Source organism: Lepisosteus platostomus, chromosome 10, assembly GCF_059453375.1.
Source record: "Lepisosteus platostomus isolate fLepPlt1 chromosome 10, fLepPlt1.hap1, whole genome shotgun sequence".
Classification (NCBI taxonomy): Eukaryota; Metazoa; Chordata; class Actinopteri; order Semionotiformes; family Lepisosteidae; genus Lepisosteus; species Lepisosteus platostomus.
Genome location: NC_142620.1, coordinates 56,772,434 through 56,844,522, shown reverse-complemented (window position 1 = coordinate 56,844,522; position 72,089 = coordinate 56,772,434). Strand labels below are relative to the sequence as shown.

Genomic DNA, 72,089 nt, shown 5'->3' with positions numbered 1-72,089 from the left:
AGTATTGTCCAGTTTCCTCTGAATAGAAAGATTTTCAGTTTATGGTCAGGTTATGGAAATCAGTATCATGCCTTATGTCTGCCTTTATTCAACCCATTACATAGAATTCAGTCTTAACAGGTACATTTGTCACCATTGTTTGATGGAATCATTAAGGAAAATATTGCTTCTTAAAACAATCACAGATGCTTTAACAGAACATACAGTAGTTTTAATAAAGATGATAAGTTCATAAAGCAAAGGTTAAAGATCATAAGATAATAATATAATAATAATAATAAACTTTATTTTATATAGCACCTTTAAAGGTGGCTTCTCAAAGCACTTTACAGGATGACAACAACAATAAATAAGAAGAATACACAAGATAAAACACAATTACAAGAGGAGACCATGGATGGTGGTACTAAGAAAAGCAGAGGGGTGAAGAATGAAACCAGTTAAGTAAAGGCTTTTCTGAAGAAGAGGGTTTTGAGTCTGGATTTGAAGGAGTTTAGAGAAGGTGACTCTGATATCCTAAGGGAGAGAGTTCCAGAGCTTGGAGGCATAACAGGAGAAGGGCCTGTCATCCATACAATGTAGACGGTGTAACGAACAGTTCTTTCCGGACCCTATGCGGACGACACAGTCCGACGGAGTGGGGAAACACAGGGGAAACGTCATGCAGGAAAACGGGGCTGAAGACAGGGGGGCGTGTCCAAGGTGCGCTGGTGCACGGGGGAGGCGTGGCCGAGGCGAACAATCCCAGAGAGTAATCCTAAGAGTATCCAAAAACACATGAGTAAGTCCAAAACCAGGAGATCCATCGAAAGAAGGGAATTAAAACCATGAAGGCCGGGTCGGAACCGGCGGACAGGGAACAGGAACGGGAACCGAGATTAAAACCTTAACGGGACCAGGCGCTTCCAGGTCCCGGACTCGCACGATACGGAAATCAGATACAGAGCCCGGATGAGCGTCAGCGCCTGGCTTTTAAGGTGGGCTGGGAATGGGAAACAGGTGCACAGAATAAAGTCTTTAGTGAAAGGGCTGGAGCACCCTTAAGGAGGGGGGACTATAATCGTGACAGACGGGCTTGGGGGACAGTTAGGAGACCAGAATTAGAAGAGCGAAGGTTGTGAGGTGGGCAATAATAGTTCAGACAAGTACTGAGGTGCCAAGCCATGCAGAGCCTTATAGGTGAGCATGAGGATTTTAAAGTCTACACAGAATGTGACCGGAAGCCAGTGCAAGGACTCCAGGATAGGAGTAATCTGAACACTTGGACTAGACCTGGTCAGGATTCTGGCTCCTGAAGTTTGGACATACTGCAGTTTGTTCAGAGTAGATTTAGATACCCCAGCGAGTTGAGCATTACAGTAGTCAATTTGAAAGAACACGAATGTGTTGATCAGCTTTTCAGCCACAGTTAGTGATAGCATAGGGCGTAGTCTAGGATTATTTCTGAGGTGAAAAAAAGATGTTTTGACAGTATGTGGGTCGAATGTTAAGCCAGAATCAAATATAACCCCAAGGTTTTTCAATTTTGATTGAAGCTCAAGTACAGAACCATCTACAGATAGGGTTACAGGACTGGCTTTACGAAGTTGATGGGGGGTACCAATAAGCATGACTTCAGTCTTGTCGCAGTTAAGATGAAGGAAGTTTTGAGTCATCCAAATTTTTATGTCAGAGATAAGATGCTTCAGCTTATCATCTTCTTATACCTTCAGAAAGTCAACAGCACACTAAAAAGAAAATAATTCCACATCTTTAAATGAAAATGTTTGTTGAGATGTGTTCTAGTATTTTTGCCAATGTTATACCTGTGTCTGCATTATGCAAAATTACACATGATGGTGATTTGGGATGCTAACACAAATTAAAATCCATTTGTGTTAGCTACAATACATTAGAGAAAAGCTTAGATGATTTTTCAGTAATTAAATGATTGTCAATCAGGTGAACTCAAAAAGACGTGATTTTTTCAAGAATGCTTTGATATTTCTAATCCATGCTTATCAAACTCTAGGAATAGGATTTCTAGATTCAGATTTGAAAATATGTAGAATGTTGTATACTGAAGTGTAAAAATTGATTGTTCCCATTATCATTTGCAATCAGGTGTCTGATGTCCTTAATTTGTTTCATTTCTTAGTAATTTTATGTTTTTTTACTTTTCATATAATTAAGAAAAGACATTTTGTCGGTCTTGTTTTAGCATGAAACAGCATTGGTGCTTATCCTACCTGGCCTTAGTGTATATGAATATGTTCTGTTCACAGATTGTCTTAGTAGATTGCACAAGTTCATATTTCATCATAATATAATTGTGAGTATGCTGTCAGAAAGAAAAATAATTCAGAAATTTATATTTCATTATGTTGACCAAGAATTCCATGCACTAGTTTAAATAATATATGGCACATGTTATATTAGCTGAGATTAACATGCAGTTTCTATAATTTCTTCACTTAAAATGAGACACAAAGGTGAAAATGGTATCAGCTACAGTACAGTACATGCATCACCAACTCTGAATATTTGGTTTAAATAAACATTCCTAAGTATAATCACCTATGCACTTTCATCATACTACCATACTTTATTGGTTTTAAAAATTGCAATAAAATCCTCTTCCTACAGTCAACAATGGAGTGCTTCAAATAGTGCTCCTTTATTTGCCTTATTGACTGATGACTCATATGTGAACAATATTGCCCCATCATTTTTGAAGGGCAGACAAACATTTTAAATCAAATTCAGATAGCACAATTAAAATTTAATGAAGAAAGGATTTTGTTCAATAATTTAGACTGCATGTGTCATTGTGTTATATTGAATTGACAAAGGCAATTATGCTAACTAAAACTTTATATGCAGAAAGCAAAGAAGACACTGTACAGTGGCATTACAATATGTTTATTACCCTTGACCTAGTGGTCTTTTCTGAATATATACCGTTAGTTTGCTTACACAGTATTATAAGAAGACTAAATGTTAATAAAGAATCTTTCAGCTATCATACTGAAAGTCAAAACTACCAGTTAATTAGCCAAAAGCTTAAGTTTTAAAATAGTAGAGCAAAACATATACAGTATGCAACCATCAAGACAGTGCTGTCAAGCAAATCCTAAAGTCATTGGCCTCCCAATCTGCTGAGGGGCTGGAGGAGTTAGTGAGCCTATAACCATACTGAGTGTTGAGCCTGATCTTCTCGGATCTGAGTCTCTACACAGAAAACGTGATGCTGACCTATTAGTGAATAGTGGGTCTTCTGTCGGATGACAAGCATAACTCTTCCCCATGCGTCATCCTTGTGGGTTTTAGATTCTTTTCAGTTGAAACAGAAAAGTGTATTTGCCACTGTAAACATTTTTTTACAGTTTTGCCCTTTTTCTATTTAGGATTTTCATGGTTTATTATAGTATTTACCTCTATTCGGTTTACCACGATTTACCTCTGTTCTCTGAGTTACTTTCGTCTGGTTTTGTGAGTGAAAAAAACTTTTAATGGGAGTACATTGGCCACAAAGAACTATTGTATCTCATTCCAGCTTCTCTTTTCCTTACTGTAATCTGACATGTTAATGTTTGTTTAAAATCTATCCCATTCCCAAATCATTTGGATCTGTGGAAGCTTCTCCTGCAGCCAGTCTTTGAGTGTGTCTGTTTGCACCATTATCTGATGAAACACTGGACTCACTGACTACAAAAAGAGATAGTTTAAACTTTCCAAGAAAGTTACAAAATTGGAGATTCCCAAACTCAAAATGTTGTCTAAGTGTTGAAGCTAATAGAGCTATAGTGTACTGCCATTGTGTTGCTAATTATTTTTTTATCTAATCTAAAGGTCTCAAGCTGGGTATATGACAGTAACCACACAAAATAATCATAAACTTCTCAAAAATGACCCAGCAATAAATCAACTCTGCTGTCAGATTTTAATAAAAATTAAAATATTCATGTACAGTAGAAATGCCTAAAGAAAAACAAACTAAGAAAAGGTCCACTCTTGGCTTTTCTTTCCCTGATCCTTCAGGTTTACTGGAGCCCTCACTGACAAGAAGTCATAATGAATGTCTATCTTATAAGAATTTATACTCAGGGTAATTAATTAATTGCTAAACAGCTTGAAGCTGTCAGCAAGTATGTTTGGTGTCATCAGGTTTCCATAAACCCAGTTATCACGTTTCCTCCAAGGATTAGAGTGGGGACAAGAGCTATAAATATTTAAAACTGATTCTAATTAAACCTGGGTGCATGAAGCTCTGAGAGGACAATGGGATGAAATACAACCCTGTGCTGATAGATACAAAGCCCCTGTGAGCCCTTCTGGGTCACACTTGAGTTGATACAGTATATCCATCGCACGAGCACACTTGGTTTTCACAACATGTCAAAGTAAAACAAAACAACAGGAACTACATCACTCTGGGTAACCCTCCAATAAGACATACTGTACACACGTGTGATGAATTGGAAATCTTCAAGACTACATTTTACGGTCCTCAGAGTTTAAGAGAAGCCATGTAAACAAGAACATTTTTTTACATATTCTGAATCTTCTGTGAAAACAGATATTTAAGTGTCTTCAAAAGTTCAAATTTTTCAATGTCAAAAAACTTAATCTATAATACTGTATTTGTTTTATTTGGCTCAGTAAAACAGAAGTGCAATTTATTTAAAAAGTCTAAAACTTCAATTATTCTTTGAAATTTATTGGTTTCTTAAAAGAGAATTGACAAAACATGTGGTCAACGGATAACAAATTTGCAGAGGCAGTTTTTTGTGCTTTGGGAATTGTACAAAATGAGCTTTTTGTTTCAATGAAATATGTATGTACAAAGCCCAGGAGTAACAGACCATTGATAGAAGAAAATTATATTTTTATTTAATTTGTAAATCATCAAAGGGCTTTTCAATAAAAAGCTGAAAATGATATTCACCAGTATGGTCCATATTCTGCTATCAAGATAAAGGAATTAACAAATACCATATAACCAGATTTCTAGGAAGAGAACTCAAGAATGACAGAATCGTAGGTATATCACAGCCTTTATGCTTTTCAGTGTGGAAATGACACCTACTTGTTCCTTTGCAGCTTGCACAGATAGTGCTCCACAGTAAACCTTATCATACATTTTCAATATTATTACAACTGTAATTAACTTGTTCAGCTGATGCCTTTATCTAAGGTGACTTACCATATGCAGATATAACATAGAGAAGTAGAATAGGATAGGATAGATATGGAATCAATGGAGAATGGATGGCAACACTTTAAAGAGATTCTGCTTGAAGCACAGAAAAGATTTATACCAAATGTAACTAAATCAAAGACTAGAAAGCAGCAGTCCAAATGGTGTAATAAATAAAATATGAGGAGAAAGAAATTATTTTATGAAATGATTAAAAAAACTAAAAGCAGTTAAGAAAAGGAATGCAATGATTTGAAAGCACAAGTTAAAAAGCATATTATAAAGGCCAAGAGAGATAGAAAGGAAAATTGCAATGGAGGCTAAATTTAAGAATAATAGGTTCTTTCATTATTACAACAGCAGCCGAACAGTAAAGAATAAAATAAGATGTATCCAGCATAATAATGGAAGAAAATCTACATGATGAAAGGGGAATGGCTGATGTATTAAAATAATATTTCTAGTGATTTACCAAGTAAAAATCAAATACATTCTTCAGTCTGCAGAAGGACAAAACTCCATTCACTATCTAAATAGTGATGACTTGGCTGGTTTCTGATGCAACGGCATCAGCTGGGACTCCTGAATTACAATATCTGTAAGATTTAAATTGACTTTAAAGCAGATATTTGGGAGGAAGGTTGGATACTAATTTCACACACTTCCTCTCACCTGTGTATATAAGTCTCGCACCCAGGACTTCCCTTCTAGTATTTCTTTTGCACCCTTTTTTGTCTCCCTTTTATACAGTACCTCTGCAGACCAAATTACTTAAATAGTGCTTATTTAAATATTTAAGTAAGCTGCTTGCAAAAAAATTCAAAAGTTATAAATTAACAAAGCACGGGCAACCATCAATGTTCATTCAATTCTCATAAATTTTTACTATTGGCGAGCACTGCTTAAAAGATTCATTTTTGTGCCAAAACATCACTGTCCTTGGAAACTGTGGCAAGTATCAACGGAAACCATCTGCCAGTTCTGTGCTGTTGTTTTAATTGTGTATCTAGTAAAGGGACATTTTGGAAAAGAGAAATGTCATTTCACCCAGACTAATGAACTATAAGCATCACAGATAAAGTGGAAGGCATCACTCTTCTGTGTACATCTGTGCTTTATGAAAGTGTCAAATATGACAGCCCTGCATTTAAAACAAGAACAGGAATCTTCTTCTGCACAGAAATAGTACATGATAAGATATCCTTAAAATCCACAATCTCTAATTGCTGACAGACACTCACAAATCTCTATACACAAATATTTAGATATTCTATATGTGTTGTTGCTTTGATTTTGTAGATAGCAATGAAGAATCACTGAATATACTGTAAATTAACTGGTACCTGCTGGGGATATGAGTTCACACCATGCAGTTTAGACCTCCTGCCTCACCGTTTTCATACCACATTGATCACTTAATCCTGTGGTTCTCTCAATATAGTAGACACACCACAGATCACAGTACAGTGTTTTAAAGCATCTTTAGGCATATTATGATACACCTTACAAAAACACTCACTATCTAAGAAGAAACAAAATAAAAATACTGAAACAATATAAATTTATGCCATTAGCTCTCAAGCAAAGAATCACTCTGAGATTCTTGAACATAAGAACAGTTACAAATGAGAGGAGGCAATCTGGGCCCGGCAGCCCCTTTGGTACCTTGTAGCTACAGTAATTGATCCAAGAATCTCATTCAGCCTTTCTTGAAAGAAGCCAGGGTATCATGTTAAAATTGCACATAAAATGGAATTCTAATAAAGTTATAAGTCTTGCACCCGGGACTGCACACATCTCTTGTTCCCCACCTGCCACCTCATCTATAGCCATGCAGGAGCTCCCTGAAATTGCCTGCTTAATGCAACTGAAAGGAGACAGGAGAAGGATGCTGATGAGCTCAGTGGAGGTGGTGTGAGACAGCAGGGTTGCAGGCGCAGGCAGATGAAACAGAGGAAGTGGGTGAAACTAGCTGGAACGATTTGGGGAGATGGGTCTGCGCAGCCAGAGGTTGCCACGCAGAGGTTACGGAGCTGCGGGCACGTGGCTGTGGTGGAAAACAGGCAGAAGCCCTGAGGGAGAATGCAGCAGGGGTGGTTGAGCAGGCGTGAGGTCGAAGCACTGGAGAAACACAATCAGGCGGTCTGGGTCGAATACAGAGATGAGTTAACAAGGCTAGTGGGTGATCCAGGAATCTGGGCAGGGGAACGAAGCCGAAAGTCAAGTCAGGAAAGGATTACTATATACCGGAGGATCACCCAATTCAACACAAACTCATTCAAATGTACCGTTGAGCGTGAAGCCTTCCTTAAGTGGTGTTTGTGACGTGGACCAGATGTCATGTCATATCAAACAAGGAAGGTGCTTCTTACAGTTCATTTTAGATTGAAGATTAGTCTGATGAAAGTATTTTACCTGATATAAGCTAAAGTATTAAAACAACCTAGAACAACAGTGTGTAGCAGACCAATAATTACTGTATATAGCATGTGTTTTTAAATTAATATCATATGTCTTGCAATCACATATTTTTTTATAAAAATGTTTGCTTGTCTTTATTTTTTGGAGCTCCTACCTACCAAGTTATCATTTCTGTAAGCCTGTTAATCTGGAAAAGTGTTATTGTCTATCAAACAACATAATCGCCATGTTCTTATTCATTTATCAGTGGAAGAAATTTATCAAAGAAAACATCTTTCAGTATTAAAACACTATATTATTGGTTATCACCTCAAATCTGAGGTTGTATCATTTGTATTTTTACATTTTCTTCTGAATTTGTTTGTGTATAGATGCGGCCTGACACACAAGAAACAAACAACATGATTCCTATTATTTTAAGACATAGGTTTTATGGAAGCAGAAAGATTTCATTCAGCCTGTGTGAAGAATGTGTACAACAGCACTTGTTAGCCTTCATCTGACTGCTCCAATCCCTCAATGGAAGGAATGCTATGCTAGCATTTACTTCGTTCTCCTAGACATCAGTCATCCTGTTGTCATTTGGTAGAATGACCAGTCTGTTGTATCTGCAAGCAATTTGCTTTCTATGTCGCCTTTTTGTCTTCAGTTAAATCTAATATTGTGCTGAAGGGTAATGGCTGTAATAAACTTAATAAAACAAAAGACTTTGTGGACAAAACTATATGATACTATAGATAAACAGGGATACATCATCTCTGAAATATACTATGTAGGACATTAAGCATATACTATATATGTTAACTGTTATTATACTGGTGGCAGCAATAGTAACAGTTATAACAATAATTAATTAAATATATATATCACACAATCTTTCTGCACTTTATAATAAAACAAGGTTTAGGTGTAAGAACACAGGAACAGATACAGTAAGTGAATCTAGTGAAATTAACAGAATTAAAAGACAGATTACATTAGTGGGTTTTAAAATGGGATTTAAAATTGCTAGGTGACTTGCAAGTTTTAACAGAGCAATCTCTCAGTGTTGAGAGCCTTTGTTTATTGAAAGAAGACCAGAGCACAAACAATGTGTAGCAGTATTCTGAATACATTATTCCATTGCCCAGGTTGTATTTAAGACTGAAAGCAAGAGGCACTTTTTTGCACATTTTTTTTCCAGAAACAAACTAGCCACCCAGCATGTTGTAACTAATTTCTTTGTGGGCATTGAGCCTCATACTAGACCTGCTGTTAGTAACCCTCTTCCGGTCACCCATTTGTTTTTGTTATTGCCTAAATCTAGAGCTATGAATTTTCTTGGTATACAGTACAACACACATAATAAATGCTAAAACCCTTTAAAATGCAACAAATATATGAATTCAAAGTGTGCTTTAAGCCAAGGTTAAGAGGTTCAAACTATTATTTTTTTCTGTTTGTGGCACTCTTCCACTTTTTCTTGTTAAAATGAGCTCCTCCAAATTAATGAAGGGCATCAACCTCTTTAATTGGCCATTTCTGCTGTGTTATTTTGGACAAAATAGTGTGGAAAAATGCATCACTTTTAGAACTACAGTGGTTAAGATGGGCTTTGCCATGGCTTCAGGCTTATTGATCCTCAGGGTACATAAATGTGGTGAAAGTATCTTTACATATCTAGGATTCTATTTGTGGATTTAATTAGATCTTAATGACACCAACCTCTAAGGCTTCATTTGCTTTAATTACTGTAGCCCTTGTAGTATACTCAGTCAGGTCTCACAGAAAGACAGTCTTAATCAATGCCATCATAAAATCAAAATAATCAGTCTGATCTTTAACACATATTTTCTTTCCTTTATTTCCTTTATTTAAACTGAACATTAAATATTAATCCTTTGTTGCTTGAGAAAGCACTGTCAATTATTTCGCAGAGTAAAGGTGTAAGTGTTATTTCATGACAGAGGTGCTAAACATTGACAAAAAACATACATAATCTAAGGTGTTGCTGTGGTGTCTGTTATTTACAGTCCAGTGCCTCCTTAAAAGTCCTTAAAAGCCCATAAAGAGGCTTCAGTCATTTAACTGAACTATTCCAGGCACTGGTGATGTATTTTCCAACGTTCTTCATTGAAATACTCTTCCAGAGATTCTACCATATGCAGAGTCATTTTAGCTAAATGATGTTTCACAGTTGCTTAGATGTCTTATTTATTGCAACTCATTATACCATGCAAAGTATTTTCTAAAGTCATACCATGTGTGGGTGGCTTTGCATCCAATTTGTTGTCCTTTTAATGCAAATTTTCCATTCATGTATTTATGAAAATGGGAGTTCTGTAAAAAATTAAGTATTTTTGTCCACTGTATATCATGATCTTTACTGTAATTGTTTTATTTGGCTTTTTCCTCCACTATAATAAAGCATATTTAGTTCCTGGATTTAATAACACACTGGTTTTACCAATATTGTATTTACTGTAAATGTTAAAACTATTTTACTGTAAATGTTAAAACTATTCTAATTAATGTCCACATACTGTAGTACATTCAAACAATAAGAAAAGTGTAGTAACACAATAAATTGCAATTTGATTCCTATACTCTTCTGTTTAACATCAGTAAAAAACAAAACACTAAAATGAAATTTGTGCAGTAGTTATCGCTTTGATACTACTGTGAATTTTGCCATTGACCTAGGAGATCAATAATATTGTGTATCTAGTACATGGGATTCTCACGCTGATATACAATAGGCCACTCATTTTGAAGGAGCTCTAGCACTACACATATGCTTTCATATGCGGTCTTCTGGGTTTCTGACAGCCAGAAAAAAAGCAGATTTCTAGGGTTTACTTCAGTCACTAACAATCTAAGTCCTAGGGGATGATTTTTAATGGTTTTCAACTCATGAGTGTTTTCCACCAGGAGAGACTCATGCCAGTGCTTTGTCAGAGTCACACTGCTGTGCTTGGTGTGCTTGTGTGTAAGAGCTGAAGACCTGGTGTATGAGCTGCACAAGGGATCACTCATACTCTCATTGATGAGGGGACACCACACCTATGTGCTCTCAAATTTCCCACTGTTTTCTGTTAAATTCCTTCTCATCTTCCCTGTAACAGAGCAACCATTGTTTTAAGGGGTTTTATTGGTTTTAGTATCTTTACCTTGGCTTTAGTGTTTTAAAGACATCGGTGCAAGACTGTACTGTACATGCATTTGCACACTGGAGCAACAGAGCATTTTTCTGCAGCTGTTGCCAATTAGCAGTCTCTTTAAATAGGCTGAAGCAAGCTCACAGAGAGTCGGAATTATGGTTTACGGTTAATGGATTGGTTATGCTTAGAGCACAAATTCTCCTAAAACCCGGAGAAGCTCAGGGTGTTACTATAGGCTGGGATTCTGGTCCTGGGATTAGTGTGGCTGCAGGTTTTGGTTAGGAGATTTTTCACCAGGACTATGAAAAAACAGATGCAGGTTAGCTAATGCAACACCATTCACATTGGAGTACCTGGGAAACCTGGAGCTGTGGGTTCTGAGCGGGAAGGTTACTATGGCACTTGCGTGAGTTATTAACTGGGACTCTGCTACACTCATGTTACATGTCCATTGAGACATTATCCTGATGGCTGACATCTATTTTCAGTTTCTCAGTGTTTTCTATTCATTATGGAGAAGCCTCCTCTATCTATTCCACTTACTGAGCTGAAACAATTTCTCTTTGACTGGGCACATGCAGTTTTGGTTATTCAATTCAATTTATTTCTATATAGCACCTTTCACAACAAGGTTTCTCCAAGGCGCTTAACAAAGCAAGTTACCACATGGTTTGTCATGTAAAATTTTGTTAGGAAAATTAAATAATAATTGACATATTGGATATGTAATCTGATATAATTTAAAAACATTTGTTTGTACAGCATAATAAACAAGGATAAAAAGCTAGTTTATTATTCATATTATAAGTGCGACAAACAACCTTGAAAAGTTTCCAAATATGAGTCCATGTAGTTGATACCTGTACATAGATCCAATGAGAGCTGAGTAGTGGTGTACTATATGCGAACATACAGTTAAAGGTGTAGCTTGCATTCCTGAAAAATCGAACAACACTTTAACGATGGTACTTAAAGCAAGGCCAAAGGATTGCTCTGTGCTGTCTTGTTATAAATTTGTTTTAATGTCTACTTTGCATAATCCGTGAATAATTATCCTGATTTGAATAAACAATAAAACTTTAAGACTTTATTTAGCTGGTAAACAAAGACTTTTGATGTGATTTTTCCATAAAAGCAACCTTATACTGTACCAAGAGATACTAACTGCAGTGCCTATTTACTTGCCATATGTATTAACTAAAAATGCCTGTTTTCACAGATTCCAATGACAGCAAAAAGCGTCTTTTTGTTGACAGTCATTTCTCTTGCTGACACATGCCAAGCCTTATTTTCTTTGCACTGCATGGTCTGAACCCAGTGTGATCTTTGTGACTCTTTCCTCCTATTGTGTGTATCTCCAGACTGCTGGCTAAGCCCTCACTCCCTCACCTCTGCATTACCTCAGCAGTGACAGTAGCTGTGGCAGCTTTTTTGTGTTCTGACTTCTGCTAGTGACGTTCTTCTGACATAAAATGGATATTAGGAGGTTTATCCTATACTTCTTCTAGATATTGAATACTTAGTACCAATAACATGATTGTGGTGGTAAATTCTTCCATTCAGCACTTTAAGCATGAAGGATCCCAAAGTGCCTTGTATGGTACTGTATATACTGTAGGAAGAACCCTTCCTCATCTATCTCTGAAGGCTCTAGAGTTTTTAGAGAGGCCAGATTGGACAAACCCAGGATAGAATGGGATATTCCACACTGGGGCACTGGTTTGGAGAAATAGTATCACCCACTGGTCCACCAACATCAATTCTCATAATTCTCCCTGGAGGTCTTCCCTTCCTGTATTGACCAGGCCCAGCCTTCAGCAGCTTCTAAGATCAAGCAGGAAGGTAGAAGTGTTGCTGTCACTAGTCAAATGGATAAATAAAAGGCTAATAAACATTCCTTACAGAAGTATGGGAGTCAAAGATTTCCAATAACTTTTAACCAAAACAGAAAATACAGTATGTTATTATAGAAAATAATATTTCTTGTTTTACTGCATTTTTATAATGGAATTTTCTAAACACGGACATGATCTCCATGTTTATTCTATATTTTAAAAATGAAATCCCTTCCATCTTCACTTTGAGATGTGTGTTGGTATTACAAGTTTGTCAGCAGAGATGCAGGAAAGTAATTTTGTTGTCTAAGGCTTGTATATTCCCCTGTGGTAACTCAGATAAACAAAGTTTAAGCTGATGTCTGGAGAATGTACACAAGACAGTCAATGGAAAACATTCCCTTACCCCTTTGTTAAATACTTTATACTGTATATACAATCAGATTCTGAAAAAATATATAAAACCCTCCAAAAGTAAGTATTTTGGAGGGTGAGTGGGGTGGGGGCTGGTTTCTATATTATACTACAATAAGGACAGACAGCAGAACAGTGGTGAGGTTAGCAACCTGGTTTCCAACTTGCAGGATGCCAGCCTGGTCTCACTGTGAAGATTATCACATCAATGTCTTTCCATGGGGCCTACAATACTGTTCAAAAATGGGTTTTATATTTATACCATAAAGCTGCATGCTGTGTCTCTCACCCTGCAGTCACATACTGGAAAATAAATAATAACATTACTGCAGGTAGCTTTATGATTGTAAGGATCTGCTACAAAACAGAATTGGAAGAATGGTTTTGCCAAAAAGTTTAGTTTTTTTAATCACAATCCTGGAATTGTAGAATAAACTAATATAAATAAAAAATAAAATAAAAAATGTGGAAAAGAATTAAACATACTGTATTGTATTGGTCTGCTCAGAACAAGCCATTAATGATTGAAAGAATTTCAGAGTTATGTCTTTGCATTTATTCATCAGTTACAAATAATTACACAGGGTTATTCTAAAATGTAAGTTTGCATGCCAATTAAACTTCTCATAATGGTGAATGTTTAATGAAGTACAACATCATATTTCTTGGTTTACTCTTCTAATTTCTGGAATACAGAGTTTTCCAATTATAGAGAAGGTTTCTGCATTACTGTGCAGATATTATCACTCGAGTCTCAGCTGTGATGGGGAGTCCCCAAGTGATTTGAACACTGCTGGGGTTGAGTGCACCTGATCTAGCCAGGGTATCCTCAGTCTGCTGCTGAATGGTGGCCCTCTGTGGTTTCTCAGATGCCTGAGAGCTTGCAGGCAGTAAAAGCCACATCACTCCTCCAGTTTGAAGTTTTTCTTTCCCAGCACCATGGGACTTGCACCATAAAAAATAACATCACAGAGAAAAGTTTGCATGCTTATCATCTCCCTTGTGTTTAAATGAGTGTTTTAGCTGAAAGCTTACTGATTAACTATTGATAGTTTCAAATTGGAGGGGGAACACATGCATTTACTGTATCTACAAGGATTAGCTTGGCTTGGAATTAGATTTTAATGTACTACTTTAAAAACCTACAAATACAAACCGCTGAAATGCCGACAACTTATCATCACCATAAAAGCCTGTATTCTTTGACATCTTGAATGCATTTGTGATTAGTAGACGCCACTCTGAATGGCCATTTCAAATCTGTGCTTTAAAAGTGACCATTAGAAAACACCTGACTGCTATACAAACCTTTAAAAGGAACAAGTAATAGGTTTATTCCATGCAGAAAAAAAGAAGAGAGAAAACACAACGTTTCGGCCGTGTAGCCTTCTTCAGGTGTGTGACCTTTAAAATACCCACGAGTGCTGGAGTATCAGTGCAGTGTTCTTTTTTTGGCACACAGTCAAAGGCTCAGAAGGGGAAACTGAGATTGTCCACGAAACGGTGTCTCGTGCTCTGAAACTATACTTTTTAGAGCGGTTGTGTGGTAGGACTGCATGGCTCTTCATGTGACAGAAACATCCCTCACTGCAACAAAAATACCTAAGAAGTTGGAATCCAAAGAGTTACATGATCTTTTCAAAAATCAGTGATTACACAGTATCACGAAATAGCCACTTAAAAAAGCTTTCCTTTAAATATAATCATTAGGTTCTCTGCCTCAGTTAATTTTTAAATACGCATAATTTCAAATTTAACATTTAAAGGTCTGTTATAAGGACTCTCATGTTAGAACAACATCTACATGCAGTTTGCTATGTGATGACACTGATAAAGTGGTGAACCATGAAATAGCTGACTATTTAATACAAAACCCAAATGACCGTAAGTTTGTATTCAGCACAGCAAGACAGTGTGTGTACTGTAAGTGACATGACAGTCAATATTGACAGTGTTGTTTGTTCCTTTTCACCAGCATATAACAATGATGCAGACAGCTGCATTATCAAGAGCCAAATAGTGGGAGTCAGGACGGGTCTGGTGAATGGCTGACACTGTGGGGGCCTAACAGACCTGACAGGCTTGTTTGACTGGCATCGTCAGAGTCATGAAAGCAGGCTGGCTTTGTCCATGTGATTTGAATAACACATTGTTGAGGAGAAGACATGCAAGCATGAGGGATCCTGACAAAAAAAAACTTCAGGCTGATTTGCCAGGATGTTACCCATTCAGTCCGGATTATCTCTTAAGACATGTTCTATTAAAAAGAAAATCTAGAAAAAAAGTGTTTACTATTATTTTGGGATCATCCCACAATCTTTGTAAGATGGGCGATTAATCACCTGCTGAAGGATGATATCAACTGGTCAGATATAACTGTTTAATAGGACCCCCACACACAGCTCACAGTTACCTCCTAACATCTCTTGCCATTTCTTTGAGCAAAGATTTTACTCCACGGAAAAAATTGTATTCAGAATAAACAAACTGGTCTTGGCAAACCACAAGTTCTCTCACACAGTTGGGGTTAGCCGAGCAGGACCAATAAAAAATAGAAGAAAAAAACAGCTGCAGCGATGGTGGGAAGGCTTCTCAAATCCCAGCAGTGGATTCCAACAAAGACCTCCTGTCATCAGTGCAGGGCAATTGAGGAAAAGAGATAACTTGAGATCAATGCAGACACCAAGCTTTCTTTTCTTCGTGGGACATGAGAAGCAGACTGGAAGATATCCTGCTAAAGAAGCACAATGATCACTAGAGCTGGACAGAAACAGGGAATAAAAAAACAACTAAATTATGAATGAAATCCACCCCTAAACTGTGCTGAATTTGCTCTGGATATGCTGGCCCAGTGTTTCTGTATAGAATATCACAACTGTACACTTTTCCCACACAGACTCACTCTGACATGTGGTTTAGCAACACTTAAAAAAATCAGTTAAACAGACAAGAGAGAGTTTATTATTTGTATTAATGTAGAGTTTGTAAAATACTCATAATAAAAATATACTGTAGTTCAAGTACTGTAGGTACAGTAGCTGCGTTAGCATGCATAGGCTTTAAAGGAACAAGTAAAGGTTTATTCCCTGCTGTAAAGGTTAGAAAAGAAACACAACATTTCGACTGTGGAGCCTGTGGTGTGACACCCGGGCTCTGCAGCCAAAACGTTGTGTTTCTTTCCTTCTCTTTTCAGCAGGGAATAAACCTTTACTTGTTCCATAATACAAAATATAGTTTTTTTACAGCTATGCTTTATTGAAATAGAAAAGGCACCCAGAATTCCATAGGTCAGTCACCTTCGAAGTTAATCTTTTATCATTAAAAACATTAACAGCAGGATTTCTGGACTTGTCCAAGCACAGATTTTTTGTTGTGTATCACTTATTTATCATAAAAACTACTTTAGAAGATTATATAAGAATACTGTTTATAAAAGTATTTTAACTAGTGGTTTATAATACTTTTAACATTTTTTAAAATCTTTTGTCACATTTGTCTAAAGAGATTTCTTCCATATGTAATATCTTTGTTCTTTTTGTAACTCCTGTAAGATCCGTGGATTCTCTTACATTCAAAGAGATACTTCATATTTTCAGGAAGAATTATTTGCCCCAGACCAGCTAATCATATAATGATATCTGGCCAGGATACATAAATGTTTCCATCATATGAACAATGTTAACTACTACAAAATTGGCTTAATTAACATTTCTTAGTATATTACAAACAAACTTTGAGTTAAAAAATCTAAATATCCATTTACTGTATACTATGTCCACAAATATATAAGGAACCCCTGTATATTTACAGTATGGGTGTTATTCATAAGCCATTGACACAACTCTTTCAGCAGATGCTCAAGACAGTGGTGGTAACCAGAGAAAGGTGACATACAGTAACTGAATCAAACATTTATAGATCAATAGATCTTACTTCTCTTAAAACAATAAATAGACCCAGGGGATAGTCAGCAAGAATTTAGAAAAGATAGAACTTGCTTAACACAATTGTTAAAGTTCTTTGGACAAGCAAAAATAAGGTGTAATTAGATATCCAAAGTTTTTTTGATAGACCTCCTCTTAGAGATAAATTTATAAATTACAGGTAATAGGTTTTGGGGGGAATGTGTGTGTTCACCTTGAAAACTGGTTAGTAGAGAACAGAAAGTACAGGTAAGGGGTGATGTAATTAATGGAGTGCAACGGGGATCTGTCTACTGTAGGTTCACTACTCTTTCTGATTTGTATTAAGAATCTCGATTCTGCTAAAGTTAGTACACTAATTTCCTTTACAGACAAACTTACATTTTTCACATACAGTATATGACTTACACAATGAAAACAAAAAGAAAAGCTGTAATTCATGCAATTGTGAATAAATAAAAAATGAAAAAGTCAAATAAAGTTCAAATTTGTAATTAAAGAGTTCAAACTAATCTGTGTAATCTTACAAACTAATTTGTCAACTGTTGACATATGACAATGCTTTTTTTTTCTGTTATAAATCACATATCCACTTTAAGCCACAGATCAATGGATCCTATTCTTTATTTCAGCAGCTGTTGTACTTCATAAAGTGCTGCCTTTTTTACAGTTTCTAGAATGATTATTTGCTGCAACGTGTACAAATGCTGATCTACTAAAACCTCATCATTCATCAGCCATCCCCTCCAGGAGAAAAAACAAACTTCAACTAACTACTTCTGCATAAAAGTACTGTATACTGTACTATGGAGATGATTTATGAATGCCCTGATGTCCTGGCCTTTCTAGACCTATTAGGCTTGTCTTATGTAGCTTTCCCTTAGGAAAGTGCTTCAGATGCCCTGTTGTTGTTGAGATAGTTAATAAACAATTCATTATGCTTTTACTTTAGTGCTTTCATTGTATTTCTATTACTGAAATAACCTTTAAAGACCGTGAAGGGATTAACTATAATGTATTTTCTGTAGAATGAACAATTCTATTATTAACTTATTATTAAAATTATAAAGAAAAATAAATGATCTTTCCCACCTCTCTTACGCAGTAGATTTTAGCCTTTGGAAGAAGCACAGTTTTTCTGAGTGATATTTCTTCCCCTCATATTTAGAATGCATCAGTTGTTTACTGTGTAGGAATGATTTTCCTCCAATTTTGTGGGGGAAAAAAAAAGAGTTCAAGAATAATCAATTTTTTTTTAATATACTCCCAACCTTTTTCTGAGAAAATAAACAGTATAAAATGCATTATCAGTATAAAGAAAAACATAAGCATTAGTTTCATCATGGAGACTATCACCATCCCAATGATAATGATAAAGATTATTTCATACAGTATACAGTATACTATATTCTGATTCACAATAAAAATAATAGAAATCCAACAATATTACATTAACAGATATGAAACAGAGGTAATCCAATACAAAATTACCCATTTCCTTAAATTCTGTGTTCACGTTGTGTGATTTAATAAAAATGCCAGTAGCTACATTTAAGGTATTTTAGTTAATTTCCTGACTCTGAATAAATATCTATTTTAAAATGTATTATTTTAACTAATATAAGAACTGAGAAAGATGCCACCAAGTCCCAGATGAGTAATGAGGATTTTTTGGTTGCCATTAGCATGACTGAAGGCATCCTGCCTGAGAGGGAAGAAGTCTGGAGAATGAGATGTTCCATTTCAACAGCCAGCAGCCTTCTCCAGAGATAACAGGAAACCAGCTCTTTGAGGTCACTTCCTAGAAGGCAGAATCTCACCACATCGGCTTAGGACTGTCAGGCACATCCATATGTCCTTCTACATACTCATTTTCATACTGCAGTGAAGAAAGAATTAACCACCTCCTCAGCAGAATGACTGTAGCTTGTCTTTCTTCATGAAATTGATTTGCACACTCGGAGGTTGTTCAAGAGTAGCAGTTGACAGCAGGGAGACAACATCACTCTCTTCTGTGGACCACAGAACATCTGCAGTGGTGGCAAAGATTTGTGGATTAATTCACCATTGAGTGTTTTGCTCTTGACAGACCTGAAATGAGACAATGTTTGTGAAGACATTGTGGCGAGCATTGTGTTATGCCAAACACTTTAAGTCAACAAATGCAGGTGCAAAAGTGTGATGATGATGTGAGAAGGAATCTGCTTAAATACAAGAATGTCTTTGGACCAATTTTATGACAATACTGCTTCTCAACAATATATTGATAAGGTTATTGAGCCAATAGTATTTCCATTCCTATTAGTCAATATGTATTGAATATTGATTTCTAGTATGACAATGAAATTAATATTACAATGAAATGACTTTAATAAAACAATGCAAATGTCTTAACAGGATTTATGGGTCCAGCCTGCTAATGCCATCAGCAGTTGACAATCAGGACTGGCCAGCCTTTGCCAACAAGCTAAAGCTATGGCAGAGCTTCCCACAGCAGTCTTTCCAAGACTGATCAGGCCTGTGTGTCAACTCAGGCAGGACTGTGTTAATGTTGACAGAGATCATACCTGATACCCCTTTAGAATGGTACAGTATCTTTCACACAGAGTATCATGTTTCATAGTGATTCTTGGATCTGTGATATTGTTTGATATCTGGTTTAGTTGTTTAAAATATCCATTCAACATAAGTGTTGTGTTTCTTTTGTGGAATATATAGTATATAATAAAATGAAAGAAATTTCACTACTGTAAAAAAGGCTTGACCCTTTCCACTCTCAGATTCAATTTTCTTACTGTCAGGTGCAAACTAGAAAGCCATTTATTCCCCCTGTTGAATGTATTAATATTTTATATGTGCTGTTTCCCACCAGTGCCCAGTAATATAGTATAATCATTACTGGAACAAAGTCTTCTGGTACAGAATCTCAAAAAAGATTTGTGCATTAAAATGCAATCAACAAAGTGCCCTTTCACATAAGAATACCCATTGTTACCTGGGTAAAGGATAATGACACTTCCCGAATGGCAAACGGAGTTAATAAAATGCATATTTAATCAGCTTGTACATTTCTAAGAACAAACAGCTGCTTGCCCAAGTCGGAAATGCAATGAGAGAAACAGCCTATCGTATTGTTTCCACCTTCTATTCAGTTTTCTTCTTCAGGAGTTAAAAATAGGAATCTCTTTAGCATATCAAAGACAGCAGCTTGAAAAAGAAAAGAAAAAAGCACTCAATGCTTGACTTCCAAGAGCGAATAATGTCACTCTACTAAACATACTATGTAAGCCAGCATCCCACAAACCTAGGTGCATACAGGTAATTATTAGAAAAGGAGTAACTTAATGCAAACTTAAAGAAAAAAAAAAGAAATATTGAACTCCCTGGAGATATCTTTGTACCCTTTTCACTGTTAAAAACTTTAAATTTTCCTGTATAAGAGTGCTGTACATGCTAGTGTAAAATATCAAAGATGGGACAAAATGTTCCCATTAGGTACTGTTGCCACAGTGCTTCTATAGTGGATGTACTAGAAAACAGGAGAGGGAGTTTAGACATACTGCTTTACTGCTGATAGCCAATGGGTGGAAAATAACATTAAAAATGTAGTTTTTACCAGCTTCCAAATGTTATATTATTTTGTCCTTTTTAGGCAGTAGCTGCAATAACAAATATATATATATAAAAATTGGATCTGGATGTCATTTAGTTTGTTCTCATCCTACGAGATCCTTCAAAAACACATATTTTGGAGATGAATGAAGAAATACTTTCAGACATAACTACTGACTGAAGTTCTGAAGGCACATTACACAAAACATCTCATGAGTTTCCCAGGACTACAGTATGTGCAATAAACAGTAAGTACAACAGCATCAATGTTTTACATATAGTATGTCACAACATGGTATTGCCTTACATGTTGTTTTTTTTTTTTATTTTGAACCAGGAGCAAGGAGGAATTGATCTAGTTAAACAAACTTAACCCAGTTCTCAGTTCAGAGCTCAGAAAGGAAGGAAATCAAATTGAAATGGAGTGTGTAACTCATGTGTGTGTTCATTACATACTGTGTGGAAATGCGGTGTATTCTTGTACTAACATCTAACCAGAAAAGTCTTGATGTGTTTCATACTGTAGATTATCATGCAGCCAGGGAATAAACAAATGAAATGGCATTGACCTACTGCAGCATGTCCCATCAAATACTTTTCTTACAGAAATCAGATCCCAAAACACCCCATGTAACATGTAACACTCCCATGAAACTCAGAAAGTAACTACAGTATTCGTTGGAACATAAGCATATTCAAAGGGAATTTATCTGGGTATCAACCCCCAAAACAATAAGCCATGCTACTGTACTCCAGGCCTTTGAATCTTAATGAATGTGCTGGTTTGCATTTTCAAATTACTATTTTTTCTTAAATGGAGATCTTTAACAAATATGAAAACAACATCAAGAGCTACAGTATGCTGCATGCTGAATGAGGTATGAGGAGTAAGGGAAGAGGATGTAAGAAGCAGGAGTAAGCACTAAGATACAGTAGAATTCACAGATGCTAAAGGTCATTAGCTGCTTTCTTCTGGAATCTAAATATTTCTGCTGAATGGCGTGTCCCAACAAAGTACAAACATGAATGCAAAATAAAGGTAATGAAGAAAAATAACTTATGATTCTGTTAAGTTAGAGAAAAGAGGGGGGCGGGACTAAAGTGGTCTGTCCTCACCTGAAGCTGCTCCATTAAACACAAATCATTCATTTATTCTTTCAGTAATTTGTTTTGGTGGGTATAGTGACATGGCTGGAATTTGATTTTATGGTGTTTGCAGGGTTGTGGTATGAATATAGTACAATGAATAAAGCCCGTTGACCCCCAGTAACACTGTGCTAAATCATTCAGATGTTGTCATTAATGAATTTTAAGTGTTTTGAAGAAAGCAATACGGGTGCTTACAGTATAATAATGAATCAAAAACCTTAATATATTGTTTCGACTTGTTCCTCCAATTTTATAAATATATATATATATATTTGTGCCAGAAGAGGGTGCCCTCTAAGAATTTTGTTTTCCATCACAGCTAAAAAACTTTGTCTTTAAATGTGTGAATGCACAATAATGGTGGATATTAAGATTACAGATGTAAATGAAAAAGTTTCTCACGTGTAGACCTGTTTTTAATCATCTTTCCATTTTTATCTATTTAATAGCAACACTATACCTGTTCCTGAGAAATGAAGAGGCTTCTTTTGCAGCCAACAGGAGGATACAGTTCTTATAGTGCGCAGTTTTCTGGCGCCTCTTAGCACAGAGTGTGAATGGAATGGGTCAACTCTGCCAGTGCACTCTCTCACCTTTAATTAACCCAATTACACAGTCGTGTAGCACTGAGCACCTGTTGGGCAATGTTTCAGAATCTTCTGTATGTTTCTGATCCGTAGATTACAAGAACTACATGATGTACACTACATCACTTCATAAGCAAAAATAAGAAACGAGTGTGGCTCCTCCAAGAGCTTGCAGATCTGGAAAGGAATGTACAGACCATGTATTTTCTTCACTTAACACAAAACTGTACGTTGAACTGGAGATCCTTATTTAAAAACGCTGTGCTTACTTAAAATTCATCTCACGTTCTCAGCCGTTCAAAACACTCTAAGCATATGCAGCAGAAACCCAGTGCCCGACCCTCCCAGAGTTGTCAGGTAAGAAGATTTCTCTGTAAGATCACCGGGTGGTGATTACGCGTCAGGTTACGGAACGAAAAGGATAATAATGCACAACGGTATCGATAGATTAGTGCATAACATTGGGAAACATACATAAAACACCACGTTAGCTGCTGCAATTGTATCCCCCCTCTGTTCTGCTGCAACGATTTATTTCTTTTTATGCTGTTTTTTTTTAGTTTGGTTTTCCCTCCCCTAAGCGGTGTTGGAAGCTCAATGCAGATGCAACTTCAAGCACCTGCAGACACAGGTAGGGGGAGTCGAAATTACCGAGCACACTCCCTCGACTCAGAGGAGCCTGATCCTTGATAATGCTATACTGATTGTTTTGTTTCAATACAGTTTCTAGATAGATTTCTTTGGAGGATGAAGAGGGGTATCTGTAGCTTAGGTACTTGTCCGCATCTGACTTAGCTGAATTATTCATTTCCCGCGTCGGTTCAGTCGCCTACCTCCCTTTTCTGAATATCGGAGCACGTAGGGTTTTTGTGAGTGTTTGTGTGACTGTGTGTGCGCAGAGGAACCGAGCTCAGACAGCGTACTGACAATCCTGCAAATTGCAGAGCGCACAGGACCCGCTTGGCAAGCAGTATCAGCGTAGCATAGAGGTGAGTAACCACAAGCAGGCTTGTTTCGGTGCATAATTAGGCTCTCTGGCTTTCTGTTTTTTCAGCAACAATCCGATTTTAGGTACTTCAGTGTCTGGCCGCGTACACTATTAATGATACCATCCTTTATCTTTTAGTGAAGAAGGCTGGAGTTGTACAGCCTCGCCTCCTTCCTTACTGTCGTGTTGTCGGAATAGAAGCATTTTTCCGTATTTGAAACTTAATGGCTTCATGGGGATAGATTGCGTGGGAACTCGAGAAATGAGTTCTTTCCAAGAAAAGTAGAATCTGCCTCGAAGAGTCTGCTATTGAACTGGTACCGCTCTGTCCAGTTGTCTGTGGGAATACTGTTCTCCGCTATGCGCTGTCAGTACCAGGAATCATTTTGAAGGAAATAATTTTCTTTTACTTCGGGTAAGTTATCAGTTATTTGTATTTCAAATTGCGCTGATATTTTTAAAAATGATTATGATGTATTTTAATTATTTCTGCGATGGATTTTGGTGGATGAACGAGTTCAGAACCTGCTTGCGGCAGACAGGCTTCGAATGAATTGTTTCGAGAAAACACTTCCTTAAAATGAAGAGCCTTGAGGTGTAATCGTTTTTTAAATTAAAATATAATAAATTCTAAGTGCAGAAAGAATATGCTGTTATAAGCAGGTTTGTTACCTACTGCATCAGCATGCAGTGATAGTTGGGTGGGAAATAGTTTCTTTATTAGATCTGCTCTAGAAAATATGAGTTATGTATAGTGTACTGTATATTTCACAAAATATTTTTATTTAGCTTCTTATACAGTATATAGGTATAAAAACACTGAGCAAAAAAAAAAAATCCTAAAGCTTCCTGGAACCAAAATTTATCTCAAGTATGTTTGACGGGTTTGTTGCAACTGAAATTCTCTTTTGCTGTATTTAGGTATGGATGGTAATAACGCGTTGGTTTTGATTGATTGTTTCTTTTTTTTCCTCGAAGGTTATTAAATGGTTTTCTGGAGGATTTAAAAAAAATGCTGCTGCTTGTTTTGTTGGCTTTTTCCGTCCCCAGTTCGTCTCCAAACTCGGATTCTGACCTCTCCGCGGAGACCTGCAGCATTTGCTCTTGCATGTCCATGGAAAACGTCCTCTATGTGAACTGTGAGAAGATTACCGTGTACAGACCTACACAGCTGAAACCCCCGTCCTCCAGTCTCTATCATCTAAATTTCCAGAATAATTTACTGATAATCCTGTACCCGAATTCCTTTCTCAATTTCACTCACGCAGTCTCACTCCAGCTCGGGAACAACAAACTGCAGAACATTGAGGGAGGGGCGTTTATGGGACTCAGCGCATTAAAACAGTTGCACTTAAATAACAATGAATTAAAGATGCTTCGTGCTGACACTTTCTTAGGCATTGAGAACTTGGAATATCTCCAAGCTGACTACAATTTAATCAAGTTTATTGAACGGGGAGCCTTCAATAAGTTGCACAAGCTAAAAGTGCTTATCCTTAATGACAATCTCATACAAAGCCTTCCTGACAACATTTTTCGTTTTGCCTCTCTGACCCATTTGGATATAAGAGGGAACAGGATACAGAAGCTCCCTTACATTGGTGTTTTGGAGCACATTGGAAGAATAGTGGAATTGCAGCTGGAGGATAATCCATGGAATTGCACCTGTGATTTGCTACCCCTGAAAGCGTGGCTGGAAAACATGCCCTATAATATTTATATTGGCGAGGCGATTTGCGAGACCCCCAGTGACTTGTATGGGAGGTTGTTGAAAGAGGCCAGTAAACAAGAGCTGTGTCCAATGGGCATAGGCAGCGACTTTGATATTCAGATGCCACCCTTGCCTCCAGAAAATGGGCAGACAACATCTAATGTTGCACCGACTACAATACAGCACCTCATTACCAAAGCACCCAAAACAACCAATCCTTCAAAAATATCGGGAATCATTGCTGGAAAGGCATTCCCTGGCAACCGGAATCTCACCCAAACTGTGTCCTATCAGACAAGAGTGCCCCCATTCTCCCCCTGCCCACACCCCTGTAACTGCAAAGCTCACCCTTCAGATTTCGGCATCAGCGTTAGCTGCCAGGAGAGGAACATTAAAAACTTAGCAGAACTTGTGCCCAAGCCTGAAAATGCCAAGAAGCTTCACCTCAGTGGTAACAACATCAGAGATATCAGTCTGTCTGATTTTCAAGGATTTGAAGGTTTGGATCTGCTACATTTGGGCAGCAATCAAATTGTGACGGTTCAGAAGGGAGTATTTGCTAATTTGACCAATCTTCGTAGGCTTTATCTAAATGGCAATCAGATTGAAAGGCTTTATCCTGAAATGTTTCACGGGCTCACTAACCTCCAGTACTTGTATTTGGAATATAATGCCATAAAGGAGGTATTAGCTGGAACATTTGACTCCATGCCAAATCTGCAGCTTTTGTATCTGAACAATAATGTGTTGAGAAGCCTTCCAGCATATATCTTTGCTGGTGTTACCCTTGCCAGGCTGAATCTGAAGAACAATCACTTCATGTATCTGCCTGTGAGTGGCGTTCTAGACCAGCTCACGTCCCTCAGTCAGATAGACTTAGAAGGCAATCCCTGGGATTGCACATGTGACTTAGTGGCTTTAAAACTGTGGCTTGAGAAGCTGAATGATGGCGTTGCCAGCAAGGAGATAAAATGCACTTCCCCTGTCCAGTTTTCTAACGTTGAGCTTAAGAAGATTACAAATGAAATGTTATGCCCAAAACTTTTAATGAAGCCGCCTTTCATTCTGACCAGCTCTACGCCTGTTATCACATCGACATCTCCAGCTGGACTGGGTAAGGCACCTCCAGGTGGACCTGTGCCCTTGTCAATTATGATTCTGAGCATTTTAGTTGTGCTGATTTTAACTGTGTTTGTTGCATTTTGCCTCCTTGTCTTTGTTCTGAGACGTAACAAAAAGCCAGCAGGGAGGCATGAAGGATTAGGGAACCAGGAATGCAGTTCAATGCAGCTTCATCTTAGAAAGCACGATCACAAGTCCAATAAGAAAGATGACCTGGGTGGAGAAACCTTCATACCGCAAACCATAGAACACATGAGTAAAAGCCACACATGTGGCTTAAAGGATTCTGAGTCAGGTTTGAAATTTGGTGACTGTCCCATGCAGAAAATAATCCTGAGGAATAGCGGTGAAAAGGACAAAGATTCATTGACTCGAGACCCAAGAAAGAGACTAAGCACTATTGACGAACTGGATGAATTTTTACCAGGAAGAGAATCCAACATGTTTATCCAGAACTTTTTAGAAAACAAAAAGGATTTCAACAGTATAGGTGTCAGTGGGTTTGAAATTCGCTACCCTGAAAAACCACAGGACAAAAAAATGAAAAAATCCTTAATAGGAGGCAATCACAGCAAGATAGTGGTGGAACAGCGGAAAAGTGAATATTATGAACTCAAAGCCAGGCTTCAAGGTTCTCCAGACTACCTTCAAGTGCTAGAGGAACAGACAGCTATGAATAAAATGTAGGCCGCCCAAATCCTTCAGTGTGTTTCCTTATGACAAAAGTGCCTTTTGATGACTTTAAACTTCCAGAAATTTGCAGTGATAGTTGGACAACTGGACAAGTGATCCCAGGGACGACTAGACATACAGTCACATCATTTGCTTAGATGCAGTGGCTGTTTTGCAAATAAAACCTTTTATTTGATTATCATTTCCAATGAGACAGTGCAGTTCGTACACGGTATGCTTTCATTTCTCTTTGAACTTTATAAATCATCCCTAAGAAACTGCATAGTAATTTGCTGCTATTGAAATCAGTACTTTGAATTTTGATACATTTACCAAAATTGTTAGGTCTGGAAACAATTGGTGATTGTACCTCTTGCCAACTCTGTTGCACTGGGCTTTGCTTTGGGTCAGAGTTAGTGGCTGGAAGTTTGAATAATCAGGCCAGACCAAACCTAGAGAGTGAGACACTGGCCTGGAAAGCCAACAAACAGGAGAGGACCTGCAGACATCGTAAGTCACACTTTGTCTATATTGCAAAACTTAGAAAACATTTTGCCACTGCTGGAGGGGTTTTAAGATATATATTCATTAACAATGAGGCATGTAAAACACAAACCACCAGTAGGATATTTTAATTTAAATATATCGGTTTATGTGTATGTAAAGAACCCAGTTAATATTCTGTTTAACTCGGTGGTTCTCCTCTAAAATTTTGGGCATTACCAATGCCAGGAGGTTTTAAAAAAAGCCCCCTCCCCCCAAAATAAAAAAACAGCTGCTTGCCATGTAAGCGTACTTGGATTTTATTTTGTAAACATTCTTTGTATCTGTGGAACAGTTTGTAAAAAAAAAAGTAATATAAAAAAATTAAGTCTAAAAGGAAAAAAAATGGTGCCAGAAATGATGATGGTCAGTCTATATTGCATTTATCTTCATATTTAATTTATTTTTCTACACAGGGTTCTTTGACACTCCCTGGTACTATTTAAAAACAACAATAGACTTACTGTAGGTGTTAGGAAATTTCAAAGGAAAGTGGTGGGGAACCAAACCCTTTGACACTTGACTTTGTTGCTAGAAGAGGAGAGAGTAAGTTGGGTTTTTGTGGTTCAATGTATTTTTTTGAAGAGACGGGTAAAGTGTTCTTTGTAAAAGTGATGTAAGGGCATTTTCACTATGATATTGCACGAGCTGAAGTTTGATGGTATATAAATCTTTAACAGTTTGCTTATCACTTGTATTCCAGATTAATTTGTGAAATTTCTGAATAATGATATGCAACCAAAATAAATTAGCATTACTGTGATGACATTCTGGATATAGTGTGACTGTTGCGACAAAAAATGTAAATCATGGATTATCAGAAGGCAACAATCATGGTTCAGAAAATGTTTTAATGTCAGGAGGTTCTGTGAAATACTTTGTTTTTAAATAGCTGCAGGCACATTCACACGACGTGCAATATTTATATACTCAATTAATAAAAGGTCATTTACTTAAATATATTTTTTGTTTAAGATAAAATTGTGGAGGCAACATCTGTGTTCTGTGGACATTTTTCTCCACATATTTTGTGAAAAGTCCATATTCAAAAATACTAATACTTAAGTTAAAGAAATCTATGAAGTTATCAATATTTTTATTTAAAACAAGTGAATAGAATGTACCACAAATGGTATAATAAAATGTTTTTCCTCTAAAAGTCAGATGAGTACTGTATATTGATTAGTTGCAGTTTAATTGTATCAACCTGTTGAAGTCAAAGTATAAATATTGACCACCTATGTTGCACTGCTTTTTTTTAGTCTCAATACTGTACGTAACTGTTACATTTGCTTTCAGAAAATAAAGGCCCCAACTGTTCTTTTAGCAAATGTGAAACATTATATTTTGCACATTGGCTTCGTGATAATATTGTATTTTCTATTTATTTATATATTTATTTATAGAGGTGTGCACACAGTATTGATGTCCTTTAGATTTCCTTCCCTTTTAAAACATTGTTTTGGTTGAATTTTTACTAATGTTTCTATTTGTGATATCATTTTATATCAAAAGGCTATTTTAGTGTTTTTCTGAATTTGAATTTCCAGAACATCAAGAATTATTTGATCATTGCATCTGCTTTGTTACAAAAAGCCATACCAGGACTTACACAATGAATATGAATGACAAACATAGTGGTTCTCAGGCGAAGACAGTGTGGCGCAGATTCCTTGCTGTTATAAATAACCTTAATGTGCATGTTTTGCTGTTTGATAATGCATTAAATAAGCACAGTGAGATTTTTTTTCTTTTTCTGTTGCATCCAAAGAGATGGAGATATGTAAAACCAGAATGTATTTGCAAAACTTTTAACTCTATTTTGACATAAATTCAGTCAATAAATTGTATTGTTTATACATTACAGGAAGTAGCAATGTTGTTTTAACGTTATGGTATAAAAACAAAAAAAATGTTTATGTGATTGTTTTTATGCTATTTGTCTTGTGATTTTTCAGTTGTGGCACATGGTTAGAGCTGAGCTCTACTTCAATGAGGCTATTTCAATTATTAGTATTATCATCAAACCTATATGCATTAAGGTATATTTATTTTTGCTTCATGCCTGAGGATTTGTTGAGCTAGAACACTCAAAAGTATGATATAATTTTTTCAAGTTCCAATTTTTGATTTATTGAATTGAAGTTGAACCTAGCTAAGGTAATGTATTAAACACAGTGAGCTCTAGCTCTTTATAAAGCTTTCATGCATGTTGGTTTTTATACTTCCATCTGAAATGTCAAAATACTAATGCAAAACCTTTTAAACAGTTTTTTGAGACGTTCCAAATGAAAGTTCCATGACTTTAAGCACAAGATGGGAATTTCCACCCTTCACTGTAGCAGTGAAGGACGTTTAGAAAAACATTGAACTGTTTTGTAAACTTGAGTAAAGGTTCCGTTACTATAAACTATAACGTGCTAAAGAGCAAGAATGAAGATTGTTTTATGGAACAAAAAAAATAGAATTTTCAAGCATACAATGTAGTAAATAAAACTTTTAGGTTTTGGAAATTTTATTACTTTGAGATAGACCAGTTTAGATTTGAATATTCACAGCTCTTTTCAATCACTGTACAGGATATTTTACAACTCTTAATTCTCTTTAGAGGACTATACAGTCTGTGGCATATACACTTTACTGAATCCTGTTTATCAGTTTTGTTCAAAGCTGGATAAGCAAATTAAGGGAGTGTCAGTCTTAATCCGAATCCATGGCAAGATGCATTCAGTTAAGTACACAATAATGAGCCTGTTTACGCAGGGTTTGAATGCCAGTCCTTTAAGATTGCTTTCCACTACAAGCAAGACAGGTTTTCTCAGTAAGCTGCTACCGTGGCCAGATTGATATTTAATTGAATGTAGGATAATCCTTATGCATGTTTTGGCCTCTTAGAATTTCAGTTATTTGTATTTTCAGGCTTACTTGGCTGCACAGCATAGAAGGACAGAACTATTTAGTTACCTTTTTAAGCTGCAACTGAGCTGAAACAAATCAATTCGCAAAATATAAGCTTACAACAAACAGTATGTGTGCAGCATTTGGGTTGATTGGTGTTGTCTGAAGAGCCATCAAAGGTGCATTCCAATTCTGTTCACACTTGGTTTTAATACCTTTTGTGCCTTTTCATTGCTTTAATTACAGAAATACTACATTGATGTATTACTTCATTATAAAGCGATAATATAATAGAAATCTCCTAGGATAAAATGCTTAATTAATTTCCTTTCTCATTAATGTACTAAAAGTTTTTAATAGAGGAGAAGTGATTTGAAAATGTGAGAACCTGAAAGAGGTAGTGATGGCAAAGGGTGCTTTAGCATATGATAAGTGAAAGTCTTTCTGGCACCAGGGAGGTCTTTTAAAGGCTTTCTGTGCAGGGTTAGAGCTACCGGGATGACTTGGAGACCCAGTTTCTGAGAACAAATCATCATTTAAGAATCTCTTTGTCTCACCAAGAGCAGCTGTCCTAGATCACAAGTCTGTCTTCAGTCTGTTTTTAGTTAGATGAGTCACTGTTGAGTGCTGAAAAGCCAAGCCCTTTTCATGAAACTATTACATTGCCAATTATAAACATGTAATTTAATGTAATAATTTAATAGAATTTCATTAACCATTTTTTATTTCTGTTTTACCGTTAACTTCTAAAGACAGCTATTCACACAGGTGCACTGCTGAATAAGTTCGAGGAATACATTTATAACACTTAATAGGATTATGACATTTATTTATGGTCCTGCTTTTTAAAGCTCTTCTATACTCAGAAAAAGTAACATTGATGTTTCAACATTTTTAAAAATTAAAAATGTATATTTGAAAAGAGACCAAAAGGAGAGAGAGGCATTTACAGCCATACTAATGTATTTAATCGGTAACGAAGGAATAATATTAGCCTCTGAATGTACTCATTCATACAGCTTTCAATACTTGAAATGGTAAAGTGCTATACAGCCTCCCTTGTGGCAATACTATGTATTGTGATAGTATCCTTAATCGATTGTATTGTGTTTAAGTTGTTTAAATAAAAGAATTTTGAAAATGAATAAACACTTTAATTTCCCTAAGTATGAGCTTTCTGTGGTTCCCAGTGTGTACAGTGCAATGGAATTGTTTGGTTTCTTTCCAAGAGCAAGATTGGTATTCCCATCTGTCTGTCTAAAGAACCTACTTTGGAAAACTTCATTTATTTTAAATGTAGTGCAGGTTAAAATGTAGCTGGTTTTACATGTAGTTGCCTAAATCCTGGTAGCAATGCAAACATTGAAAGATGATTTGTTATTAACAATTTCAACATTTTGGATCTGTACCTTTGAAAAAGTTCAGACATACCCGTTTAAGGTTTAGAATGGTAAACATTATTCTATTTTTCAGTTTTTTTTGTTAATTTCGTGTTTATTTATTGATTGTTCTGCAAATTGACAATGTAGACAGTGAAAATGTCTGCCTCTAAAAACAAATAAGCTGCTAGTATCACTGTGCAAACACACACGTGCATAAGAACTGTGCTTGGCTTCCTATACAGTAGTCTTTGCTTATAAGTAAGACTTATTTTTCAGGAAATGTAGGCCAATATTAAACTAAAATGAAATGTAGCCTCTAGTCACCTAGTGCACACCTAGTTTTTGGTGAGAAGTATCTGTTGTATAGAAGCATTTAGCCCCAGGCAATCAAACCATCACAGCAAAGAGCAGGGTTTGTCATTTGCTGTTTCCAGATCGGCCAAAGCTTTGATCTGGTCTAGGATGAATTTTAGTTGCCTGTTGTATTTGATACAGATACAAAAGACATCTCTGTAAGGGGCTTCTCTGTTTGAGCGTCAGATAAAATAGTTAAGTACGTGTCAGGTACAGTAGTTTTGAGTACATGTGAAGAGATGGAGTTATACTGTATGTACAGTAGGTGGTTATAGACAGAGTACAATCACAAAGAAGGCCTTGTTTGTTTAATCAAGCATAGATTATAGGGAGCATTAGCAGCCTGTTTTATCAATACCTTAACACTTTATAGTTTTGACACAAAAGATTTTGGGCATTCCTTCCACTTTTAAGGCCTCCACCCTTTCATTTGGCACATACTTTTTTATCAAAACAAGTGACTCATAGCTGGCACTGTGACTAGCCTGGAAAGACATCTCCGGTGAAATGAAAATATAAAAATTGCAAAGATCACTTAGCTTTGGGCATCTTTTGGAATCCACAAACACTACAAAAAGCTAAATAAAAATTCCTTGCTTGCAGAGTTAAATATATAGTATATCTCTTCTATTAGCAATTAAATTCAATGTGTATTGATTTTTTGTACCACTTTCCCTTGTGAAACTGCAGAAACACTGTGTAAGAAGAGATTCAAACACCTGATCAGTTGGGGCCTAATTCAAATGTACAGATGTTGAAATGTGTTCTGACTGCCTTGAACAGGTTTGCTGCAAAAGTAGTTGTGAATTAATAACTATGTGAATGTCAAGGAGCATGGTTTACAATCTCAAGAAGGGCCAGATGTTCCTGATAGTGTTGAGACACCACTCAAGAAAAACACTAGCAGTGCGGCCTATGTTAATCATTCATAAGCAAAAGATGCATGTACTGTAGGTTATTTAAATAATTTGAATAATTATTCTGTTTAAAAAGTATAGGTAACAGGATATATACATTTCAATGAAAGATAATGCGTGCAGTAAAAAATATATATTTTTAATAATATTGAACTTTAACAGATTAATTTATTCCTGCAAAAATCATATATCTTTTTTGCATTGATTCATTATTGATCTTCAGATGCACCATCAATTGCTGAGACCTGATGACAAGAATTAAGATGCGTTCAACCTGACAATGAGAATACAGATGTGTTCTTGTAAGCGATGGATTGTGTCCTCTGTGTCTCAGGGGAGTCAGAGTAGCAGAGTGTTTTAGTGCTCTCTCTGTGTTAGCTTGTTACTGCATTCAGTCATTTGCATTTCTTCTTTCTTAATCCATCAGAAGGCAGAGCATATATTTTTTTCTGCGCTTTACAGACACTCTGCTTATTATTCTGTTTGTGTCAGGCAGAAGTACAGATTTTAAAATCCCATTGAGCTGGAGAGAAAACCCGGACTGGGATTGATCTTGTAACAGAAGAGCTGCCCTTGTCTGCGATGTGTGTTTGTGAGGGATAAGAGTTTACGAGTTCACTGTGGAAAAGCAGTAGAACAGCCTGGACAATATTAGAGTGCTGTTTGTATTTGGTGCTGCTTTTAGTATACCTAACTTTCATCTAACTCTAACCCATCAATAATCATAGTCTCTGTCGCCAGTTGTCTGTGGTCTCACACACTCCTGATGTGCCAACCCTGTCCCAACCCAACCAGATGAAAAACAACACTTTTCGTCTTACCAAGACAGACATTAGTGCCTATGTAAATGAACATCATATTTAAATTAGGTGTTTTCCTGCATATTTGGAAACCCTCTGCTAACTGTGTGTATTTCAGGTTCATGACTCTACGCGGTTAGAAGCCTGTGTTGTTATTTATTCCGTGGGTTATCCCACTAGCTCACCAGTATGGGAGCTAATATAAAATTAATATTCAATTCTTTTTGAACTGAAACTGTGAGATGTGTGCCACACCCTGAGAGACATAGGGGGCATTAAGAAAGATTTGAAAATTATATTTATTACTGTATTTAGTTACTATATGTAATACTATTTTAAATTTCTGAAAAAGTAATTAGAATACAGTGCTGCATTAGTTGAAGAGAGGAAATCCAACAGTTATGCCATAGTTTATCTCAAAACAGGCCTAATGCAGTGCACCTTTGTTAATTTTGAGTTAAATACTGTATTTCCCTAATTTTATTGTTCTTGTTTGGAGAATTACATCCATGTGCTATTTAAGGGTGAAGGTATTCTAGAAGGAGTGTGACTGCGTTGTGATGCTGTAACCAGCAATAAAGGTCTTTCCCCCCAAGATAACACAGCAGCTTCTTCACTGAGGTGTTAGCTGTTCAGAGGAAACATGGAGCTCAGTGCACTGCTTCCTTCTCACTATCTATTTTTCCACTATAACAGAGAACATTGATCACCCAGCAGAAATTTGACTCAAATTTCTTTAATGCCAAGAATGCCAGAGAAGAACATGGTTGGGTTAATGCGGTGCTGTTTTATACGTGAGAAGATTCCCCACACCCCCACACACCTCCATCTTCCTGACTGAAGAAAACACATTGCTTGTACTTGGACTGTTGATTTATGTGAATATGCAGAAAGGTAAGTGCTTGGCTCCTGTGAAGTTTCCCTGTTCTCTTTAGCACGATTTATCAAGTTTGTTTTCTAAATATGCTAAATATCCCATTCCTGTGGCTTAATTTTTTCAATATTAAATACATTTAGAAAATGTTATTCGAATTTAAAGATGCTGGCATGCCTAAATTCAATAGTTTATCCCCAGAACTTTATTTTTCTGGTGGTAGAATAGTTTGTGCGGGTTACCATGTACTTTCATTTTCGAACATGCCTTTTCAGTCCTGGTCTTGGTGACTCATATACCTGGTTGGTTGTCATTGCTGCTGAGCTTTTTTCCTGCTGAGATCTACTGTATGAATTCTCAAGTGAACCAGCAAGTTGCTTTGTCAGAAGCTTTGCAAATTTTTTCATCCCAAAATGTTGCACATTTGAAGAATATATTTGGGAATCATTAGGGAAAACCATTAAAGGGATAAAATCAAATCTAAGAATAGTTTTATTAATCGTTTAATTAATTAATGAAGTGCTCCCGTAGAGCAATCCTGTAAAACCATCAGGTGTGGGGGTACCAAGGACCAGGATTGGGAACCCCTGTTTTAGAATATAAAATGTATTAATAGAAAAGAACATAGAGTATAAACATTATTAATAGAAGGGGCCATTCAGCCCCTTAGCAGTTTGGTAGTAACTATTTGCTATCATCCATCATTTTCTTGAAAGAAGCCAGGATAGTGGCTTCAACAACATGTCTAGGGAACTTTCCACATTTCATAGATTCACTGACTTCCATACTGAGTATTGAAAGGCAAGAAAAGTGCGTGTCTGTAGACATGTAGTGGCTAAGCTGTTGTGATCAGTCTGGGTTTTCACTAAAACACAGTTATGTGTCATCTGCTGTGATCATTTTCATTTGAATTGCAGTAGGAAAAGTGTGTGAAAGATGAAAAACAAAGTTTCTGTAACTCTCATTCCTCCAGTGTGCTCTACTTAGTGTTTCCAAATGCCCTGATTTCTGCTGTCAGACTTATGTACATTTGACTACCATGGACTGGAGAAATCTGGTTCTAAATAAGCACATTCGTTTTGCACAGGACAGCTGCACTTCACAAGTCTCCTTGTGTACTTTCCAGAAGAACATGAAATTAAATTCCTGTATTGACTGACAAATTAAATTTGGCTTTATTTCTCTCTTTTTCTTTATTTTAATAGATGCACAGTTAGGACTTCTTTTTGTACTTCCTTGTTCAATCGCAGGCATGAATTTGAATTTGAGAAGAAAAAAAGACCATTTAGCTCCAGTACTGTACTTCCATTATGGAAAATGTCCACACCCATCAAAACATTTCTCTTGTGGATAAAGCTGAAAAATGCATAAAAATAGTTTTACTACAGCTTCTTGTCTGATCAACTGAATTCCATTATTAGTACTCTGAAGAAGAGTGACAAAATCACTAGCTGAATTACTCTATTCCATTTATTTATTCTCCATGCCCTGGGAAGTGGCAGTTGCAGTGGAGAAGTACAAAATCTATGGATATGAATTGAATTCATTAAAAAGAATCAGAAGGGACTTAGGCTCCTCTTTTTGTGATGTCAAAAAGTAAAATGCCACAATCTCGATACAGTATGACATTCCTGTCCTTTATATCTGCTGAGATGGTCCTCTGTTAGGGCGCTAGATAGTTACCAGGCAGGTAGCACAATAGTAATAGCTCCATAAGCGTGCAGATCTAGTTAGATCCATAGCCTCCAGTTGATCCTGCAGATACTGAGGAATAGATAGTGTGAACCAAATTCCCCAAATAACCACCAGACAATGGTGGTGGTGATGATGATTTGGGTGTCTTTTCCTCAGGCTCTAAGGATTCCAGGGAATTAACTTGGTGATCTGATAACCCAGGGTGCTTAGGAAGTGGGATATGTGCTCTACAGTACTTCATACAGACACTGAAAGGTTCTTGGCAAAATGAAATTGACTGGTAGTGAAGTAAACCAGGAAAAAGGCCGAATGCACCTGTGCTGAACGGGGCCAGTTGGACAGAGTAGTGGTCTGCCTCTTGCACAGTCTGTGGGACTCAGTGCTGCAGTACTCTATATGGAGCCAACACCTTCACCTGCACTGTGCTGCAGTGCTGCTATTGTGCCTTGTCAGTCTTTGACAGAGAGGTTGGCTGAGAAAGTCTAAGGCTTCCAGAAAACAAGAAAGCTATAAAAACTCGTAATACCACAAAAATACCTTCCGCATCTGCCTGATTTTCAGTTATAGATCAATGATCTAAAATGATTTGATCTGCTTAATGATCTAAGCCCATGCCAGAGGAGAAAGCGGAATGAGTATCTTACAGTATTACAAAAAAGAACTGTGCATAAAAGGCATAAGGAACTAAATGTACACTTTCTTTCTCTTTCTCTTCTCTTTTGATACAATGCTGTCCCAATCAGAGCAGTGAGCAATTTGCAGTAGCTGTGTGGTATCATTGTATGTACTAATTATTTTCTTGGTATATGAAAAGGTATATGGTATGTAAAATATATGTTATATAAAAGATGGACAATTGTGGTCCACGATGGCCAGAATGGTGCAGGCTTTAGTTGTACCTTTAATTGTCAACTTCGTATTCAAATGCTTAGTATAATTAGTACAATTATGTTATCAAGGTCAAAGAAGGAGGGAAAATCTGTCCCTTGAGAACTGAATGTTTCCCATCTTTGGTACTGTATGGGGTACAATTTATGTTACTGGGTAGTCACATGGGTAGTCTTAAAAAAATCTCTCTTAGTCACATCTGGTCAAATGTAAAAGGACTGACTTCTGACTCTGTAGCACTAATGGCCATTTGTATAGAGACAATAGTATTTCTTATGAAAATTAATTCCCTCATGTAGGTTCTGCACAGAGAGTGACTGCAGTACAGTATGCGAAAATGTTGCTACCTTGCGTAAAACTAAAAATAATAGTGCACCAAAACATTTAAGGCACCCATATCATACGATTGCATGGCTATAAAATAAGCCGGTTCTTTCCAAATGTAATCATCTTTAATAGAGTTTTTTCTAACATTTAAATAACTCTATGTGTGACAGAATCTTGTCTTGCAATTAATTACATTGCTTTTCAAATAATAATGATTTATGAACCTACATTGGTTAAAAAATATATAATCTTAAGAGCACACACTGTATATGGTGTGACTCCTGTTGTAAAATGTGCTGCCAGTTTATTGCATGCTGCAGATCTGGATGTAGATGTAGAACATGTTCTAGGGAAGCTGTCACTGTTATATTATTAGTGCAGAACATATAAGGTGAAATTGAAGCAGCCCCCGGATGGGAGAATTAATAGTGGCTCTGGGCTCTGGGCTCTGGGCTCTGACCTCTGGGAAGTTGTGGGGTTAAACCCTAATTGGGGCACTGCTGTGGCACCTTTAGTGAGGTATTCTGCTTGTTCTGCTCCAGTAAAATACCCAACTGTAGAAGTGGGCACAAATGTAAATTACTTTGGATAAAAGTGTCAAGACAAATAAATTAGTAATTAGAACTTAGGTTTAGACTCTAAAATAAAAAATGTATTTGCCACACTCCAGTTAGCTCTGGAGCTCTATGTAGCACAGCAATAAAAGACTGTAACTTTTGTGAAGTATATAGCTCAGTGTGCTGGTATAAATCCACAAGACAAATTAAGGTCATAGCAATATGAGATATATCCTAACTCTGCATTTATGAGTCCCTTTCCCCTGCTCATAATGCAGGAGTTCTGCATACTCCTAACAGTGACAGCAACAGTGCCATTCCTCTGTGCATGATTCACTGCTAGAAACTGAAAGTATTGTGTAGGAATGAAGTCCTGCTGTATCTTAGTGCATATCTGGCTTTAAACTGCTGTGCTGCCAAAAGTGGAGAATTCTGTGACCAATAGGACAGCTTTCAAGACATTTTTTTCTAGCAGCCGCAAAGGAATACAGTCCCATTTCCCCATTCTTTTGTATTTTTGTCTGATCTTTGAGCATGGGAAGAGGGAATTGCAATACTGGATTTCTGTATTATTAATAACATCATCTCTGCTGGCAAGCACCAGGCCCAAGTTTCAGTGGGTATGAATTATAGTCAATTGGTTGCATAATCAACCCCACATTAATCATGTATGCTGTTCCCTGTGGCAACTCTTTTAAATAAATTAGTTCTTTTTTTACCAGCTAGCTTGATGTGTCTAATGTAGATGTAATAAAGAGTTTATCCAAATTTGGGGACTGTGTATACTGGTAAGTATAGTATGTGTACATTTATTCATTTCCCAAATTGCTACAAGAGATTAACAGTAGTAACTGTCAGTGGTGTTACCACCTGGTAGCTAAGCAAGGGTGTGTCGGGTCAGTACAGGAATGAGAGAACTTCAAGGAAATCCAGATTGCTGCCAAGTAGATTGCTGGTGCAGTAGGTGGTTGTTATTAGGGTATTCTTCCCTCTTTTCTAGAATTTCCAATCCAATGTCCCACCATGGTGATCATAGACATTGTGCTATAGAAGGTACCATCTTTTTGAAGAGAGCTTAACCTGTTTTCTGACTGCTTGGTGATTAAAGATCTTGTGAATATTTTTGAAAGAGTAAGGGTGTTAAACCTGATGTGTTGGTTAAATTTTATTCTGGGTTTGTACATTCTGGCCTCTAAGTTTACCCCTAATTATTACCAATTATATAAAACAATTTCCCTCCCCTCATAATCCACTTGTTGTTATGATTATTTTATCTGACTTTAGAAAGTGAATTCTCTAAAAATAAACAATGAATAGCAGTAGAAACCTAAGGAATGAAAAAATGAAATGAAAGAATAGGGTTAGCAAAATGAGGTACAGGCATTACTGCAATGCTAGGACGAGTGGTGGACTCTCAGAAGATAGCGTGCAGCAAGTGCAATAAAAGTAATACAAAAATTACTATGATAAAGCCTAGGGTCAGGAGGTAGAATGTGACTTGATGTGTGGATCTTGATGAGGCGCTGGAAGGTGGACAGAGCCAGTGCAGCTCTGGTGAGTCTAGGTAATCAGATCCTCAATGGAGTTACAAGAGAGGAGAATAAGTGAGCACATAAAACTGTATTCTTTCTCACACACACTGAAGGTGTATAATAGTCATACATCTATATAAACTGTTTCCCTTTAGAGATGCTAAATTGGACATTCTTGATACGATGTGCTAAATGTGACATCTGTAGAGGTGTGTCTTTTCATAAGATCAAAAGCTTATTGACAGTAGTCTCACAAAAATATTGAGTCTGAGCATTTGTGAAAGCAGAACCCAAGCAGGAATAAGGGTAGGGGATGAGTTGGTAGATAAGAAATTCACTTTTAAGTATGGCACCACTGCTAAACTACTGTGATTTCTTGACATCTCCATCATCTAGTTGATGTTACATGTGAAGTTAGTGTTGGAAAGAAATGCAAAAAACTCAACATTGGGGAATGGAGACATATTAATAAATTAATCTGAGTATTAATTTATCTGCTGGCTGTTGACTATTGCTTCAAGGAACACTCGGGGGTCTTTTACTAATCTGCTGTTTCCTTTGTTAAATCCTTTCTAATTTATTTAAAAAAAAGACAAGACAGTGAATATTTATTTTTTGATTGATATGGTTTTGTATGTCTTCTGTGATGTTTCAGGACAGTTCACTCATTCACATGGGTGTAGACATATAACTACCACATCATCATGGAGTATAATTATCTGGTCTTATGCCAAAGCAAAGTAACATAGGCATTTTATCTTTCTTACAGCCGTTTAAGTTTTGTATTTTAAGGTATTCCTTTTAAATGTATGTCACGTTTTGTGTGTGTGTGTTTTTAATCCCACTCTGTTGCACTTTTGGGAACTCTTCATATTGCAACAATTACATCACAAATTCTACCACATTGCAGAAATGTGTGGATCATGATGAAGAATTTTCCTTGGCTGCAGAAAACTTTATTTTTTCTCCTCTTTGAGATAGGATGGAATTCTAAAGACCCATCAGTTTCTGAGATACCAGTCATTAGTTTCACACTTATACAACTGTTCAGTTCTGCATGCACCTACACCTTAGGTGTATAAATCAGACCAAAGTGTCTGGCAAAAATTACTCATCCCTACGCAGAATTAGTCTGATATTAAAGTGGTGAAAATTCTTGAGATGAAAAGAAATGTATGGGTTTCTGAATGGACTAGCAGGGTGTAGTTCCACCTCATCCCCTGTCTTTCCAGAATGGACAGCCAGTTTGCAGACACCCATCGGTCAGGTGTACAGTAGGTTTTTTTCTGATGATGGGTGGAGCTTTGACGGTCAGCCCTTTGACCTGTGTTTTGAGCTCTCTCTTATTCATGCTTCCTTTCACACAAGAATAATGGAATGGCTTAAGGGCTCTAAACACGTCCTCAGTTCAACAGCCTTAGGCTAAGTTGTATTAAAAAATTGTTTGGTCACACTCTCTTCCAGTGTGTCCTTCCAGTTTTCAGAAAGATAGTGCCTAATGTAATAGTATTTGGTTTAAGACATGGGAACATGAAAGGACAATTGGTTGAAGAGCTAATGCTTCTGGATAAAAAGACTTGCTGCCATCAGCTAAAGTATATCAATTTGCAGTTCCTCAGATTGACATGCCTCTCCTAAAACCTTTAACCAATCAAAGCAACCCACAATTTCTAATATTAAATGTAAATAATTATACAATTTGTAGGATGGAAGCAGGAATTTGAAAAACTGCAAAGTCCTGAAAACTGAGAAAGAAAATATTCAATAAAATGGCAAATAAAATTAATTTGAAACTTACCAGACATGATATTTTTTAACAGATAGATAAAAGAGATTCATTTTTTCTTACTGAGGTCTATAAAATCAGCACAAATTTAAGAATTTTGAAGTGCTGTTTGCTATTTGAATGTTATCATAAGTACAGTATTTCTAAAAGAAAAGAGACACAACAATGTCTATCTTTTCCTTTCAGTATGGAATAAACCTTTACTTCTTCATTTGCAGCCTACGCATGCTGACGCAGCTGCCCTTCTTGAACTTCTTTAACAGTATTTCTAAAAGCTTGTTAAGGTGGCCACTAGGAGTGCTATACCAAGATGAACTAGACTAGACAATGAGCAGCATAGCAACTATTAAGCTGGAGTTACAGGCCAATCACTGTAAAACACTGTATTTCTTTCTTTATAGGTAACAGTTCCATACAACCTTTAGGCAATATGGTTCAATATTTAAAATCTATGAAAACATTAATTTGCATTCTTCAAGTCTATCTTGAAATGCTATCATGACAGCAAGGAGTGAGGATCACAGAGCTCTGAAAATAATAAAACATTTGAAGATCGCCTGGGTAATTATGCAGATTATATTCATTGAGATATTCCCTAAGCTTTGTATCTGTTGGGACACTCATATCAAGATTGCTGTCAGATGCTATAGGTCTCTAAGGCCCAGATAAAGAGGTAGTTTGAAGAATGTTGAAATGATTAGTAAAGTACATGACATATTCCCTTTCGAACTTCAAAGAGGAAAAAAGTTATCTCTTACCAATAATATGCATAGTAAATGAACAATGAGCTTGTTTTGAAATGCCAAGGAGATAGGAGAAGATCTGTTCTTGTATGTGAGACACATGTTCTAGCTGTCACCATGTACAGTACCTTGGTCTATCCAGAGCTAAACATATTCATTCTCTCCAGTACAGAGGTGAGATCCACTAAACAATTTATTGTTCTTTCACTCACATACATACATTATATATATATAGAAATACTGTAAATGGGAGGGCAAACACAAATAAAAGATTTAAAAAGTAGTCATCAGCTCAAGATGAAACTCTGAGTAGAGCACCAATAACAACCAATGAAAGCTTTTGTATTGTTGTAAAGATATACAGTAAAAACATCTTGAAAAACCAAATGTTTACTGAATAAAATCTTTCTTGAAGTTCTGAATGTTTTTCGATGGAACAACGGTCCTTAAATTAAGCATAACATCAGCAAATGCTATACGTCAGTATACTGAATGCAGGCACAGAAATCGAACTGAGAGAGCATGGCTGGAGCCCCCAGACACTCCGTAGGGACCCTGGGTTCAAGTCTGCGGTGCGGGCCTTAGGTTTCCTGTTCCCACCAACCCTATTGTAGAAGCAAGGATTCCGTCACGGCAACAGGGGTGAACCCACAGTGGTTTCGACTCGGAAATACAACAGGGCCCGGAATGGTCCCTAGCACTTTCAGGGTTGTCGTGAGGGATTCATCAAACAAGAGGACAGCAAAAGTGACTTTAACTGTCCCTTTGTGACAGTTAAAGTACACAGAAAATGGAAAACAAAGTGTGTTTTTTTTCAGTTTTTGTTTTAGAGAGAAGGGATTTTGCCTCATGAGGAAAACAAATGATTAACTCTGAGCTTTAATATTTTAGCTTTTAAAACTTTCCAGGTTCATATTTGATTTTTTGGGGGTTTATGGTTAAAAATTATGTTTCATCTAGCATTATTAAGGTAAACACAGAAATATATACAAAACATAATGTTTTAATTTTTTTTAACTTGCTTTTTGTGATGGAAAATATTTAAACACTGTTTTTCATGCTTTAGACGTTTTTTCTTTTTAATAGAAAAATACAAAGGGGACGGTCAGGTAGGCCAACACACCCGAGAGATGTTATAAAAGCATCTTGGGTATGTGTTAAAGTAATTACAAATAAACCATTAGTTTTTTTTCTCAATAATATCAATCTTACTTCCCTAAAGCAATTTTTTGTGTTTTGTGTACAGTGTACGAATTTACTTATCTCTTTTAAGTACATACTGTACTAAGATATAAAAAAATGTTTATATTTATATGGTTTTAGATATATCATTAGCTCCTTTGAGATACTGCAAACTCATTTTTTTAAAATGTTGAATGATGTTGTGGACTAAAGGGCTTAAACTGGTTAATTTTCTTGGGAACTCTTTTGGAATATTCCATTTTCACTGATCTAATCCAGAATGTGCCAAAACAGTCATTACTTTATCTCTCGTTTAGCCCACTTTGAAAATAAGGCTGTTGATGTCGTTTATCATATGCAATCAGTGTCAAGTGCTGTTCAGCTAAAAACTCAGGTCTCTGTCTCACAGGATGAACATCTATAAATCATAACTGAACAAATTTAGAACCTGCAAAAAAACCAAGCTGCATATTCTCATTGTTAGTGATCAGACTTGTACAACCCCCAGCATCACACCAAGACACTTCTAATAGCTGCACAAGTGCACAAAAATATTCAATCTAGCCTTTCTTTAAAAATTATGTCTCCTAAGCTGGCAATTGTATAGAAACTACAGTGGCAATAGGTTGTTGTTATGTTAGCATTTTCTCTTTGTACTAGAGACATTTCAGACTATTGTTACTACTACTCAACCGGGACAGAGTTAATCTGTTTTCTACACTTTGGGGATACAATTTTCCACCATTTTTCTGAGTTTGAATTTTAGGTGTTTTTTTAAATCACTTTTTACACTTTCATCTTCCTGCTGCCACGAGCTTAGGGAGAAATACAGTAATTTAATTAGAATTACACCTCTAGCTTGAATTTTCCACCTACCTGCTGCAATGTAATTCAAGCTGTTCTTGTAGCTAAAGACAAAGTCATTAAAGAATTAATGGTTTACACTTAATCTTCACTGCATCAGAGTCAGGAATGAGAATTTTCTATTGTTTTCTTAAGAGTCAAGTGCCTTTTTTTACAATCACCATTTTGTGCAGTATATAAAATATTGATCAGTTGTTGTGTGGAATGATATGATTTATAACAAAGAGCTGTTGTGTTTGCCTAGCACTTTAATGTGATTTGGCAGGATTAACAGGATTTTGTTTTCTTAGTGTTCACATTTTGCATAGGCGATTAAAAATGTGGTGAACTATAGTCTTGAACCAAGTTTCAACTGAGTGTTCTACACTAAATATTGAACCAGTCATGTTAATATTAACTTTATAATTAATAAATAATTAATGTGAATTGGCATCTGTCAATGATATGCTTCACAGTTTGGGATCAGCAAGGCAATATTTATGAAGGTACCTAATGTTGTAAGTTCAACAGCTGTTTGATTGAAGAAGGGTAACAAGTACAGAACAAATAGGAGTAACACATCTGTCCAAGGTTTATATGAATGGCCCAGGTCCCCTCCAGAGCACTGTAAGTGGCAGAACACTAGGTCTTTGCCTCAGAGGAATTACCATGACCTCACAAGACTGCTGGTTCCACTAGTGCACTGCTTAAAACAAAAGCATACCTGGCTAGTTGTCAGTTCAGACAGCCTCAAGAGTTTACAGGCAGGGGCTGGAACAGGAAGTGCAGTTCTTGTCACAAGAACTGAACCGTAGCTTGCATCATGGTTATTATGAAGACATTTTGTCCCTGAAGTCCCAGCAGTTAGAAACCCAGTATAGTATGAATGAGTAGAGTCCAGGAAAGTATGAGGAATCGCAACAGTAGTTTAGAAAGGGTTCATCTGGAAGAATAGTTGTAAAAAGGCTGTAGGCTATGGAGAGCATTCACCCAGAGAGTGAAAGAGCAATACTGCATGTTAGTGCATGTCTACCACGGTAAGGGCGGTGCATTGGCTCTGTGGCTGGAAGGTTGCCAGTTTGTATTCCCCAGCTGGCAGAGGAATCCTCCTCCATTGGGCCCCTGAGCAAGGCCCTTAACCCTAATTGCTCCAGGGGTGCTGTTAAAATGGCTGACCCTGCACTCTGACCCCACGCTTCTCTCCCTGTCTGTGTGTCTCGTGGAGAGCATGTTGGGGTATTCGAAAAGACAAAGTCCTAATGCAAGAAATTGAATATGGCCAATAAAGTGATCTTATCTTATCTAAGTAGTTCTCTATAAATATATTGTTAACCGCAACACAGTCATCTTTATCATTTAACCATACTAATAAAGATACATTGTGAATGCAGTGTTCACAAGCGGCATTAGAGCACATCCCATTTTCCTTCAAATTCCTCCAAAGTCTTTCAGGTTTGTGCTTGCAGTGCCAGTAGGATAACTCGGGAGGAGCATCACATGTGTCTTCTACATCATATCCCTGTTGTGCTCAGGAATATAGAGAGGAAAAGAGAAAACATGTTGAATAATTATGCTTTACTAGCTTAATTAATTTTAAGGTAATCTATTTTATATACAATTTTCACTACAATATAATTAAAGGAATAATAAAATTAAAGGTACTGTATGGTTAAAGGTACATTAGTTAAAAATAAACACGGAAAATGAGGAACACTAATTGTTGAATATACAGTAAGCAAAATAAAAAAAATCACTCAAACTATTGCTATTGCTCTCTGGAAAATAGTTACCTGTTTTGTAAATCAAGCATGTTGGTTTTCAATTCACTACTATGGAAAAAAAATAGAAATTCCTCTACTTTTGCACTGCTCTACATTTTCTTCTCTAACATAATTTCTGGTTTCTTATTACAATGTCCTGTGTACCTTTTGAGATCACAGAATAACACCATATTACCTATTTAATCTAAATACACTTCCCTGTCAAATCCAAAATGTGGCATGATCAAACAGGGCACTATGATTAAATACAGTTAGAGAACCACAGGGGGTTCTCTGAATGTGAGACTGGCACAGTAGCAACACCATGTGCACCTGCGTCTTGTGTGGGCTATGCAGGCTCAGATAAAACACTACCTGAATCCTGGCTGAAGGCTTTGAGTGGTACAGCTCCCTTCCAGAGTTCTGTAAAGTGGCATCACACCAGATCTTTTCCTCTGGGTGATGCTAATGAACTCACAAGACTGTTGGTTGCAACTGCTGCATGGACTGAACAAATGGGTTTGATTAGCTAGGTATTGACAGCCTGTTCTATTACCTGCAGTTTGAGAACTCATCTAAAGCCTTCTTAAAATGTACTGTAAAACTACTATGCTTTGTTTTTTGCATTTATCCATTGTTGGTTTTGCATGTTCAGAGATCTCTAACAAGTTAATTAAGATCTGTCTAAATCCTTAAGTATTCCCTAAAATCCTATTGCCTTATAAATAATCCCCTAGTGTAGGTCTAATTATTCTTTCCATAACCTTATATGTAATAGAGTAAAAGCTTATCGGTATAGAAGATAAATAGATACATACTTTATTGATTCCGTGAATGAAATTGCAAGGAAATTCAGAATCCTTTTTATGAATGGACAATACAACATAGTTATTCGGTCTATGAGTGACTGTTGGAAGAGTTTTGTGAGAAGCCAATGAATAACATCTCTTATTTTCTCAAGTAAAATTTGGTAGATTACCAGAGATTTTTCTTGAATGCTTCTTGTACCTGTAATGCATCTGCTTCTTTTATGCCTGTATCATCAATTTATACAGAACATTATCATATCTCAACCTAAGGTTGCTGTTGATTTCTTTCTTTGTGAACACCTGAGTGAAATACATATTTAATATATCAGTTATTTCCTTTTTATTTCCCTTTTACAAATACCCCTATTATTTCCTTTACTTTATACTTCACTGTTCTTATTCTGCTGTATTTCTGAAATATCTTTTTTATTATTAATTTTAGCATCTATATCTAGAGCACAAAAATATATCAAGCCTGTTATGTCTATCTCAGTCTTTGGAGTATCCTTTTAACGTGCTTGCAGTTCATTACACTCCTTTTGTAAGTGGACCTGCTTTTTTAATATTATGGAGTGCTTTCTTTCTCCTTATATTTTGGGCAATTGATTTATTAAACAATTAGCAGCACTACTTTTTAGTCTTGTATTGGCTCATTCTTGTGCTTCAAGCAGAATATCATTCCACTGTTGCCATTAATTCTCTACTGACTCTGTAGCTATCCTGTTCCACTCTTTGTTTCTTGAACTGTGTATTACTGTATTCATAGTTTCCTGAAATTGTTAAGCTTTGTTTCAAAGTATACATAAATAATCATTTGTTTCAGTATATGAAACTCCTTTATAATTAAGTTTGGAATTAAGATGGTCTATTGATTGCTTCTTCAATTGTGCTGTTTGATTATTTTTTATACTGTACATCTCACATATATTCTATGGGTTAGGTACCTGTGTCTGAATGCTCTCATTGATGTACTGTATAGTGCAGCTCCTCCGTCTCGTCCATCTTTCCTGTTTCTTCAGACTGCTGCATACCTACTAATATTATATTCATTACCGTCACTCACTGTTAGCTGTGTTTCAGTGATTCCAATTACAATGTAATCGCCAGTTAATTCAGTAGCTTCTTTTTCTTTTTTGATTTTGTTTCATATACACCAGGAAATTAGGTGTAAGAATGTAATTACCTGGTCCTTCAGTATTTTGTTATTTTCTTTCACTTCTCTTTCTGACTACTATCTCCCTTATAATTATAAAGGTTTTCTTTGGATTCTCCTAAAGATTTCATTCTAAATTAAATGTTTTTGAATTTCAACATAGATTCATCCAAAGACGACAGTCTCCATTTCATCCTTTATGTCTGTAAAAATAGCCTTTTCCATTTAAAGGTTTCCAGTGGATGTGAAGGATAAAACCCTCTACATCCTACCACATCCTCAACTACACGTTGTGTTAATGGATAAATATTTGCATTTGTTCATCTTACATGAGTATTTCAGTAGCATTGCACATTAGAAAAAATATGGATTTTTAACAGCTAAGAATTATTTTAATGAGGACATTTGGGGTAAAATAAATGAAAAATGACTGGGCTTTTACATAAGAGTGCACAATACTTCTCCACAAAAACAATATTAAGTGTCTCTATAAAACATCAGCATGCTGAAAGTGAACATGTAATGGAGGGGTTAGCAATCCATACATTCAATAGGAAAATGTTACATACAGTATTGGAAAACAGGAAGAAGTGTTATTGGAAATAATGCAGGAAATGTGTTGTTATAATGCCTGTGCGTCCAACATTCCAAAAGTTCCAAAACATTTGGAAGATTGATAAATGCATGTTTTGATCAAATTAGATTGGGTAATCAAAACATAGACTGCACAACTAGTACTGGAGCAGTGGAAAGTCCAGGGGGCTCATTTTGAAGTTATTCTTAGTAAGAGTATTATAGCAATAGCACAGCTAGATGGCATCACGTAGCCAGCCTATTCAACAGTAATCTAGTTGGGGGGACCCCTTTGAACTGCCTGATTCATTTTGGGTTCTCCCCCCCATCATGCTGTGCCCTGTTGTACCTACTTTGCGTGTCCCTGATACAAGATGTCTGAGCCACACTCGCTTCTCCTTTACCAGCTTCTCCTTTTCTGCTTTACAGCCCTTTTAAGAGGAATATGATTGCATGAGTTCAAATAAAATAAGCTGTCACTCTTCTCAACTTCCATTGGTGTCCTTGAGGCCATTGTATCCTGTTAATCAGAAAATGAAAATTGAGAATAATTAATCCACGTAGTGAATCCATAAAATGGTATCTGTTTAGGTAAAAACAAATTGCAATGAGGCCATTTCAGAGCTACAGTATTCTGCTGTAAAATGCAATCTTCTCTAAAAAAGGTAAAGGTAATATCTGCCACAGGTAGTTTAAAAATAATCCTAGTTAATTATATTAATATGTTAGTTAATTAGTTAATGCAAAACTAGTTAGTGCAAAACTAATCCTATAAACCACAGAAAGTTAAGAATTGAAGGGTGACATGGTGGTGCAGTGGTTAGCTTGGACCCTGGGTTCAATTCCCAGTTTGTATCTTTTCCTTGCGTTTGCATGGCTATCCCTGTATCCATGTATAACATACACCCCGTTCCCCCTATTAGAAATGGTTTACTGTATATAAACTTATTTGAAAGGGGATCATACTATATATTTAGGCAAGATCATATATGTACTGTATCTAAACACAAAAATAATACTGTATATAACATTTATAACATAAAATAATTGATTTTGCAATTAAGGACCATTATCATAATTTGAAAAAAATAAAGGTATTATTGGGAATAATGACAATGGTTTCCATAGAGGGAACAAACCATGTAGATTTTTTTAGAGAAGTCACACATGCACAGTGTATGAAATTGTGTACCTGGATTATCAGAAAGCCTTTGACAAGGTGCACAAGCAGATGATGCCTAAATTTAAAATTGTGGAAATGAATGGGGTTCCACATGGATGAATTAAAAACTGCTGTCAGCACACGACACAGAGAGTGATAATCAAGTGATAAGGAATGGCAAGTGAGGAGGAATAACATGTTAAGAGGAATGACATTTTGGTTGGGTACTGTACATAGGGAACTCAATATTTATAATCTTGTATAAGTAGGAAGTGAGTTTTCCATAAAATAAGCCGTAAAAGTCTGTTTTTCACTTTAACTAGAGACAAAACGTGATATTAAATAACACTGAGCAAGGATCAGCAGAATGGAAATTTAGATCATCAGTAATAGTACAAACAGAAATCCCTGACATTCTGATAGGAATTGAATGAAAGCATGTTGTTGTAGGCATAGCAACAGTGTGGTAAAACCTGATAGGCCCTCTGTACATGGCATTCCTGTATTAACAGGGTACAGGTACAGTATTTAGAGTTCTCACCATGAAGAGCTCCTCCATCCCAGACTAGGATGTCTTGTGGACAGGATGGTCCACTAAATACACCTGGCATCTGAAAACATGGTCAAAATATCAAAAGATCCAAAAGAGATCCAAAAGATCCAGTATGCTAAACAAGGACATACAGTACTGTATTCATGTGCAGTTAAACTGAGGTTGTTACTGGCTGGTCCTTTTGATGAAGCAAGTGATCACACTAATGAAGCAACTGGAGACATCTTACCTGGCTACACTCAAATCTAAACATTTTAGCAATAACTCAGCTATGTGTATTGTTATGCCCTGGAGAATCCTTTTCCTTTTGTAATGTCCATATCACCTTGAAATTTTTAATCTCAAATATCTTACTCTTTGTGAAAATGTGTACGTGATTGCATACTGTATTAACATTTAACTGACAGAACCTGACAGACCTGGAGAAGACAAATTCATTTCAGTGCCATGGCAACACAGTGTTTATTTCCTTCTTAGTGTTTTGAATGTCTTGTTATTTTTGCCTTGATTATATATACTGTAAGTGAATAGTATTTTGCCATTCCCATGATCCACATCTCAAATGTTTTAGAACTTTCAAGGAGCTGACCAGTGTGTATGACATATATCATCATGTAGCTGAAGCTAGTCAGACAATAGAGCAGCTCTTTAATCATTATGTCAAAAATCTGAAGGATCATAGAAATACATCAGAAAATTCAAAAGGCACAACAGTGAAAAACAGTGGCTATCAGCCTTCACTAACCATTTAGCCTCCGTGAGTAAATTTCCTTGTGGTTCACAAATAACTGAGGGGCTCTAGTTAAAGCTGCTTTCTTTACACAACCTTATTCTAATATTTACAGCATCACAACACAAACAGCTTCAGCTACTTTCTAATTACTAACTACACGGACGTTTTACCTTTTCTTCTTGATCTGTGTTTGCAAGATGTTACCTCCTGTTTGTAAGGTGCCAAGGGCCTCATGTTCTTTTAAATAAACACATTTCGAAATACTGCTCTGGAAAACATACTTGCCACATGGAAAAAAATCTAAACACAGGCATGGTGTACCCCATTGAAGGATGCAAGGAATCAGTAAGTTAAATAAATGACAAGACCTATTAAAATCTGAAGATATTCTTGCTGTTATCTTATCAAATGTCCATTTATTTATTAATATGTAATGACTCATTTCCTCCTAGCATGCTTTAAGCTCTTTAGCTGATTTTTTCAGTACTCACTTGACCACAAACCCAGATATGTCAAAGCAAGATGTATATTCTCCTGCTTCTTCTCTCCTTGTGCTTGAGTCACAGTTGTCTATAAAAGAAGCCAACTACCATATCTTCTGACCTACCTATTTTATCAAAAATATTGATGACGGTCATTTAAAAGAGCTGTTTTTCATCTGAAGATTGTAAATGTGATCCCAGAGAAGCTAGCTAGCTGTAAACGTGTTGCCTGAAACATAACAAAGTCAAGAAGCTATGGGGACTTTTCACCCTATCCCACTGGTATGGTAGCTTCTTGATGTTCATTTTCACTATATCAGTTGTGTGTTTTGTAATTGGGGTATGAAAACAGTAGACAGCATTTCAATTTCCTTGTACATTTTGGACTGTATATACAGTACAGTATGTAACATATGGATTTATATATACATACACCAAACATAGAAAAAAATCTCCTCCAATTTGTGCATTAGTGTTTTTAGGAAAAATTAAGATTTTGGATATTAAATGTTTTGGTATCATTAACTGATGGTCCATGACAGACTATGATGCATTTGAGTGATTTTAACTGTTGTAGAAGTAAATAAATCCTAGTCATAGAGCTGACTACTTTTACCATTTAGATGTTTAGTCAGGTGAAAAACACAGAATACAATATCCCCTACTAATCAAGAGAATGATTTTTAGCCATCAATACACTGGAGGCTGGAGTAAGTTTCTGAAACCTGGTGACAACATGCATTGTGGGTGTACAGCATATAGTGTCCATCAGTGGCTATACACACCATGATTTTCAACCCTATCGATGACAAATGTTAATTGGCATAATTTCATGTTGGTCAAATAAAATGTCATTGTACCTGCTACAAAGCTCATTTTGACATTTCCCTGCTAATAACTTTGTAAATCTTTTGAAGTTATAAGTCAAAAGTTTATTTCAATCATACAGTATCTATTTAAATATTCTAAATTATACAGTATACTGTATAATTTCCTGTCTAAAATACTTTCCAATGAAGTTTGACTTCAATACTTCATGACTTCAGGTATTAAAAACATTTCGTGTGCTTTGAGAAACTAAAAGCTAGTAACACTTTTGGTTATTTTGCATATTTAACAGACTGCCATAAAGCTATAAACGTCCCCGAAAATGCTATTTCTAAATTCTGTGGCAGCTGTGGAAGTTCTCATAACTGATAACACATTTGATATGCTATTATCCGACAACAAGAAATGTCTGAAAATACTGTGTTATAATTCCATTTCTTTGTAGTCATGGTTATCTTTAAATGTGTTTTCAATAATTTTTTTTGTAAAACTGATTTGACATTTAACCCAAACACTAACAGAAAATTGAAATGAAATCCAAGCATGACATTTATTTTTAATAATGAATACTAGGAAATGGTACTTTTTGATTTATTATGTCTAATCTATTACTTTTGAAGCTGTGAAAAACACTGTATCTGCCCGTGCCCCTGCACAGCTCAAATGAAAACCCATCTTGTTTTTAAAAACCTTGACCACAACTTGTCATTCCTAACCCTTTTATACTGAATGTATATTGTGCATTTTATAAGTACTTAATGACAGTTACTGAAAACAATACAAACAGCTGCACAATTATTATAAACACAGAATAATGTTTAGTACAGAAATATATGCTCTTGTCTCCGTACATATAAAAAGAAATTGGGAAGAGTGTTTTGTTAGATGGCTCTAAGACAGCAACAGACAACATTGATGTCATAAGCAGGTAGAAGTACATGTACAAATAGCACATTGTATTCCCTGTGATAATCAGGATACCCTTGCACACATTCACTTGTGACCTTATTGAAAATTTATGAACCAGATCACGATTGTCAATCTATAGTTTGCATTTCAGTACCTTATCAGCATAAGGTATATCCTGATAAGTTACTGAAAAAATGAAATGTATTTGTTCCACTCTAAAGCTTCCTCTTACATACATTATTTTAAACATTATTACATATACTGGTCATTACAGACTCATAACTCATAACTGCTCCATGAGATGATTTGAATTACTGCAGATAAGATTTATGGTGATGTTACTTTTCAATAAAGAAACAGCAAATTACTTCTTCCTTGCAGTTTTTTTTTAGATTTAGGGCTTGTATTAAACTATAACTTTTGTGCTTCGGTAGCTATGAATAATGGGGCTCTGGTCCCTTCCAAAGATTTTTCAGCAGTTTCACCTTGTCATGAAAATATAATATATTTAGAAATAAAAAAGTACCAGGTAATGGTATTGGTACCTCAGTAAGCTACTTCTCAGGTCTCTGAAGATAAGAAGGAGATGAATTGATATGTCCTGGTTACCCTAGCAGGAGATACCAATTCAGGTTTAATTATCTTTAATGTATGTTAAGAGAACTTCAGTTGTAAGCCTTAATATTTTAGTTTTTGTACTATATAGTGTACATAGAATTGTATGCATTCTTAAAAATGGTTACATCCAAAAATACTCTACAATAGAGTGATACTAACTCTTAACTGCTTATCCATTTATAATTAATTGCTTTAAAATAAGATATAAATAGTAAAGTATAATAATCCTTTGATAATCATATTTTTCCATTAGATCATACTGTAGCATATTCATTTGTGCACCTTCTTTGTGACTTGTTTTTTTCTGTCTTCCAGAAATAAGCCCCTTGAATTTCCATATAAGAAGAAAATGAAAAGAACAGCTGTGTCTTGAAGTTGAATCCCCCTTAAAAACATTTTCTCCCCACACATACAGTATACTGGAGTAATGCAAAATTAGATTTCAACCATTAGTAATATATTTTTATTAATTAGGTTTTGACTGCTGTTGTTGGAGATTTAACAAGGTATCACCTTGATGTATTTCAAAGGGAGTTTGTTACATGGGCTTGAGCAGAGAGATATGAAGCTTAGCATAGTAATTAAAGCCAACACTGTGTTCCTATAGTGTCACTTCAACAAGTGAGGTTACAAATGCAATTTCCCTCAGCACTTTGTTGCTCATCTAGACTGACTGGATATGTGCAATTATCTTCCTGTTGCTAGATAAATAATTAACAGCTTTAATTGTTACTCAGTTGCAAATTTCTTCTTCTTTTAGCATTGTAACACGATCCAAAGGTGCAAAAACAAATCCGTTATACAGTATAAACAGTACAATTCAGCAAGTCATGTAAAGTCTTGTCAGCAATCCTAAACAGGGCTGGAGAAACAGCTGTTTCATTTTATTTCCTAGAACGTCAGCAGTTCATCATCAGTGATCCATTTACCATTTAATAATTTAATACTATAATGACAATTATCATTGTTATTAATCTTTTAGAAAAACGCATATTCATAAAAATAGAAAATCTGAAATTAAGCCATTTGAAAATCACTCGAGCAAGGAAGTACAGGGCACTGTTGTAAATTATAATACTTCCAAGGAACAAGTAATAGGTTTATTCCATGCTGAAAAGAGAAGAAAGAAAACACGTTTTGGCCGTGGAGCCTTCTTCAGGTGTGCCTTCTTCAGCCTTCTGCTCACACCTAAAGAAGGCTCCATGGCCGAAACGTTGCAATTTCTTTCTTCTCTTTTCAGCATGGAATAAACCTATTACTTGTTCCTTTGCAGCCTACGCATCCTGACGCAGCTACCCACCTGAACTATTATAATACTTCGCTGCCAAGTATTTCCAAGACACTTTCTCAATGTCGCCCTAGTCTGTACATGTGACTGAGCGCTTGGTAGTATAACCTGTCCAGGTCCACAATCTGGTTGAACAGATGCAGCAGGCTGGGCACACTGGTGTATCCATGTGCCAGAACGTAAACAGCAGCTTCGTCATCTCTAAGAAGAACAAACTATCTGAGTAGATTTCTTAAGGGAAACCCGCATCAAGACCACTTGTGACCTGCCAATTTCACCCAATGACAACACCTGTGTAGGAAATTGGACACTTGAGCAGAGGTGGTTGTCAATGATGGGTTCTCCTCAGCTGGCACACAGGCCCAGCAGTGAGCAGTGTCCAGGGTCAGCAGGCTTCGGCTCGTCAGGCAGCTCCTTGGCTGATCACACCAGAGCCTTGTGCACCATCATACCCAGCCAGCTACAAGAGCTGACCCCAGGACAGGGCACAGCTGCTATGATAATGACCTCAAATATCATATCACAGTTCGAGCCTATTCTCAGCAGGACATCAAGGGTAGGATAGGGTGATCTGGTAGCATCTCACGGAGACCTCTGTGCCGTGGCCAGAGGCAAGTAACTGATGATGAGACCAGGAGATACAGTATACAGTACTATTGTACATGCACTGTTTGCTGATACAGGAGGACAGAAAAAAAAATAAAGAAGACAGAAAACTGATTCTGAAGGACTCCAAGGAAGTCTGAGATGGGTAAAGAGCAAAGCTCTAGAATCACTTCAGCATTCTCAGCACCAGCACAGTCAATTTACCTCAGTGAAGCATGAGGGATGAGGATATGGGCAATTTGTGGAGTAGCAGCAATATATAGTGGAGCTTATTGATCGCAGTGTCATTTCAGGCTCGGGCAAATGATATCACTGGAAACACAAAATGGCACCGGCAGCAGTTATTTTAGAGTATGGTGCAACATCAGGTTTGTTTAAGTGAAGTGCACACATCAAAATAAAAATGTGAAGAAAATGTTCACAAGTACTGTAAATGCAAGACTATTTTTGTAAGGTTAAAAAATTACTAACACAAATATTACTGGTTAAAAAATACCTTTTTGTCTCTGGTGTGCTTTGTTGAAATTTGATTGATGCAAGAAGACATTGGATGAGCAGTGCACAGTATATACTCATTTTTAACATTTATTTTTTACCATCCACAAATCTCATATTGTGCCTCTTAAACATCTTCAATCCTGCTTCAACAGTAACTGTGTCTCCAGAATGATCCTCACTAGCTCTGTCCTCCCATAAGCAGAAAGTCACTATTCCTTTTGAAGGCTGTGACATTCACATGATAGTATAATTCAGAATTATACTTATATATGTAATTTCTATATTTATGTGTTTTAGGTTTATAATCCAGCTTCAATTTCCCACGTTTTTGCAGCAAGACGTTTTACAGGAAAACTCAGATGAGTTTTATACTTGTTAATGTTTTACTACGTACACTTTAATGTTATTGTTATTCTGGAAAAAACATTTTTAATGTAACTGATGTTCTCTGTTTTTATTTCAGGTCTTGATTTAGTGAACTGCCATAGTACATGTATTGCCATCATGTTAATTTCAGTAATCGAACTGTACCTTGCTCAAACTAGAACAGCCAGATAAGCTCATTGTGAACTGGATGAATCTTTAATAACATGTCTATAATGTACCAAAGTTCAAGTTCAAGTTCAACTTTATTGTCATTATACTCATATACAGGTATATGGTATAACGAAATGCTATTTAGCTAGCTCTCGGACATAAGTAGTACAAAGAAAAAAAAACAACAACAACAATACAATTGTATAACATAAGAAAGACAGACAACAGGCAGTGTGCAAAAAACAACAACAGGCGATGTGCAAAAACAACAACAGGCAGTGTGCAAAGAACAACAACAGGTGATGTGCAAATAACAACAACAGGCAATGTGCAAAACAGCAAAAAGGTAACAGGTTACGTGCAAAAACATGCATCAACAGAATGAAATAAAGGGATAGAAATTATGCGGAGTGAGCTTTTGACATGTACAGTATGGTAGAGGCAGATTTTCAATGTGTGTTTGGGTTTTTGGTAAGAAAGAAAGAAGGCACTGTGAGGTTCAGATCATAGGTGAGAGGTGAGGTGAGAATGAGAGAGGCTGGGAGTTTAATAGTTTGATAGTGCGGGGGTAAAAACTGTCTCTGAGTCTGGTAGTCCGGGCCCGAATGCTCTGGTGCCGTTTTTTCAGATGGTAGCAGATCATAAAGTCTGTAGCTGGGGTGTGTGGGGTCTTTGATGATGTTTAGAGCTTTACTCAAGCTCTGTCTGTCATAAATGTCCTGTATAGATGGGAGGGCAACCCCAGTGATGGACTGGGCAGTTTTCACCAGCCTCTGTAGGGCTTTGCGGTCAGCAGCACTGCAGTTGCCATACCACACTGTGATTCAGCCTGTCAGTGTGCTTTCTGTAGTGCATCTTTAAAAGTTAGTGAGGATCTGGGGACATATCTTAGCCTTCTTCAACCATCTTAGGAAGTACAGGCGCTGTTGCGCTTTCTTGATCAGACAGGTGGTGTTGAGAGACCATGTGAGGTCCTCGGTGATATGGACGCCAAAGAATTTAAAGTTACTGACTCTTTCCACTTAAGTCCCGTTGATGTGGATAGGGGCATGTCCGGTTTGCAGTTTCCTGAAATCAACGATCAGCTCCTTGGTTTTGCTGATGTTGACGGTGAGGTTGTTGTCATCACACCACGTTGTAAGGAGATTGACCTCCTCCCTGTAGGCCCTCTCATCATTGTCTGTGATCAGACCTACAACTGTGGTGACATCGGCAAACTTGATGATGGAGTTGGTATTGTGTTTGGCCTTACAGTCATGGGTATAGAGGGAGTAGAGCAATGGACTAAGCACACACCCCTGGGGGACCCCAGTGTTCAGAGTTAGTGTGCCGGAGGTGTGGTTTCCAAGCCTGACAGCCTGAGGTCTGTCTGTCAGAAAGTCCTGAGTCCAGTTGCAGAAGGTGGTGTTGAGTTTCTTGACTAGTTTCTCTGGAATGATAGTGTTAAAAGCTGAGCTGAAGTCGATGAAAAGTAGTCTTGTGTATGTGTTCTTTTTTTCCAGATGGGATAGGGCAATGTGTATGGCAATGGAGATTGTGTCATCTGTGGATCTGTTGGACCGGTAGGCAAACTGGTACGGGTCCACTGTGTTTGGAATGGTGTCCTTAATGTGCTTCATGACTAGCCTCTCGAAGCACTTCATGATGACAGGTGTTAGTGCCACTGGTCGGTAGTCATTAAGACATGTCACCTCTATACTACTTTGAAATAGAGGGTTTGGATCTACTGTATGTCAAAGTTTATGACTTAAAATAAAGATTTTATTTTATAAGAAATAACGGATGGTGTGATGTTTCATCTACTTATTGTTGATGACACACAGAAATATACTGTAAATTATACAGGTTTTGCACTGTTATGACAAGTGAGAATGGAAATCAGAATTGTATTAATGAAATTTCAGTAAATTATGGGAAGACAATTGTATCAGAAACTTTTGAGAGTGAGCCTTTGGATTTGTATGATAATTTTGTGAATGATAAATAATAGGTACCAATACCGTTTGTTTTCTGAAGCTGTAATGGAAAGCCCTTCTCTATAGTCCTGTTGAGCTGCCCTGGGTTTGGTTACTTTAGTGCAGCTGTAGAGCTTGTGTGCTAGATAACCCTGGTTCAGATCCTGCTTAAGACTAAATGTTGCACTTTATTGCAGAGTTAATGGGCTCAGATTACTTTGAAAATATTATTACCCATTAAGTATATTGTCAGAATATTCAGAATGCAAATTGATGATACCTTTTTTATTTAAAAAAAAATCAGATGTAATAATTTTTTATGTCTCCTTGTGGATACTTTGTGCAACCTTTGAGCAAAATTTTTCACTTTTATTTCCCTAAATGGTGAATGTGTTGTCTTTTTGCACTGACAAATTATATTAAAAAACAAACTCCATACTTGATGTTAATAAGTGTGAAGTTTCAACTCAGTCTTACAGATTGTGCAAGTGAAGTGCTTTACTCAAAGTTACGTACAACAGCAGTGTCTGCAGTACAGACTTCAAAAATCTTAACCACTGTTGTGTTACCCTCTTGTAGATGAAGAAGACAAAGACATACAGGTACATGGCATAGTTGGCACATGAACATGTCTATGGTTTTGTCAAAATCTGGATCCAGCATGATAGCCATTGCACATTGAATGGCTATTGAATGGATGTCCTTCTTTCCAGGAGCTGAATTCCATTAGTTTAGGCAGTATTAATGATGTGCACTAATGTTTAGTGTTTGTAATCTAAGCAGAATTCATTACCCAGCACTGGAGAAGTTAAAGGCTTGTACATTAATACTGTGAATTACTAGGCACCAGGCCCCTGATTGCTTCAGAATAGATGGAGGTCAGGGCTGCATGCATCAGGAAACAAGTGAGTAGCCTTATGCTGTGAGAGCTGTGTATCCGAGATTGTCCAGCGCTTAACTCAAGCAACATTTATTCTCACTCTTTAACAATGCTCAGAATGGGCACAGCTATTACAAAAATGTAACCATGAGTGCTTTTAATATTTATTGTTGTCCATTTAAATTGTGAATGGGCTTCGTTTGCCATTTTGGTGTCATTTTCGTATCATCAGATTGCACCAGACAAAAATTGAAAAATAGAGTCTGTAAAGAATTTGGCTGTGTATGTCAATGACAAAAAAACATCGTTTAAAGTGTGGGTAAATTAGAGAAGCTGAGACTTCTTGTTCTGGTATTTATGACTCTTTTTAAGCAGCATTCCTGCATATATTCTGAATGACCCTTTTTTTTGCACTTCACATACTGTACATAAGAATGTTTTGGATTTAGCTTGAAAAAAGTAAATAATCGGATTACATTTAAGACAATCTGAAGAAAAAAGGTGTAATTCAATGTTATTGAAATAATTTCTGCCACTGTATAGTCGTGATTGTGTTCTCTGAGGAATTTCCACTTACAGTAGCTATGCATTCTTGATTTGTTACCACATACAGTACTTGAAAAAATGTTCACGTCATTAAGTTTGTGTTTTCCTTTATTGTAAAGCATTTCACATTATTAGTTTTGTGTTGGAACAGGCAAAGGTTGCTCAATAATAAAAATCCAGCTGGAAGTACAGTAAATCATTTTATGTTATTCTTGATTTTATTTTGTACAACATTTTTCAAAACACATTACTAACTCAGGAGAACTGTAGCATGCCAACATGGTCTCTGTGACAAATTAATACTTCAGCATGTAAACGTGCACCTATGAAGTCCGAACATTTTGAAACAGAATAACATACACTTGACAACAACAGCAAATACAGAACAGCTATTAAAGACAACTGCAACCTGAGGACTGTGAATGCAGTTTTAACTTTCTTTGTGACAAACGTTTTTTGCATAAAGACATTCACATTGGCCTGGGTAGTGACTTATTTGGCAGCTATAGATATCATTTCATTATTGAAACAATTTAAAAATATTTGAACAACGAAACCCATTGCAAGAAAACACTTGTGACCTCATTTCTGCTATTGGCGAACTGCCCAACTAATTCATTTACTGTGGAGTGGGCTCTTGACCTGCAGTTAGCCCACAGGGAAAGTAAAACAAACCCTTATCTTTTTTTGTTTCTTTGATTGAGGTTTTAAAGATTTGATCTTTGGTCAAGGAAAGAGAAATTGAAATTGTGTAGCAATTGTTGTCAAATTCTGCTTCTTTCGTGGGGGTGCTTTCCTAGACCTTTAAAAAGTTTCAGAGAATTTTGACTCCATTCTCTTCTTGTCCTCTTTTTCCCTTATTTTCTTCATCCCTTCTTTTCCCTTCTCCCTGCACTTGCTTTGACCTTTTTCTACTGACACACAACAGACTGTAGATGCACAAATACTGTAGCTCATCAGCTACCATGGCGCTGCTCACATCCTGTACCCCTCTGCCCACTCTGATGGAGTCTGTGTATCTCAAGTGTTGGCTTGTTTGAGTTCAAATGCTTGTTATAATGTGGTGCTGCAGCCTCTGTTTCTTTTCAGTAGGAAGAAGTTAAGCTCCTCTGTTACTAATAGCATCATTGAAAGAATTACACACTGCAAAAAATCTAAAATGAAATTACTAACTGGCATCATACAAATTAATAACTATAACAAACTCGTTTATCTCACACGTACTGTACAGTAGCATCACTTTGAAAGATATTAAGTTTCCTTCTTAGAAATTTTTAGAAAACGTTAGAAAAGTTTTGAATTATGTGGTGGAGATTAAAGTCAGGAGACCAGCATTAATTCAAATAATAAGGCAGGAGATTTTTTCAAAAATAGCTGCATTTTCTTTCCTTGTTTCTTATCTGCCCCCTGTATAAAACTGTTATACTCTAGTATATCAGATTCTGTATTCTGCTTTTACTTCTTCTACAGCACCACTCTTGCCTTCTTACAATGACACATACTGTAGCAGTTTCTCAACTTCAAAAAGGGCAGAAGCTTAATTGAACAGTATTGTTGTGGAAATTCAATGACAATAGGGTCAGCCATGCTAATTGTGAATACAGATGCCACATCTCTCAGCTTTAGAAAACTTAGATGTTAGGTGCTACTATATCATAAGTGACTTCTGGTTAAAGTTTGTTTCGTTGTGCCCTGTTTTGTAGCTGTGTGCAGTTCTGTAGCATTTGAAATGCTTTTTCTGAAAGAATGATACTTTTTTTTTCTTTCCAAACCTGTAAGAAGATGATGAAAACTGTAAAACTGCCAAATTGCTTTTTCCTCTTTCAGTATAATTTAAATTTGATCTGTGTGAGTATTCGTCACTTATCCCAGAGAAGGAAGCATTTTACAAGTCAGTGCTGACTGTACAGTACACTATACAGTATGTAAGAAAGAGAAAATTGGGTAAACAGTTCCAGACTAGATATTTGCTGTCTAAAGTTTTAAGATATGGATTAATATACAAAATGTAACATTAGAACAGGTGGTACTATTTTTCTGAAAGTCCTAAAGTAATTTGAGAGAACATGAATTAAGTCTCCATCCACAACTCTAACCAAAAAAAGGAAAACAGGGAACAACTGACAGCTTAATCATCCCCTGGAGGAAAGTTAAACAGCATTTTGTACCTGGGCCCTGGAGGGTTTGCTCAGTATGGTTTAATAACATACGATAGAGAACAGCAGACCAGGATATTCTGACCCATCCTGTAACACACACAGAAGCTGATGCCATATACAGTAGGGTCTGGTCTGACCTCTCTGATCTCTAAGCTATGCATACGGTGTGTACAGTAAACAATGCTTCAGGGAGTACTGGACAAAAATCCTTCTTCAGCTGTGTAGAAAGGGAAAGTCATTAACTTTACTTTTTTTCTTTCATTCTGTATGGATCTGCACACTGTATGTGCTCAAGCATTAAGCCACATTTATTCAGCACCTGCTGTTCTTTCTTAACTATATTCACTTAATTACTTTGTTAGTTTCAACATGTTTATTGCATAGTGTTATGGCTATTGTCTGCAAGGATACTTTTAAAATGAGATAATTCTCAAAGGGTCTACTCCTCGGAAAAATACTATTTAAATAAAAAAGCTTAAATAAAAATGTGCAAGCCTGAATGCTTAAAAGCAAATTAAAATTCAATTATATATAAAGAAACTTGCTTGGTAATAAATTAAAAAGGAATTCCCAAGTTAAACAACAGATTAACTATTTAACAAAACTAATTACAGTGCTACTCCGTAACAGCTCTCAACAATGGGAGAGTTAATATCTGTATTAGTCATAATGGCTTGAAATACAGAGGCTTCATAAAACACAACTGAGCTGAAAAACCAAGACTCTTGTTGCAACTCTAGAGATTTCATGAATTGAAAAAAAAAACAGTTGAATTTTTAATACATTTTATGTATTTATTTACTGTATTACAGATCTAATGTAAAAATGTTAATTAAGGTTAGGTACAATACTGATGTTCTCTTTCAGAGAAACCTTGATTTTTTTATGTTGAACTGTTGTTTCATTTTAAGGTACTGTAGATATATGTTTGATAATGGCATTGAAATTAACAGGCTTCGGTGCACACATGACTTGCAGATATACACATGTAAGACTCATTTCTTTTGGGCTGAGTACAGTGTTAGTGTACTTTGAAATACTTTTTAAAGAAAATATTAGTGTGCTTTACAAAATCAAAAGTCTTTTAATCGTATTTTGTTTTATGTCTATGCTTATATTTTACTTTTTTACATGATTTAGACCTGTGCCTAAAATGATATAGAAATGTAGTGTTTTTCTAATGTTTGCACATCTTTGCCAAGCCCTTGGGTGTGTTTGTGTTGGGTGGAGTGGGAGTTCAATGCATCTACAGCAAGATAAAAGGAAGGCTATCTACTGTAGCATCAACTTCATCTGACACTGTACTTATTAAGTCTCTGTCCTAGTATAGTATAATCAGCTGTCCTGGGGAGACCTAAATAAACCTTCTCATTTGCATGGTGCACAAAGCAATGGATAAGAATACAGAACTAAAAATAAAGTTTGAGTGGAGTGAAGGAAGGTGCTGATTGCAGCGCTTTGGCTATAATTAAATCTGTGCTTGCGTGACTCAATTTGGTTCTAATAAACCCAGATGAGGGGATGTTTATGAAAACAAACAAGACTTTTAGTCAGTAATTAAGAATGAATTAATGTATTTATTTGCCTATCTATTTATGCATTATTAATATCCATAACTTACTTAACATCACACAGTGAATGTCAAAACAGTGTGTAAGAAATCAAGACAGCACTAGATAGCACCGGGTACAAATTCGGAATACATTGAAACCTTCACATTTACTAATTAAGTCCTTTTATTCAAATGCAGCCAAAGGTACAGACACAGTATGATCCTATGAATATCAGCAATGTACTCATGAATCAAAATAGTAAACTATGTGAACTGTGCAGTCCTTACTTGTAATGGCATCTGTAACTTTAAAATCTTTAGTGACCACAGAGAAGTACAGTAAATCATAACTCAGTGGTGTGACTGCATGGATGCAGCACAACTGGAGGTCATGGGGCTGCTCTGGGATTGGATGCAGCAGCTGGATGGCAGCATGACAGGGGCTTACAATAATAGCATGCTTTTTCCTGGGCACTCTGACACAGCTGATTAATGCCAGCTTTGCTCTGAATGCCTAGTTAGCACACACCTCAAGAGATGTCTTTTTTATCTTTCTGTAGCAGCACTGCTAGGGAATGTTGCTGTATTTTGTTTTTCATGATGATTTATTGACATTAGCATCTTCATTTCAAAGATGTACTCTGAAGAGGTAATTTACCAAACTCTAAAGTTATCTTGTTACTACTATTATTAATATAGCAATAGTAACAGATAACTGAATTGTGCTGTGTTAATTCTATAATTCTTGTTGCTGTCCATGGTGCTGATCTTAGAGCTTCCTAAACTTATATACAGTATTAACCCTTCTAAATCTCTCCATTCTTTTACAGATTTCTGCCTCCCTCACTTCCCCCTAGAATTTTTTCCAACATTCACATCTCTTTCTACACCTTTCTTCTCTTTCTCATGATTTTCTATGATTCTCATCCTCTCCTTCCTGGTTCTCCTTGGACAGACCCTTGTTTTATATTCCTGGTCTCTCATTCACCAATTCTCTTGAATAAGCTACACAGCTTGAATATTTTCTTCTTTTTTATTTATACTCTGACACAGCCTCACACTCCAATCTATGTGCTTTCTCATAATGATATATATAGTATATACAGTTCGGGTGGGTAGCTGCATCAGCATGTGTAGTCTACAAAGGAACAAGTAATAGGTTTATTCCATGCTGAAAACAGAAGAGAGAAAACACAACGTTTCGGCTGTGAAGCTTTCTTCAGGTGCGAGTCTTTGACCTTCTTCAGGTCAAACGTACTTGTTAACTATAACTATTACTGAACTATTACTTGTTCCTTTATAGTACATGTAGGGCAGCATGGTGCTGCAGCAGTTAGCATTGCTGCTTTGCATCTCTGGGGCCCTGGGTTCAATACCTAGAGTGCTGTCTGGTTAGAGTTTGTATGTTCTCCCCATGGTCACGTGGGTTTCCTCTGGATGCTCTGGTTTACTCCCACAGTACAAAGATACTGGTCTTTTAAATGACTTTTGGGAACACTGGCCCTGGTGGGCGTGAGTGCACATTTGTGTCTCTGTGTGGCTTGCGATGGACTGTCCAGAGTGCATCCCACCTTGTACCCATTACTTGCCAGGATAAACTCCGGCTGTATTGATTAAAGCAGTGGATGGATGGATGGGTAGTATATGTACAGTATGACCAGTTGATCTAGTGACTGAGAATGTCAGGTCACTCCACACTGCTTCCTAGGGAATGAAGTATATGCAGGAGGAGCTAACTAACAGACTTGATGAGCAAATGACCTGCTCTTTTTGGAACAATTCTTATGTTCTAAATTGATCATTAAAAATTGTCATTCAGACAGAGCCTTATTATATATATATAATACATAAAATACAAACAACAATTGCTTTGTCACCTTTTCATACAAGTTATTTCAAATCTTTATTGTCTGATTATAAGTTCTTTATTGTGTTTTATTGTAAACTTAGTTTTCTGAAGTGCTTTGAAGATGTTATGTATACATACTGTACAGTAGGTGATTTGAATGTTTCAGTTTGCAATTTCTTTGCTCCACAGACATGCAAAATCCATTGGCCTCCTCTTTCAAGTACACAAGGTTATGAGTCATATTGCATATGAAATGATTGAGATGGAGCAGCTCACTTCAGTTGCCTCGGAGTCTTGGGTGCTAAATTGTTTGACAATATCTGTTGATCAATTTATCCACATTTGTAACCAAATAGAACCTCCTGTAGCAATCTATAGTAATAACACCGTACTGTATGTGCTGCAAGTTTTATGAGATTTCTGTGTGTAAAAAAACAATTTAGGGAATCAATATTCTGAGAGGTTAAGCAATATTGTAAGGTATAACTCAATAGGCTTGGGAAATTTCATCACAATTTAATTTACTTTGACTATTTGAGTTTTATTAAATGAGTATCAATAAGCTAGAGAGATATTCACATATGTCTGTTTTTCTTTCTGTCTGTCTATCTGTGATATTTGTTATCTATCTTCAGTAAAGGATGGTATACACATGGGAGACAGTTTAACTGGTGTAACAGTTTAATGTAATACAGTACATGCTGTTTTACATGGAAAAGCACAGTGCTGGATACATGAAAAAAACAATTCAATGAAATGACTGGTTTTGTCTCTGGCATTTACTACATTTTCTATACCAAATTTGCAGTCACCTTCATATCAAATTACCTAAGTGCATTGAACTATAGTCAGATTGCTTTGAAATGCATTAAACTCTACAAGACAAACTAACAAAATACAATGATTCTATAAAACTCTAATTCCTCTACCCATCACATGTAAGTCAAGCAACCTAAAATCTCTCACTATGCCTGGTTTGATTAATGCACATAAAATATACTTAAATTAAATGAAGGACTTTTTTGACTTTATAGCCTTATACTGTATAAACATTTTGATTTTTGTATTTGTTATATAACAAATCAATTGTTTTTGCTTTTAGGCAGTATTGAGATGCCTTCATTTCTAGTCATAATTCAAGCAGATGCAAGAAAAGAATGGCTAAAGGTTATGAGAAATAGCGAGAAATCTCTGATAAAAGTGTTATTGTTTTTAATCTTTACTCAGTTGCCATGTGGTGGAGTGAGTAAATAATTAGATGAACAGAGTCAATATAATGGCACTAGTGACAGCAACATGCTGCTGCTTTACTGTCTCTTTATTAAACATAATTTTTATTAAAACTGAATTCTTTCATGTTCTTTTTATTTAGTGATCTAAATGTTGCATCCAACAAGAAAAGTTGCAAACAGAAGCTCCTGCAAGGTCTGCATTTTTCATGCTGCAATATCTAATGAGCATGATAAAATAATTTCTTTGTTGAAGCAGGTCAAAAGTCTCTCACATGGTATGACTTGTGCAGCATGAAATTATTTGTTTTCAGCTCATTAATTCAACTGCTGAATATGCGCCTTTCTAGCTTTTCAATGTTTTTGTTTTTGTTTTTTAATTTTTTGCATGTTTGTTGTCACATCACTCTGGCACAATAAGGCCCTGCTCCATGAAATCGAGACCATCAATGTTTTACTTACGAGAAACATTAGCCTGGGAACCTATAGTTTTAAACAGCTCATTTTAGATCAGCAACAAGAAAAAGTGATTTTTCCAAAATTAGTCAGTAAACTTACATGTTCATAAAAATACTATGTATGAATAGGTCAATATTTTTGGCAGTGACCTACCAGCAAAGGCATACAACGAAATGGCAAAAATTAACTAGCGAGACTCTTTAGAATCTCCTCCATGGGTGCTGGCTTTCTTCCTGCTCGACTCCTGTCAAGTGCCTTAATACCATCTTAATTAGGGAAAACATAGCAGGCTCACCAAAACCTTTGTCAAAACTCCCCCTGCCTGCTTAGATTAAAGATGTTCATTATAGCACAGGATGGGAGTGTTGTAGACTGTGACCCATTTACAGTATATAAAGAGTTTTTCGGCAGTTCTTACCTTGGTAAATGTAGTTTTTAAAATAATTTTGTTTGGTTTATGAATTAAGAATTTGGTTCATGTTTTGGTGTTAAAATCACACACACTCTATCCACACTCTCTGCAGTCTGTTCTCTGAAACCACAATCTCTAGGTCACATGTGAAAACATGTTTAAATTAATACAGTAGGTCAATTGACAATAGATTTTCATTTGTAATGATGACCTGGAGACCTATTTAACATTTAACAAATCATTGCAGTCCAAGCTTACAGCCTAAAAACATGCTCATGTAAGATACAATACTTAAGGATGGAACCAGCCCAATGGCACTGCATACTGTACTGTAAATAGGCACCCAATAAAAAAATAGTCATTGAACAAGCAATTTCTGGTTGCCCCATACTGACACACACTGAATAAATGGAGAAAATACAACAAAGCAGCAGCTTATATTAAAAATGTTCACTCATTATGATCTACCTGTGCCTACAAAAGAGTCCTCATACAAAGCTCATAGTGTAAGTGAAACTGTGTCCATCTGCAAACAAATCCGTACCTCTCAGGGGATTTTGGCCTTCACCTTGGTATCAGAAAGAGGAAGAAGCATGAGCGCCAAAGAGAGATCATCATGACTGGATTGCACAGCACGTGGCCAGATAGCTCCCAAGACAACCTGCCCACCCTATCAGAGAGTGTGGAATGGCCGAGGTCGATGGAGACCATCATTCTTGAACATGAGGGATAGCCAATGCAACACATGGCACAGGATGAGGAATAAAAAATGCCATTGCTATTGGTACTTGTTCAAACAAAGTTTTAAAAACCAGCAAATGTTAATTTTAAAATGTTTTTAGTGAGGGTAGCTTACTCTGCTTTTTCTATGCTACTACAGTTTAATACAAAGTTTAAGTTCTTCTGCAGCCAGGTCATGTTGAGTTAAACATCTGAGTGAAATTTTCATTTAATACATCAGTCATTTCCCTTTAAATTTCCAGACGTTTCCTCATTTGTCCAGGATACACTTTGCTTCATCCTCTACTGTTTTTTTGCTATTGTATTTCTAAAAAGGAAATGCTGTTTCAAAAGGATGGATGTTAGTATACTCAAAACACTTATACACAAATAGTCTAAAACATGTATTTATTATAAAACAATTATCCCATTCTAACGGATGCATGCAGATCTGCTCTGTAATTGGGACAGTGATATATTTTATGTGCCTCATGTCTAGAAGTTATCTGATCAGTCAGAGGTTATGTGGAAGGTGAGGCTCTCCATTTACTTGGACCTCCACCAATTCCAGCAGCAGAAGAACTTGGGACAATGTCTTTTGACAACCTACAGGGCATGGCATAATGGGATCTTAAAATAGGTGGACCCAGGCTAACAGACACACAGCTGTAAGGTTTAAAAACACCACTGCCTGTTATTTACAGAGCAAGGAATCAAAACAACAACAAACAAAAAAAGCTGAACAAGCCCTAAGCCCCCCTTTGAGGTTCTGATTACATTTCTCTTCTTGGTCCCTAACTAGCATACCAGAGCAGATAAATTGCTTACTGGTTTCAAACAATTCACACTTCTCTCCTAAGACTGTTCTCAAAAACTCCCAGATGTTTAAAACTCATAGTTCAGTTTTACAAAACCCACAGATTCCTATGGTCTTTGGTCAGTCCTTCTCTCCTCTGTGAGTGATGCACACTGTGGTTCTACCTTTTTCCCTTCAGACAGCAGACATCACTCCAACCAACTAAGACAGGAAGCTTCTCCTGTTTTTAAAACAGTCACCTGACCAATTGTCTTCCTGCAGCAGGTCACATGACTGAAAGCACCAGCTTTTTCCCCCAGAGGTTTCTGGGAAATGAGGTTCTTACAGGGATATGTTCTCACATAAATAATAATAATAATTGCTTACATTTATATAGCACTTTTCTGGACTCCACTCAAAGTGCTTGACAGTTAATGGGGACTCCCATCCACCAACACCAATGTGCAGCCCCACCTGGATGATGCGACGGTAGCCATAGTGCACCAGCTATTAGTGGGGAGGAAGACAGATTATTGAAACCAATACATACATAGGGATTATAAGGAGGCCATGATTGGTAAGGGGCAATGGGAAATTTGGTCAGGACGCCCAGATTACATCCCTACTCTTTTTGAGAAACGCCCATTATGTATGTTGTTTTGAAAAACAAAAGATCAAATTTAAAAAATCAATTCATTTGCCATAAGGAGCTAAGCAGTACAGTAAATTTACTGTAAAAATATACATGGGTTTTCTGCATAGATCAATTAAATATAACCTAAACAGTTAGTAGACACTGTAGACGAATCTGTATTGCATAACCCAACTGTGCCTGAGATGCTTTTATTTCATTCCTACACACACATAATACATTGAAATAAAGATTTCTAGTTTTCGCTGTCCCTTCAAACCCTCCAAACTAGTGATTGGTTTGTATGCAACAGTCACATTTCGTAGTTATTACATATTCATCAATGTGGGCCCATAGTACTGCATGTTTCTGGCTACATACAGTTTAATAAGCTCTACAGGCCTCCTACACTCTTATAAAAATGAAAAAAAAAAATCCTGTTGCCATTAAAATATGATAATTCATACTTTACTGCCAGAGTAGTTAAGCATGAAAATCTAAATTATTTTTGACTTGCATATGAAAATGTTTTCCACCGTACATATTCATGTGTGAGGAAAATGCTTTCAATTTTTGGGGAGCTCGTTATTATTTTTTGAGTTGTGATACAACAGCTAATCTTAAGAAGACAGATTTCTTACAAGCAGGACAAGGACAGTTGCATCAGTGTCTTCCAGCTTAGCTCAATACATCTGTTATCGCCCTGTTGCAAGCTCTAAAACTATTCCTCACTAACCTGAGAAACAACCTCAATTACTAGTTTAATGTTAGGAATGGCATGAAGCCATAGAGCAGTGAATACACAGGTATTCCTCTGAGCGACAGTAATAAAATCAAAAAGTAAAATCTCTTAGTCTGAGTTTACATTGCTCTTATTTGATTTGCATCCCCCCATTAATGAGGGTAGGGTTGGTCTTTCCTATCTTTGTGGTGTGGGACTACAAGACACTTGCATGATCTCTATAAGGCAAACTGCTGAACACCTTTAGAGGTACTTCAGGGGAGGAGCCCACTATATAGTGATGTAAAATAATTAAAACTGTACAATTCAATTGTGTTCTTTAGTGACACCTGAAAGAGACAGCAATACCATATCATCGCTAACCATGGAAATAGTTTTCCAGAGGTGGGCTCTCACATGTTTTTCTCATGTTCTGTATCCATTTTATCCTGTGTTAAATCCATGTATGTTGCTGTTGATATCAGGCAAACTGTTTCTTTGTTTCCAGAATGATATAGATGTTGTAATGATTGTGTCATTTCTCCTTACATATAAAACATAATAGATCCAGTTCTGAGTTTCAAGGTACTGCATCTTTCCAAATCAGTTTAATTTGCAAAAACTAACTGCATCGAGAAAATTCCATTCCTCTGAATAACCAACCTTTTTATAAACAGCAGACCTGAACAATTGTAACTGCAAGAATTTGTTCACTGTAGCATATTGTACTGCTGGTATGTACAGAGGTAATGGAGTTTTAGAATGACAGGAGACAGCCTGCCAAAATGTATTCTTTGGTAGAAAGAGCATTAATTGAGGGACCTTGAACACTGAGAACTTCTAATGAGGGCTGTTGAAGGAATGAGCTTTCTCATTTTTGCAAAAAGGCCACAGCATGACTATGTGCTGTTTAATGGCTTATACTGTATCATAGATACATCAGATTCACAGTAACTGGATATTTTCAGTTATTACATACAGCTAGATCCTTCTCCTCCAAACAGCCATTTCTTACAACAGATCTCGAGGGCCTTTTCATTACTCAGTTTAATATGTAGAGCAAAGCTGGTTTCTGATCTTCTTAAAAACGTACATATTAGTCAAAACCCTTTAGGAATGTCATTATAATTTATTGTACTGCATACCAGCAAAAATAGATGTACTCTAATTTGAGGGATTTTTTAAATTATTTTTACCCTTCACATTTTAACTTTGTGTTTCAATTAAAATGAAAAGGAAAATGTTAAAGATGCATAAACGGCAAAGAATTACATTCCCTGGCTTTCCATTCATTTTAATTCCATGTATTGCTTTGTTATCAAGTGATTGGTGATGGTGGCTTGACAGCACATTTACAGGTAAAGTTTTTCTGTATGAGCTGTTTTCTTTATGTATGATATTTTAGCCAGCATGTGGTACTGTGAAATAAAATACTTGTCCTATTGCACACAGGTAAATATGCAGTACCTACAGTGGCGGTACATACATTATGTAACAGACAGAGTGCGGTTACCGAACACAACACATAGGAAGACAGCTTCCACTTCTTGTACACCTTCTTCTCTGTTTTCAATGCTACTTGATAGGTTCCAGTGTG

The 72,089-nt window shown here is 36.5% G+C and overlaps 1 protein-coding gene across 2 annotated transcripts; it reads left to right on the top strand.

Moving 5' to 3' along the window:
• The first annotated feature begins 22,523 nt into the window (after window positions 1-22,523).
• On the top strand, window positions 22,524-31,360 carry slitrk4 (SLIT and NTRK-like family, member 4). Of its 2 annotated transcripts, XM_088597501.1 has the most exons (3): window positions 22,524-23,249; window positions 23,387-23,663; window positions 24,227-31,360. In XM_088597501.1, exon 3 carries the CDS (start codon window positions 24,261-24,263, stop codon window positions 26,766-26,768), a length of 2,508 nt encoding a protein of 835 aa, XP_088453627.1. In that variant the 5' UTR covers window positions 22,524-23,249; window positions 23,387-23,663; window positions 24,227-24,260; the 3' UTR covers window positions 26,769-31,360. The 2 variants fall into 2 exon arrangements, with proteins under 2 accessions (XP_088453627.1, XP_088453629.1); XM_088597503.1 differs by lacking the exon at window positions 23,387-23,663.
• Window positions 31,361-72,089: the final 40,729 nt, after the last annotated feature.

Coding starts and splice junctions, on each gene's coding strand:
- slitrk4 (XM_088597503.1), top strand. CDS start 24,261: ATGCTGCTGCTTGTTTTGTTGGCTTTTTCCGTCCCCAGTTCGTCTCCA.